Source organism: Lissotriton vulgaris, chromosome 6 (genome assembly GCF_964263255.1).
Source record: "Lissotriton vulgaris chromosome 6, aLisVul1.2, whole genome shotgun sequence".
Lineage (NCBI taxonomy): Eukaryota > Metazoa > Chordata > Amphibia > Caudata > Salamandridae > Lissotriton > Lissotriton vulgaris.
The window spans coordinates 1585711126-1585783214 of NC_141694.1; positions in this window are offsets into that span (position 1 = coordinate 1585711126).

Here is a 72089-nt window from a genome sequence, read left to right on the forward strand (position 1 = left end):
ACAGGTCAACTCTGCTCCCCCGAAATCCAAGAGGGTTATTACCCATCTACCTGATTGATCAGTTTGAATTTGAATTTTTGAATTTGAATTTTTAAAAATGTATAGAGCGCACATTCACAATGCAGTTTCATGGCGCTAGAGGGATTTCTGGGCAAGAGAGAATACAGAGGACTATAGACTGAAAGCCTGCTGGAACAGGAGAGTCTTGAGGGCCTTGGGGAACTCCATGTAGGAGGGAGAGAGTCTGATATGGGGTGGGAGGGTGTTCCAGAAAGTGGGCGCAAGGACCGCATATTTCTGGCCTCCTGATCTTTGTTTCTTGAAGCGGGGAATGACTAGTAGGGATTTGGTGGATGAGCGAAGATCTCTAGTAGGGCAGTAGTTGGTAATGGCGGAGTTGATAAAGGCAGGAGCCGTGCCCATCTGGGCTTGAAAAGTAAAGAAGCCAAGTTTGAACAGGGCCCGTTACTTGATGGGGAGCCAATGAAGAGCAATGAGGAGGGGTGACGAGTGGTGAAATTTCGATAGGCCATGTACCAGGCGGGCTGCCTGGTTCTGCACCAACTTAAGGCGTTGAAGTGCATAGACGGGAGCACCGTTGTAGATAATGTTCCCATAGTCGATCTTAGATAAAACCATGGCCATTACGATCAGTTTGAGTGCAGCGGGAGAGAAAAACCGGGATACTTTCCTAATGATACGCAGGGTAAAGAAACAGGAAGAAACAACAAAACTAATGAAGGAGTGAAGTGTCAAATGATGATTAATTGTGATACCGAGGGTCTTAACTGAGTGAGAGGGAGTTGAGGTTCCGTGACGATTTGAACCCGTGTTTTCAATATTGTCGGAAATACATAATATTGGTATCAGCGAACCGCAAATGATCCATTTAGCATATCCTGGTGTTTTCGCTACGCTACGAGCAAGAGCACTCCTTTTATAAACACATTTCTGATCTACCCACGGCATCCATCTTAGATCATGGCCGCCATTTTGTGTTTCTTGCCCTCACATACGCAATAACCTCTGATCACTTCATTACGATTAAGGACACGTAGCCTTAGCCGGAGATTCACCTCTTTCATGACACGTGCACCTTAGACCAGATCACGCTGTAGCTGCATGACTCGACAAAGGCTGCCTCCTCTGCCCGAGGCCAGTCCTGCTAAACTGGTCTTCGTGTCCATTGTCCTGATCACGATTAGGCGGCCGAAGCCGGTAGCCTTGCCCATTTACAACCCACAAACATCTCTTATCCCGCTTTTCTATCTTCTGCACCTGGCTCTGCTCCTTTCCTTCTGGGCCTTTATTAGGGGGAGGTAACGAAATTTACGATGAGGCGGTCCGGGTCTTGAATGAAAAGTTGACATGAGATTATGATGGAAAAGTGGGAACCCCTCGTTCGTAATGTTTTGACATCAGATATTGTCGACGATTCCTGTGCAACGCCAAATATTTATTGTTTAGGACACAAAGGTTTGGGAATGTACTAACATGTGAAGAATTCGCCTGAAGGCCAAAATTCAGTATATAAGGAGCAACCCTCTTTGTACAATTTGAACAGGCTCCTAGTTACTGCCCATGCGTGGTTTCTGTGACTTCTGTGTCCCTGCAGTAATAAACCTTTGGTCTTTGACGCCACCATCGAGAAGCCCGTGTTTCTGTTCATTTGTGCACCAAGGCAGGTGGAACTCCGGGGTCTTTGGGTGTTGTTCCCTGACACCTCTGGACGGAACCAAAAAGTCCAGAACTCCAATTGGCGCCCAACGTGGGGCGACGTCATTCGGTACCGGTCCAAAAGCCTGAAGACTTCGAGAAGCTTCGTGTGAAGATTCCTGAGGGAGGCGCCCCACTTCATCGATCCCGGCATATCGCAAAAGTGGCCCGACGTTCTCTTCCACGAGGGTTCCCGTTCAGGACGGCTGCAGTGGGCCGTTGCCTTGACCGTCGCCCTGTCTTGGACCCGAGGTGCAGTCCTTAGTACAGCGAAACGTGACGGGTTTCTCCTTGGTGACGTCTTCAGTGCCTCAGTTAAGTATTTAGTGATAGCTAGCTGGTTACTTCGTGAGGGTTGTTAAAATCCTTTTTGGTTCTTGGTTTGGTTTGGTTTCGTAAGATTATCACTGGTTGTTCTGGTTACGATAATCTATTTGGTTTAGTTTGGGTATCGATACATCAGTTCGTTTTGGTAGGCCTAAGTTCTTGGTTCAAGTGCACATATCTGTTTCGTGTTTTGTTTGTTTTGTGTTCCGGACTGAAAAATGGTAAGTCGGAGAAACTGTATGTTGTCTTGTTTTGGTTGCAACAGTGACTCACGATTGGAGGACTCATGTCTGGTTCCTCCAATTGGGACTCCCCTATATGACTTGTATTGTAAACATGGTGTGGGTCCTATATCTTATAATGAGGTGTGGGTCCGATACACTGAGAAAGATGGTGTCCTTAGTTGGCCACTGCATGGTAGTTTTGAACCCGAAATTCTCGACAATTTAGAAGCGAAATTGTTTAGGAAGAAAGCCCGGCCGGCAATGTTTGATTCTTTCCGTTACTGGCGAAAAGAATCCAAACAGAGAGAAATGAAAAGGTTAAAGAAAGAACAAAAAGAGCAAGAAGAGTTGACTCTGGAGCAAGCGGCTAAGCAGCTGCAAGTTAACGAGTCAGAGAAGGCCATAGAGGTGGCCATTAGAGAGCATAATTTAGCGATTGACAAGTGCTATCCTGCCTTGCCATCAAAAACAGCTAAGATACTAGAGGACTCTGAAAACGATCCTCTGTTGTCTTATTTGTTACGGTCACCTCCACCGTATGCACAAGGTGCTACGGCTCCACCTTTACCGAATGTACAATTGCTGGTTGCTGGACAACCTGGTATTCCTGCTCCTGCCCCTCAGAATCAAGCTCCTGTACCTCCTGTGGTCAATGTGAATGTTCCTACGGCTCCTCCTCCTCCTGGATTGCCGACTTCTATACCTGTATCTGTCTCGCTTACACCTACTGTTCCACAAACTATCTTTCTCGATACTTCTACTGTTCCGTTATCTGTTCCTACCTCTACTGTGTTCTCTGCGTCTGCGAGTGTGTTGACTCCACTTTCTGTTCGTCGAAGAATCACTGATTCTGTATCTAACATTCTGTCTCCTTTCTATAAAACTTTAATCAAGACTCCTACTTCTGACTCTGTTCAAAGACGTAGTCAGCTACCGAGTACTGAAGAACGGGGAATTTTAGATTCCACGGCTCTCAGATGGATTTCGAAGAGTAGGAGATATAGTACGAGAGATGTGCTAGAAACGTTTATGCAGTGGAAAGAACCAACACAGCGGTATGTCTTTGATGAGATGTGCTCGCTGTTACGTGAGGAAATAGAAGAAGACGATGTTGAATCAAATTTAGAAGATTTAATTAAAGTTCAGAAAGAGTTTGCTGCAGGAATGATAGTAGGTGAAAATATAGAAGAAGCGATGGAATTGATTTTAAGTTATAGAAATGATCCATCACTTCGTTCACCAAGAGATTTAGAGAAAAGCAAGACGAAGCTAAGTCGCCAATATCCAATGAGGGAGGTTCCTCCAATTTGGCGCGAAGCTGTGCAAGCTGATCAGAATAATGGTATTGTAGCTGCTCCAGCGCAATTCCAAAGGGTGTGGATACACATTCCGTGGAAGCGAGCTGAAGTGCTAGCAGTGAAGCAGGCCTTTCCAGACCCGCGTAAGAATCCTGCTGGATACTATAAGGAATTAACACAGACAGTTGAGGCTTGTATAATGAACTTAGCAGACATCGATATGTTATTTGGGAACGTAGTTCCGCAACCAGTGTGGGCTAAAATTCGTAGAGAGGATCATCAAGTTGCTTTAGGTGGTGATTGGGCAGCTATCACTGCAGCGGATGGTCAGCAAGTAGGTGGTGCAAAGCCTGAACCCCTAATTGCTAATCTTCCAGGTAGGATAATAGACTTAATGAAGACTCTGATGCCCGCATTGCGTGTTAATTGGGACAAGTTGTCCGCATGCAGGCAGAAGAAAGACGAAAGTGTCTCCGACTTTTTCACGAGGTTCGAAGAGACTTTTGTAGATCATAGTGGTCAGGATATGAGCACAGAAGGAGGACAAAGACTGTTTGTCGATAAATTTGTGCATAATCTGTTACCTGAGTTATGCAATAAATTAAAAGATTCCGAGAGTGCGTGGGCTGTTTCCACAACTGCGCAAATACTTGCGACTGCACAGTACTACGAAAATAGGGATAAAGAGGAAAAGGAGAAATCAGACAAGAAAACGAAAGACTTAAAAACTAAAGTTCTTTTGCAACAGGCGTATCCGCCTCGCATGAATCAGACTAATACGCAACAGGGTTCGTATCAAAGAACAGATTATAGTACATCGAGGCCTCAATATCAGTGGAACCAGTGTGCGTACTGTAAGAAAGAGGGTCACTACAAGAATGAATGTCCGATCTTAGCGCAAAATAATGCAGCAGCAGCTCAGAGAGGTCGTGGTGGTTTTGTGCAGAATTCTAGAGGTCGAGGGCGAGGTGCTATGCCTCCACAAACGAATGATCGTCCTTCCAATCACTTTGATCAACGAAATGGACAGTCTGCCCAGCAAAATAGATCTCAACAGTATCTTGTTGAAGACTATTGTGAAGTGGATGAGGGATTTCAGCAAAGTGGGTACTAGGACAGACATGGACAGAGAGGGAGTAGTATCAGTTCCAGTGGATCAGAGTGGGCCTTATGTCGCAGTAGCAACATCAGGTGTAGTTGAACCGTTTCTGTTGGATACTGGTGCCGCAAAAAGTTCTATCATTCATGCGAAACTCCCTGGCGCACCTTTGTCCGGCTCAACTAATGTTTCTGTAGGTTTTTCAAGCGCCCCTGTTTACAACCCGATATCTGGTCCTTTGTCTATTTCTGTTGGACCGTGTCAATTGAAAGCACCCCTGATTTTGATGACAGGTTGTAATGAAAATCTGCTTGGTTTAGACTTGTTAAAACGACTATATGCGACATTGTACTGTTCTCCGGAAGGAGTACAGCTTACACTGGGTAAAAATATCACTTCTCCGATGTACTTGTCAATGGATGCACTCCCGCCAGAGCTGCGTTCACTCCCTGATACTCTTTGGGCGACTGGTCCTAATGATGTAGGCCTTTTAGAAATTCCACCATATGTAGTAACTTTGAAAGCGAATGTAAAATTTCCAAGAATTCCTCAATACAAAATATCTAGTGAAGGTGAGCGTGCACTTTTATTGATTGTGCAAGATTTGATTAAGAAAGGTGTGGTTGAAGAAACGAGAGGAAATGTCTGTAACAGTCCTGTACTACCGATTTTGAAACGAACTGATCCTACAAAGCCTCCAGTGTATAGGTTTGTTATCGACCTCAGAGAAGTTAATAAGATTGTAGTTCCGCAGTTTCCTGTGGTCCCAGACATTACTGCCTTGCTAACATTAATTCCTGCTACAGCCACTTGGTTCTCAGTCATTGACTTGAAGAATGCCTTTTTCAGCATTCCGATAGCCGAGGAAAGCAGAGATATTTTTGGTTTCTGTCTAGGAGGTCGAAGTTTCAGATTTAAACGCGCTCCACAAGGCTATTGTGAGAGCCCATCTATTTACAGTCAAGCATTAAAAAGCCAGTTAGATTCCTTTGTCCTTCCTCCAGGTTCTGCTCTAGTACAGTATGTAGACGATCTTTTAGTGGCTGCTGATGATAAGGAAACTTGCAAAGCAGCTACGATTTCGTTATTGCATCATTTGTCTAATTTGAATCACAAGGTGTCACCTTCCAAAATGCAATATTGCTGCCAAGAAGTGACCTACCTAGGTCATCTCTTGTCAAAGGAGGGAAGGAAGTTGACCCTAGAGAGAATAAAAGCAATTACGCAGATGAGTGTTCCACGCACACAAAGAGAAGTACGTGCCTTTTTAGGTATTACCTCTTACTGTAGGCAGTGGATCCCAAATGTTTCTCTTTTAGCAAAACCGTTGGTAGCTTTGACTGGGAAAAATGTTCCGAGTCCGGTGCCATGGTCTGATGAATGTCAAGAGAGTTTTACTGAATTACGAAATGCACTTTGTTCAGCTCCTGTATTGGGTACACCTGATTACAGCAAGCCATTCACGCTCTACGTTCACGAGAGAGAAGGTTGCGCGTTGAGTGTTCTGACACAGACGTTTGGTGATAAACAACGCCCTTGTGCGTATTTTTCATCAACATTAGATCCGGTAGCTAGAGCGTTGCCTAGTTGTTTGAGAGCTACAGCGGCAGCTGCGGCTTCCATTCGACAATCTGCTGGTTTGGTGATGAACAACATGCTAGTGGTCATGGTTCCTCATGCGGTGGATACACTCATGAACCGAACGAAGACACAACACCTTACCAGTGCGAGACTATCTGGTTACGAGCTGACATTACTAGCGAGTCATATTCAGATCAAAAGATGTAATGTATTGAATCCAGCAACGCTGTTGCCGATTGATCAAGAGTCGAGTGATTCCGAACCACATGATTGTTGTTTTAAAACGGAGGAAGAGACAAAAGGACGTATTGACTTAAAGGATACTCCGTTATCCGATCCAGATGGTACGCTGTATGTGGACGGGTCATGTTTTAAATTGGAGAATGGTGATATGACGGCTGCTTACGCAGTAACGACTTTGAAGACGATTGTGGAGACTGCAAGAGTAAGTCAGAATTCTGCCCAAGCTGCAGAATTAATAGCTCTAACAAGAGCGTGTGTTTTAGCTAAGGGAAAGAGAGTGAATGTCTTTACAGATAGTCAGTACGCATTTGGCGTGGCCCATAGTTTTGGCCGTTTGTGGAGAGAAAGAGGTTTCATTACGTCCCATGGGACTAAGATTCAGCATGGTCAGTTAGTTAACGACTTGTTGGAATCTCTAACCTTGCCGACTGAAGTTGCGATTGTGAAGTGCAGTGCTCATAAAGCAATCACGGATGATGTTGGTCGCTGGAATGCTTTTGCTGATGAGACTGCTAAACAGACAGCTAGAGACATGATGAGCAGAATGTATGTTGCTACGTCTGCAAGATGGATTGCTGAGTCTGGAATGTGTGAGGATACTATGGAAAGTGTGAAAGAGATTCAGAAAGAGGCAACTGAGGAAGAAAAACGTGTATGGAGAGAAAGTACGGGCAAGTTAGATTCGAATGGGTGTTGGATTGATCTGACAGAACAGCAGCGTTGGATGTTGCCTGACGCGTATGTGCTTGCAGTGGTGACAATGGCGCATGGAGTAGCGCATATAAGTTCTAAAGGAATCTGTAAGATGTTGGCTCCGGTCTGGAAGAATGATGGGATCAGTAAGTGTGCAGAGAGAGTGGTGAAAAATTGTATGGTATGCCTGATGCATAATCCTGGCAAGGGAACTCCAACTCCTGCTGGTCACTTCGCTCCTCCTTCCTGCCCCTTTGAAGTGATTCAGTTAGACTTCATTCACATGGATCGCTGTAATAATTTGAAATATGTCCTGGTGGTAGTCTGTGCTTTTTCCAGGTGGATTGAAGCATATCCACTAAAGGACAACACTGCCCTATCAACTGCCAAAATTCTTCTCAAAGAATATTTCCCTAGATTTGGAATGCCACGGATTGTATGGTCAGATAACGGAAGTGAGTTTATAGGGAAAGTTATGCAGAGTGTATGTGCCGGCCTAGGTCTGAAACAAAAGTTCCACAGTGCGAACCATCCCCAGTCTGCTGGTTTAGTGGAGGGTTACAATGGCACCCTCAAGCTGAAACTAGCTAAAATACAAGCATCCACAGGTTTAGCCTGGCCAGACGCACTTCCTTTGGCTTTGTTATCAACGAGAGCAACTGTACATTCTAGAGTGGGGCTTAGCCCTTATGAGATAGTTTTTGGCCGCCCGGCAAATATTTGGGGTGTGCCGAGGCCTAAGGAATTTTGTTCTCTAGAATATCCTATGTTGATAGACTACCTTTACGACTTGACTGCTAAATTGAGTCTTATTCACCAACAGGTTTTCGATGCTTTACCAAAGCCTCCGGAGAGTCCAGGGCATCAGCTGAAACCAGGAGATCTTGTGGTTATCAGGAATTTCGCGAGGACGAAGAACCTTCAGCCGAGATTTGTCGGCCCCTTCCAGATCCTACTTGTAACAAGAACAGCAGTTCGTGTGGCTGGTCGCAAGCATTGGGTGCACGCATCCCACGTAAAGCGTGTACCTTTGCCACTTCCTTACGACGACTGGGTGAAGAAGGGAATTGGTTCCTCCGAATTTGAAAGCACGCCAAAGTTCATCCCTTTCAGCGATGCCGAATTGATCACGGACACTCCAAGCTCTGACTCTCCTCCTGAAAAGACTCCTTTGAACTCTGAACATTTGTCCCCTGCATCAGAAAGAACTCTGTCATCTGCGAACCTGGACACTGCAACAGCTACCAGTGAAACGCTATTTGCCGATCAGACAGTACCTGCGAAGCAAAGATACAATTTACGAAACCGTAAAATGGACAAATAAAGCAGGCAACTGCCCATTGTGATATTTTGAAATTCTGAACTTTTGCCTTCAGCCAGGAAGTTTGCTATTGTTTTATTGTTTTTAAAATTGCCTTGCCGTCTGGGTAGCCGTAGGGTCGTGGCTGTGTGCCTAGTTGAATCTGCAGGGGTCTGACACAAGGTCGATCTTTCTGTTGGTTCTGGGAACTCCCAGGGCTGATAGAGGCATTTTCATCTACGTACACATCATCAGTGGTCGCGAGCGGATTGTAGAAGATGGAGCTTCCTGCGCTGCAACGAGAAAATGTGATTTATGTTCGCAGAAACAGACTTTATAGAATTCTTCACAGCAAATGCTTTTTGATGCAATGTGCCATTACATTCCTGATTGTTTTGATAACGTTGGTGGGTGGAATCGTTTTAAGTATAAATTTGATTTTCGTGCCAGTAACGACAGTACCTCCCCTTGATCCTGCTACTTCTACTGTTTCTTCTATACACTCTTTTCACTCGTTCCCTGAACATGAGCAAGCTCGACGCTCTGAATTCATTAACAACACTTTTGTACAGCTCTTGCACCAACACCAACTGGTAGTTAACACTACAGACTGCTGGGTGTGTGGCTTGATACCCCACACTATGGATAAAGGTATTCCTTATCTGGTGTTGCCTTTCAGCTACAATGGATCATTTCAGGCCCTTCAAACCATCTTTGCTTATGCCCTTGAAACCTATCCTCCACGTCCACCACGTTCTACTAAATATAACTCTTCCAACAAAGCTTTAGTCCAGGGAATTATTGACATGATCAAGGACGTCAATAATACTCCATCTTACCCTAGAGACGAATTGCGAGTATATTTAAGTTGGAATACTTCAGAGTATCGCCTTAGTTTAGGAGAAAGCAAGCGCAACAGCTCAACTCCAATCTGGGTCGTACCTCACCGAGGTCAGGTCTGTTTGCAAGGTAATGGGAGAAATCCGAGAGCTCAGCTAGGGAGGAGTGAGTGCGTAGAGACTTATGTGTTTCCGGCTAACTCTTCCCCTGCCTTTCTTACTGCTAGGGGTACCTACTTCATCTGTCGAGATCGAGCTTATACATGGTTGCCTGCCGACTTTTCAGGATCATGTTATATTGCTCGATTGTTGCCCCCAACATACACTGCTTCATCTGATTACCACAGAACCAGAGTAGCGAGAGGTGTCTTCAGCAAGGAAGATACTGCTGGTCAGGAAGCTGGAGACTTCTTCAAAGGCTTCCTTCCGTTCTGGGGGCCAATGGCCAATAGTAGAAACATACGTCAGCTAACACGGGTAGTTGAATCTACTATTACCGAAACTGCTGGTGCCCTTAGCAATTTGACAGCTGAGCTTCAGGCGGATAGACTCATGACGTTGCAGAACCGTATGGTTCTAGACGTTATACTTGCAGATCGAGGTGGGGTATGCAGAATGATCCAATCGAGCTGCTGTGTCTTTATTCCTAATAATGCTCCAACAGTCTATGAGGCGATCTCGAAGCTACACAAGATTTCCGACTCTATTCATGTAGACAAGGGAAACTGGTCCTTCATGGAGTGGTTTTGGAATCTGATCTCAGCGTGGGGATGGAAGGTTCTAATGGTCATTGGTGTCATCTTAGTATTCCTATTCTCATGCTGCCTGATTATCCAGTGTGGTCCTGCTCTGTGTAGTCTTTGTGCTGCAACTTGTCTTAGAAAACCACCTGCGTTTGGAGAAAAGGCACGAGAAAGGATGATGATACAACAGCATGTCACTGACCTGATGAGCATAGAATTAGACTCTGACATAGACTGAGTAAATTGCCTATGTAAGGGCAAAAGGAGGGTCTGAGGTTCCGTGACGATTTGAACCCGTGTTTTCAATATTGTCGGAAATACATAATATTGATATCAGCGAACCGCAAATGATCCATTTAGCATATCCTGGTGTTTTCGCTACGCTACGAGCAAGAGCACTCCTTTTATAAACACATTTCTGATCTACCCACGGCATCCATCTTAGATCATGGCCGCCATTTTGTGTTTCTTGCCCTCACATACGCAATAACCTCTGATCACTTCATTACGATTAAGGACACGTAGCCTTAGCCGGAGATTCACCTCTTTCATGACACGTGCACCTTAGACCAGATCACGCTGTAGCTGCATGACTCGACAAAGGCTGCCTCCTCTGCACGAGGCCAGTCCTGCTAAACTGGTCTTCGTGTCCATTGTCCTGATCACGATTAGGCGGCCGAAGCCGGTAGCCTTGCCCGTTTACAACCCACAAACATCTCTTATCCCGCTTTTCTATCTTCTGCACCTGGCTCTGCTCCTTTCCTTCTGGGCCTTTATTAGGGGGAGGTAACGAAATTTACGATGAGGCGGTCCGGGTCTTGAATGAAAAGTTGACATGAGATTATGATGGAAAAGTGGGAACCCCTCGTTCGTAATGTTTTGACATCAGATATTGTCGACGATTCCTGTGCAACGCCAAATATTTATTGTTTAGGACACAAAGGTTTGGGAATGTACTAACATGTGAAGAATTCGCCTGAAGGCCAAAATTCAGTATATAAGGAGCAACCCTCTTTGTACAATTTGAACAGGCTCCTAGTTACTGCCCATGCGTGGTTTCTGTGACTTCTGTGTCCCTGCAGTAATAAACCTTTGGTCTTTGACGCCACCATCGAGAAGCCTGTGTTTCTGTTCATTTGTGCACCAAGGCAGGTGGAACTCCGGGGTCTTTGGGTGTTGTTCCCTGACACCTCTGGACGGAACCAAAAAGTCCAGAACTCCAGAGTGGGGGTGCACCAAGAGAGGGGGGCCAAAATGAAGGAGACCAAGGGTTGCCACTGCCGCCCGTCAGAATCAGCTCTGTTTTATCCGGGTTGAGTTTGAGGTGGTTCGCATTCATCCAATCCCGGATAAACAGCATGACCGACTGGAAGGCAGTGACACTTAATGAGGGGGAGGAAAAATTTAAAATGAGTTGGAGGTCATCAGCATAGTTGTAAACTGTGACCTCCATTTGTTGCAATGCAAAAATAAGAGGGAAAATGTAAAGGTTGAATAAGAGGGGGGAGAGAGAGGAGCCCTGGGGGACACCGCATTGCACCCTGCGGGGTGGGAAAGAGAATTCGGCCAAATGGATCGCCAGGGTGCCGTCAGCCAGGAAGGAGCCTATCCAGGCCAATACTTGACCTCCTATGCCCTCCGCCTCGACGCGGGACAAGAGAATGGAGTGGTCCACTGTGTCGAAAGCGGCGGACAAATCCAGGAGGACCAGGGCCTGAGGGGTGTTGGTATCGAGCCCCTCCCTGAGTTGGTCAATGACCGAAATGACCAGCTTCTCAGTATTGATCCTACAAGGGACACCCTTCTTAACCACTATTGCTACCCCACGACTACTCAAAGATTGTTGCGAGGCACAAAAACACTGTACCCACGGGATCTTGGAAAAGACTGAATGAAACTCTGTTGGATTTAGGTGGGTCTCCTGCAACAAACATATATGTGCTGATGAAAGCTCTAAATACTTTAAAATCAGTCTTTGCCTACGTGGGCACCTCAGGCCATTTAGGTTCCAAGAAATACAATTAATCTTACGACCATCTTTCATATTACCTATTGTGGCCATGGAGATCTTCGATTGAGTAGTGTAGTGCTTCCTTATTGAAGAAGTAAGATAAGGTGAGATGAGCCATTTTTGTTTCCCTACTCTGCTCCCCACCCAGTTCTCCACACCCTCCTTCCCCTTTACCCCCCCTTGTTGCCCCCTGAATCCCTCATACCTCCCTTTACCCTGAGGTCATGGATGTCTTCTGAGCTTTTTTACCTATTTTGTTCCTCCCGCATTCCCTCTCCGCATGTTCAGTAAACAAACAGCTTGTCAGTGCTTTTACCATTCACACTCTGCCCTGCTTTTCTTTAAAAAAATGTAATTCCTACAATACTGCTTTCTCTCCTTGTTATGCTGTCTGCAAGCTACATGAAAAGGCTCTGCCTCTTTACTGTACTGAACAGTACTCAGCCTTTGGGTGGTTTTTTCACCAGCCTTTTTCAGCCTACATACAGATGGATGTTTTATCCAGCGATGTCCTAATAGCTTTTTATCTGACAACTGTTTCTTTTATTGAGGAAATGCTTTGACTTTTAAATGAGGCTGGCTATGTTTGGAGTCTAATAATTCTGGCCATATCTTGGTTGGTTTGCTGAGTAGTAACTTTTCATTCAAATACATTTTTGTACATCATCCTATTCAGTGGGATATGGGGCTCTGCAACTGAGGTCTAGTTTGCAGCATTTCTCCTTCAGATTTAGGTCATTTGCTGCATTGCTGCTCCCTCTTTTGAGACCTACTGACTCTAATGCTTTCTTTGCTTATGAAGTCCTCTTCAACTTGTGGCCAAAAGGTTTCGACCTCATTTGGAAATATGCTTTTGACCCGCAAGGAACTGTTACTGCCAAAAGAGGGCCATGTCTCTCCAGAAGGTCTCCCTTACCATTTACCTTAGAGGATCTTTTGGAGAAAATAAAACTTTTGAAGCCCTTTGTAATGGAAACCAATTCTTCACTCCAGTGAATAGAGGAAAAATGGTCCAACCTCGAATACAGGGTGTCAGAGGTAGAGCAGCATGTCAGTGATATACATGATGCAGTCACTAGGACTGAGACCATATCCAAGGAATTTACTGAAGATTTAGATAAGCACCATCACAAAAGCAATCTGAGAATTTATGATATACCTGAAGGGCCAGTAGGCTCAGAAATGCTTACCTTTCTTAAGGCGCACATCCCGATTATAGTTGGTCTTAAGGAGCCTACAAACCTTTCCATATCACCTCAGTTAATTAATATCCACTCAGGCACCTGCTTTTATTGATATAGATATTTCACTTGGTTCCTCCAGATCAAAAACATTTGGCGTTTTAACAATCTATTTACAGAAAGATCCAACCTTTGTGGAAATCTCTGAACTATTTTCACTCAAACATTACTTCAGACCTCCCATTCTATATTATGTGGGATGCCTTCAGGACTACTGCTAGAGGTCACATTATTGGTTACATTGCAGCTAAAAATCCTTGAAGCAGTCTGGCTTCTACTTTTTTCTATTGAACAACTTGAGCATTAATATTATACTTCTAACAACAAAACCACTCTTAAAGGTCTTGTGCAAGCCAAGTTGCCCTTTAACAAAAAGTACACTGAAGAGGCTTTGACTGTTGTATTGAAGATTAACTCTAGGGTTTATGGTGGGGGTAATAGAGCGGGAAAGCTGTTGGCAAATTACCTCAAAGTTAAATCCCAAAAATCTAAAATAGTAAACATTATAGACGACAAAGGAATTAATCATTTTAAAGATGAGAATATTTTACAATGTTTTATTTGATTTTATTAAAATTCGTACATACCTGAACTTTCTCGATCAGATACTGCCCTAGACTCTTTTTTTTAATCTATTCCTCCCTGTTGTCATCTGGCTCAATATTACTCCAGAATCGATAAGGACATATCCTTAAAAAAACCTTAAATCTGCATTACCCAAATTACCCAAAGATAAAGCCCCCAGATCGGATGGTTTCACGGCTAAATTCTACTTACGAATTTCACATATTTTACTTTCCCATCTCCTCTCCCTTGGCCAATTTATTTTCCTACTAATGAAGCTAGAGGCACTTTTTTGGAAGCAATGCTCTGCTTGATCCCCTAAATAGAAAAAGATCTTTCCTTTTGTGCTCACTATAGAACCATTTCCCCTATAAATATGGACTGCAAGATCTTCGCAAAAATATAAGCTCTTCAACTTAATCAATTCATTCGAGATCTCATTGGAATGGAACAAACTGGGTTTGTTAACGGAAGATATATCACTGAAAATTAAAGAGCTTTTCTCAATATTATTATTCCAACCTCTAAGAGTTCTACCCCCACAGTCGATATCACTTTAAAAGCGGAGAAAGCTTTCATCTAATTTCACAGGCTTTTTATGATGTGAGCACTCAAATGGCACAGTTTGGACCCCAGAATTCTGCAATATATTGCTTTGCTTTACTTTTCTCCAACTACCTTCCTTTTTATAAACCCAATCCTCCTATTTTTCAGCTTAACGTGGTACCAGACAAGGTTGCACAATATCTCTATTACATTTTATATTATCACTAGACCCTTTTTATATACTGTACGTCAGTCACCATCTTTTAATGGTTTCATCCAGATAAACACCGAAATTAAATTCATAGCCTATGCAGATGATATCACTTTATATGTATCACAACCACAAACTTCCATTCCTGCCTTTACTGATCTTTTAAATGCCTACTCCAGCTTATCGGGTTACAAACTAAATTGAACTAAATCTGAAGTTCACCCATTAAATAAGTTCTGTTTGAAAGAGATGTTTGGCGAAAATGGTTCTAAATGGCGTTCCAATTATATTAAATGTCTAAGGACCAAATACTCCTCCTCCACCATGAAAACCATTCAGGTCAATTTGGAGGCTCTCCTTCAAAAAATTCTTCAAATGTCAAAGAAATGGTCCCCAATCTATTTATCCTGGTGCCATCAGATAGACACAATAGCATTAATGATGCTCCCTGTTATCACCTTTTACCTATCCATGCCACCGGTTAGAATCCCTTTGAAATTATTTTACTAAATCTGGTATGGAATGGATGGAGAGCACAAATTTCTTTATCTTTTTTTGTGCAAACCCAAGGATAAAGGCAAAGTCACATTTTTTAACTTGCAACAATATCATTTGTCCTTTTTAATTAAATAGGTTTTATAACACATTCATCACAAGCGACCTTCTTAACAGTTTGAGGCCTTCTGGAAGATTTCCTGACTTTCCCCTTTCTTTTTCAGTCTTTGGCTTATTTTCCTCAACTTCCACACTTTTTTGTATCACCTACTATTACACAAACTATATCTACCCTCTTTCGGATCCTCACTAGATTTCTCCTTTCTTCGTGCATTTTCCTAGCATCAACTATATGGCACAATAAATTCATTAAGACATCAAATTCTAATTCGAATTTGCTTTATTCGATTTTCATTTTGAGATAAAAAAATATTAAAGCATGATACACAAATATATATTATACATTTTGAACATTCTTTTTAAATTTGTTATCAGAAAGGTACCGAACACCACATTATATTAGTAGTTCCTTGTTCACATTTACCAGATAAAACATTTCTCCATATGAGACTCAGTTCCTAAAAACAAGTTATACAAATAACACAGTATATTAAAACTCTGACTTGTTTCCTAAACTTAATTACTGCTTTAGAAAATATTGCAATATTTCTTGCATAACATTCGTTCTCCGGTAGTTGCGGTGCAAGATAGGCAGGGCGACATTGCCTCAAACCCCACAATTTTAAAATTGGAAGGATCCACTTTTTTCTGTGTTCCCGATTATATTTATAAAATAAAACAATATGAATTGTCGATTGGGACGAAGAACCATCGCAAGGGCAAACTCCTAAATTTTTTGACCACTCATTTATTGTAGGGAGCAATACTAAACATTAAAAAGAATCTAGTCTAAAACGTATAAGTATGAACCTGTTGTACCCAGTTCCATAAAAGATCAGATACGGTTGCATTTCAGTGGAAGAAAGGATCATCTGATTTAGTCGGACTGTTGGCTTATGGGCTTCACTGCCGTATCTAAGTTCTTCCAGGTGTGACATACAATGTTTTTTAAAATCTTTCCTGGAAGTATTAATCATCTTTGATGGATTGTGGAAAAATTCAGGCTGTCCTAAGTCTGTCATAAAATTTTTAATGTTCTTCAGCCATCTAATAGCTAGTTCTTGCTCCAGTTTGAGGAAATCTCTTCTGACCCTTTCATTAAACATTGTTTTTGTTGAGGTCCAGATTCGATGCCACAATGAAACTCTTGGACCCTTATTTTGTCCGCAATGTATTGTAGCCCCAGCTCTGTGTGACAAACGAAGGGTGAGGTCGAGCAAGGGACAGCCAATATATAGCGAATAAAAGCATTTTCCATTTTCTGTACGTCCGCTACATTACAGTATCCCCAGATCCCAGCTCCGTATAATACTACACTGACACATTAGGCTTGGTAGATCTTAATCAATTCCAATGGTGGCTTTTTACCTAGTTTCTGTGCAACATTTACAAGTGCTGGTGTGGTTCTCATAAATAACAGTGTTTTTCTTTGCCCTCTTGGCCTGTTGCTAAGTACCCTTATTATCCATAAGGATACCTAAGTATGGGTATGTTTTTGTACTTTCAAGTTTGTTATTTCCAATGAAAATAGTTCTTTCTTTCCTACTAGCCTTCCCACAACTCATTATGTAGGTTTTAGTAAAATTAATCTTTAGATCAAGGCTTTCCATATGGTCATTATATTTATTAAGGGCCCGCTGTAGGTCTAGGGGTGTTTGGGCCAGTATCACTGCATCATCTGCGTAGAGTATGGTGGGTATAGATCGATTTTGTGCTTGTGGTATGTCCTGACACCCCTCGAGCATCACCTGTTCATTGGTATACAGGGTAAACAAAAAGGGTACCAGGACACAGCCCTGTCCAACCCCCCTCTCTACTGCGAATGGAGCTGTGTATTCCCCATTTGGTCCATACCATACCCTGGCTCTGGCATCAGAATATAATTATCTCACAATTTGAATTAAGGGTAGTTCAACTCCCATCGCTTCGAGGATCTTACACAATTTACTGTGGCATACACAATCGAACACTGTGGAGAGATCTACAAATGCTAGGTACAGTTTCCCTTTTTTTTGCTTTAGTATATTTTACCATCAAGATTGTTACATTGAGGCCCTGTTCTATTGTTCCTAAGCCTTCACTAAATCCAAATTGTAGGTCAGTTAATACATTATTATCTTCAGCCCATTCCTGGAGACAGTTTAAATAATGCGGCCTAACACCTTTCCCACAGAATCTAATAAGGAAATTGGCCGATAGCCTGTAGGGTTTTGTCTGTCACCTTTGTTGAAGATTGGGACCATTAATGACTCAGACCAGGTTCCTATAAGTCCTACTTTGCAAGCTGCTGCAAGGACTTGTTTTATTATGGGACCCCATCTGGTTCTGGTGCCTTTCCGCCCTTACTAGCTTTCAAAGCAAGTTGAACTTCATCTAAAGTAAAGTCTATATTAATTGGGAAGGGCTCATTTAAGGGACTAGAAGATACGGGACAAGCAATGAGGTTGCTAACCTCCTTTTTTTTACCATACATTTTAGAGAAGTGATCTACCCATTGTCCTTCATCAATAGCGATTTCTAGTCTTGGGGTTGTCTCAGGTCTCAAGAAAGGAGAGTTGACCAAATGCCAAAATGCAGTACTGTCCTCATCCATGCTTGCCTTGCGTTTATTTCCCTCTTTCTTGTTTATAAATCTTGATTATATGCATGCCTGCATCGTGTTATTTCTACACTATCCCGTTCCTTTTTATGTAGAGCATGCTCTCGTACAATTATTATCGAACCATCCACCTTTCTTTTCCTTCCCATTTTTCACTTCCCTTTTCAGTGTTTTCCTAATAGTGTCTGTTTTGCTTATATAGGACCCTAATATGTCTTCATGTGGTGTAGTCTCATCAAGGCATTTCAGAATTTCTTCCATACTATTTTCCACCACTGCTTTTATGATTACGGATGGTTCTACCTAGAAACATTTTATTGAATATCCATTTGTTTTATTTATTACTAGACCCTGTAATTGATGAATCCTTTCAGAATGTGCTGTCCGTATTTTTCCTGCGAATGATATCTCCAAGCTTTGGGGAAAGTGAACACTTACCACATTGTAGGGGTTTTAAAACTCAGTGCCCTAGAGGCAGACCAGTTTGGGGTTATTATAAAATCTATGATCGTATTCAACCCTCTTCCATGGAACGTCTGAGTGAATGAGGTAGGTGGCGAGGTCAGCACGTTGGCGAAACCCACATCTAGAAAAAATAAAATCTCATTTAGGGCATCACACAAGGACACAAAGCAGTATTAAAATCGCCCCCCCCCAGACTAATAATGCGTTGTACCTGCTATCGTTCTGAATATTCAACATTGCATTTCTAAGTTTTTTTAACATATCTATTACACATTCCCTCTGTGCATTGTTATGACATTTTACCAAAATAACAGTATCTCAATTATCTGTTTTTATAACCAATACTGGATCATTGGATTCTGAGATGGTCAGCCATACTTTATTTATCCATAACAAATTAGACATATATATATATAATCGGACAAGGGTGGCAATTTAGTTATTTGGCCTCGGGAGGACTACATCAAAGAGGCCAAACGTCAACTCAACAATGCTGACTGCTATGAGTTGTCAAACATCAAAAACTATAATATAGCCACTGAGTCTCTAAAGAAACAGCTGATGCAACTACGCAGAGATGGACTAGTGTCCAATGATGAATTCAAATTCATGTATAATGACAACCCTATTGTGCCTGTTCTTTATTTAATACCGAAAGTGCACAAAGCTGTTTCTCCTATCCCTGGCAGGCCAATTATCTCTGCTATAGGTAGCGTAGCCGAACAAGTTGGTCAATATGTGGATTTTTTCCTGCAAGATCTTGTTAAGTCACTTCCTAGCTATATCAAAGACACTGGGGATTTTCTTAGTAAAGTGGAAAATCTACAATGGTCAGAAGGAATGTATCTTATTTCATTAGACATTGAGTCTTTATACACTAGCATTGACCACCAGGCAGGACTTAACGCAGTGAAATTCTTTCTGGACCAAAGACCGTGTGAATATTACCAACACAATAAGGCTTTAATCAGTTTGATGAGCTGGTGCTTAAATAATAATTTCTTTCTCTTTGGGAAAGAGTTATTTAAGCAATTGAGGGGCGTGGCAATGGGAGCCTGCTTCTCCCCCAGCTATGCGTGCTTGCAGGTTGGCTGGTGGGAGGAGCAGGTTCTTAGGAGGGACTACCAAGCAATTTTTGACACCAACATCAAATACTTCCTTAGATATATTGATGATATTTTCATAGTATTAGACGGGAGCAGACAAAAAGCAGTGGAGTTTATAGATAACATCAATATGAACAATTTCAAACTACACTTCACCTCCCATATAGATGACTCCAGTATAGAGTTTCTGGATGTTAAATTGTTTGTCAAAAATAATAAGGTAGAAAGCACTTTATTTAGGAAGCCTACCGCTGGCAATGTAACACTTCATGCCTCTAGTTCTCATCCTAGGCATCTTATTGCCAGCATCCCCTATGGAGAGCTCCTACGCCTCAAAAGAATATGCATTATAGATACTGAGTTTGACACCTGTGCAGCAGAATCAATGCAGAGAATGAAAGCTCGAGGCTATTCTGATAAATTACTGAATGCAGCACTAGCCAAAACCGCTCTTAGACCGAGAGCAAGCCTGTTGCCACTGTCAAGGAAAGAAGTAGGGGATTCTAACAACTCTCTTGAACCTATGGCCACTACAGACATGGAGTGTAATGACCAATGTCCTAGACTGATAACAACTTTCAGTGAAAACGAACGGAAAATCAGGTCTATTGTCAATAAGAACTGGGCAATAGTACTCACTGATCCTGTTTTGAGAATGAATTTGCCCCAAAGTCCGACTATAACATTCAGCAGAGCAAGGAACATAGGTTCTATATTGGATCCAACCAGTCCTGAAATTAGAACTAATTCCAACTTTCTAAAACCCAAACTGGGTTTTTATAAATGTTCCACTGTCGTGCGTGTAGATTTGGGGTTAACAAAACTTAGTATCAAACCCCTTTTTGCCCAACACCACACAGAATAGTGGGTAACTACAATTGTAAGACTGACTTCGCAGTCTATGTCCTCTCGTGCACCTGTGGTCTCAATTATATTGGTAGCACTAAGCTACAGGTGCACGTGAGAATTTTACAGCACTTACTCACAATTTTGCACAGTGATCCTAGTAATCCTGTGGCGCGCCACTTCAAACAGGTGCATGAGAACAACTTAACCTGTTTGCAATATTATGTGGTGTCCTCTGTTCCGGAACAGCGTAGAGGAGGCAATAGAGAGGTACTACTCAGGAGATTAGAAACTAAGGGCAATATGTATCAAGAAAACGATTTGCGATTCGGAATTAGCTATTATTACCGAATCGCTAATTCAGAATCGCAAATCGGGATGTATCAAGGCAATCGCAAATGTTTAGCGATTCGGAGAAAATCGCTAAAAATTTGCGCGATGCAAAACAGCGATTCCTTAAAGGTGAAAAATCGCAATATAGCGAGTTCGCAACCAGTATTTCGCTAAATAGCGCGATGGCAGCCCGAAAATCGCTAAATTGCGATGTTTCCACGCGGAAAATCGCAATTTTGCGATTTTCTGGAAACATCCAATCGCAATCGTGATGCATAATGATGACATCACCATCCAGGAAGTGTAAGATTACCCAAGGTGCTTCAGGACAGAGACAGAGAGTGTGGGAGTGTTGTTTGGAAGTCAGGAGCAATGGCAGAAGGTGGAAACCAGGATGTCCCAGCAAGCCAGCAGGACCAGCAAGAAGGGGAAGCAGGCAGGAAGAGGAAACTAAAGTTTTCAGAGGCTGAACTGGAGACCCTCATTACCGAAATGGTGCCACACCATGAGGCACTATTTGGAAAGAGTTCCCACAAGGTACCAGAAGCCAGCAAAAGGAGGATTTGGGAGGGCATCCAAGCCAAAGTGAATGCCCTAGGAGTCACCCACAGGACAGTGGATGTGTTGAGGAAGCGCTGGTATGACCTGAGACAGCGCTTCAAGGAGAAGTTGGCTGCCAGACTGGAGCAGTCCCAGCTCACCGGTGGGGGAACCTCCCACATCCCTGACTCTACACCACTGGAGGAGCTGGTAGAGGACACACTGCCTACACAGACTGTGGCGGGCGTGTCAGTGCTCGACAGCTCAGCACAACCTGCTGCAACACCAGGTAAAAAGCATGCCTCCCCATCCTGAACCACCCCCAGCAACCCCCTGCAGCAACCTAGGTATTAGGGGAACCACATGGCAGGCTAGAGCGATTACACAGGCACACACAGCAATGCATTATGGGAGTTGTAGTCACCATAGACTGTAATGTAGAAATCAGCTACAGATTTTTAACTAGTACAATTTTTCAGGTCAGGATAGGTGAATGACACAAGTAAAGTCAGGGACGACTGTGAAAAATTTATTTGAACATCACATATTATGTAAACTCAAATTAACGTGTGCTGTTCTATCCACAGCACCTGCAAGTGGGAAGGCTACAGCCACTGCACCTGTGACAGGACCCCAAGCCTCTGGAGAAGGCAGCCATGGCAATGATTCAGATGGGGAGGACAGTCCATTCATCCGGCCACAGGGACAAAGTAGGAGGAACGTCAGGCCATTGAGGATTATGGATGACGATGAAGATGAAAATGATAATGTGCAGTCTGATGCACCAGTACGCCAGCAGCAGGAGTCCAGAGTAATGTCCAGAGGCAGGCGTAGACCCCGCACGGCCATCAGCTCCAATGTCCAACAGGAGGAATCAGTGTTTGCAGGCCTGGAGATGCACATGCTGCAGGTTCACCGGCTGCAAGCGAAGCACATGAAGGCCATTCAGAGGGAGATCAGGGGAGGGAACAGAGGCATACGGGAGGAAATCCTATGACGTGGGGAAATTGGGCTATGTTGTAAAATTCCTGCTTGGTCTGTGATAGTTCCTGTGGGGTGCTGGGGAAGTGTATGTGATGTTGCATCCTACGTGTCATGGCGTCGAGGAACGCATGGAAAAAGCGCGACAGGGCACTCTGTGACACCCCTCCTGCAGAGGCTATGACCCCCTGGAAACTACCTGAAGCCAGCAGGTGTAGTGAACAGAGGACCTGGATGTGAGTGGGTATGGCTTGTGTCCTGCGGGTGGGGTGTTCTAGGTGGGGCCTGAGTTCCTCTATCAAATCAAGTATGCTGTCTTCCTCCAGTCTGTAATGAGTGTAGATATTCTCCTCAGTGCGTTGAAAGATGGTGGTGCGTAACCGGAATATCCCCTTATGCCCGTCTCCTCCTCTGCGCCAGGGCTCTCATTCTTCGCCTCCTCACTATCATGTACAGGCCGGACATTGTGGTAGGGAGTGTGTTGCATTCTGGGCTGCAATTTATAGTTTGCACCTGGTTACCACCTGCTCCCACTTGATGGTAATTGCGATTCCTTAATTAGCGATTTTGAGAATTTCGCTATTTGCGAATGTTTGATACATTCCATTGCGATTTCTGATTTGCGATTTCCACTTTAGCGATTTTCGCAATCAGGTTTCATCGCTATTTTGGAAATCACTATTGTAATCGCTATTTAGCATTGTCGCTACGCTTGGGAATCGCTCATTTGCGATTCCTTATTTTGCGTCCGTTTTTGGCTTCATACAGTGCGATTAGAGATTTTTGAGTCGCAAACGCTACTTTTTAGCGATTCGCAGCGTTTGCGACTCATTTTTCCCTTCATACATATGGCCCTGAGTTCATTCTGAATTTTGATAGCATGTGTCCGAATGGACTTAACAACACGGAAGAGTACACTTGTCTATAAAAATTGAGATTTCTGTTCTATGGTCTAAAAATTGCATGTATCAAAAAATGAAATGACGATCTGATTAGGACTATTCTGTTTACTGTATGTATTTTAAATTAGTTTTTTAAGGATTTTTTGGGTTTCTTTTGTTTATATAGGGATAGTTGGTAACATTTCACCTTGCTTATTTGCACTAATGCCAGGGATGTGTACAATAGTTTATATATAAGAGATGTGGATGATTCTGATACTAAGGATATGTTTCTTGGTTCGATATTATATCTGTAAATCTTATGCTATAATCTATTTGTCTGCCTTGGTATTTCAACTTTATCTCTGTTTTGAGATCTTATCCTGCACAATTCTTTGCACATAATAATAATTGCTGCTATGCTCAATTTTGCACATCCTTTAAATCAGTTTCACGAATGAAGTAAGTTTCTTGCATTTATGCAGATAGTATTTTTTATATACAAGACGTTGCATATGGATTTATCCAGAAATGTTTTTAGTCAACAAGACTTTATGATGAATCATGTTTGATAACTATTTAAAAGGACTCTAGACATGGCATCTGTATAGAATAAATTCCCTTTTTTCGTTTACATATTTATATAGATAAAAGGAATGATGTCATGTCTATCGGGTAGCAATGAAAATGTTATTAATTTTGGGGGAAAAAAACTTGAGCCCGTGTTGAATGTCTAATATACACATTTGAAATCTTTGCAGATAATGATTTTAATATTGCACAATAGCGTGTGAAATTACTTATCTGCAATAGCGATCATTTCCGGAGTCTGTTTTCTAGTTCCATGCTAACTTACTGACCATGTGACCTGAGTAGGATGGGGCATATCATTTAAAAATGGCTACAACCAAATCAGTCTCTATGTGATCAAGGGCTCTCGAGCCCGAAACGAGTCATCTGTCGATTGCTGATGTGGATATTTATGGTTGAATAAAGAACATCTTGCCTGAAAATAAGAGGTTCGCTTCTCCTTGTTCGCCGCCGAGGCTTTGGTGGAAGTGGTCGGAGTGTTTGATATATATATATATATATATATATATATATATATATATATATATATATATATATATATATATATATATATATTTATATTATTGCAACAACCACTCGCACCGACAACACCAGCAATCCTTTCTCCACCAGGATTCCACCAGCAAAGGAACCGAGAGCCGACCCAGACTTGTGGTAAATAATGTTATTTAATTTTTTATCGCCACCAGCATAACGTTTCAGCCTGCCCTGAAGCCTTGATCACATGATGCTACCGGAAGGGCAATTCAATATTGGATCATTGGATTCTGAGATGGTCAGCCATACTTTATTACAGGTCACCCTTTGGCCTCCCGCTTGCCGATGGTAGAGCTGGTGTGTTTAAAAGTCTTGTAGCCTTCCATATACATTTCTTCCTGGGACCATGTTTCCTGCGGGCAAAGTATGTTAGATTTGCTCACGAAATTTAGCCAGAGCTGATTCTGCAGTTTGGACTGAAGTCCTGCAACATTCCAAAAAAGTACAGTGATACTTTTTTGTGGTGTCTGATCCCTGGATTTGATTATCAATATGCAGGGGTGTGTGTAAATTGGGAGATACCATCCTGATGTGTACTACATTTTGTGGAAGGACAGGCACTTCTGCACTATTAGTAGTATTTATTCTATGTGTGTCTCTCGAATACTGGCAGCTTGTTCGTACAAATGAGTCAGGATTATAATTGTTCCTGGGGGTCCTGTCTGTTACTGAGATGGTCTCAGGACAGGGGCTGTTAGTAGTAACTCTCTCTAGTAAAGAAAGGCTATTTTCTATTACATTAGTCCTGTCCAATGCTTGATGGCTTTCGGGGAAAGCGTGTACAGAGATGTCTAAAGGGTCAGTAAGGCAGTTGTCCAGTCAATCTATCTCTCTAAGGAGGTCAGTGGTGCATAACAATTTTCGAGCATAATACTTTAGGGGTAGTCGGTACTTTTTCCATTTGCCCGATCTATGCCATCCCTTCCCATTACGTTTACAGGCTTATAGAAATTGCCTAAGGGGAGAATGTTTATATCAGCTATATTTAGGCACCCATTTCCCACTTTCCATAAGATCCTTTTTACTAGATCGGGAGTTTGAAAGGTAAACACTATACAATCCAATTTATCCTCCCAACCATTTTGAACTCCATGAAGAGTTGTTGGGTTAAACCCACTCTTCTGCTTAACCAGGGAAGCGCTTTGTTTCTTAGACTTTCCCAGGTTTCATTTTCTTCTGGTCTCAACTTGGGTGTGTTGGCTAATATTATTGTAATACGGGGTACAAGCTGGTGGTGGATCTAAGTTTGGTTGATCTATAGGTGTGTCTTTTGTGAATGTGGTTTCCTTTTGTTTGTAAGAGGGAATCAACCTAGAGCTGTGGGTTTCCGTTTCTAATTTCCTATTGCCTTTTTTGTGTCCTCATCGTTACCTTGGGTCCAGTTCAAATATACCCGATCTTCAAATTCGGTGGTCTGGCCTTGCTTGTTCTGTGCTATGCCGACCCCCCGTATCGTCTTTGCCAACTGATCTTTCATCCTGATTGCTTGATAGATGTTTGAGGCCTACTCTATCTGAAAGACCCGCTAAGATGTGCTCTATCGTATTTACTCTTCCCTCGAGATATCAAATCACTCTATCTTCTGGAAAGATTGGGTTGCTAAAGGAATAATGAAAGTCAAACATTTAGTTCAAAGGTTACGTCTTTTTACCTCCTCTGAAGTGCACAACACATTTGGTCTCTCCGTCGATTCCACTCTTAAATATGAATCATTAAAAACATTCTCTTACACAATATACCTCTCTGATTTCACAGGTTTCTCCTTCTACATATGATCCTCCTCCAGTACAATCATTCTTTTCCTTACCCTCTAAAGCCTCCAACAGATATAGATATTTCCAGTATTCTTCACCCAATCATCCCAATTTCAAAATATAACTCATAGGGGCATCAGAATTACAACACTCTTTCTCCATACAAACCTGGAATTCCATCTGACAAAAAATACATCATACTTCTTGTAATGTGAGCACCACCCAAACTTTATACTATTTTTTATCAAAGATTGTTTTTAACTCCTACCTCTATTTGTAAATATAACTCAAGCTTGTCAACCCTATGTAACTTGCACTAGCACACAAGGCACATACATACATTCAATTGTATTGCTCTTACATTAATTCCTTCTGGAATTGGATTTGTGGAACTATTTCCACTATGTGCTCCATGCATTTTCCTTTCGAGATTCAATCTATTTTTTTGCGTAGGTCCCATCTCACCTCACCTATCTGGAGTGGTGTTCATAACTTGGGTAAAATTGTGGACTTGCTTATTGCCGTTGCTTATCAAATGATTACATCTAACTGGAAAGTTGCTACCAAAGTTACTTTTGCTGGATGGTGGAATTTACTCTGCCACCATTATAGACTAGACAGAGCATTTGCGACCTCCACTCATCAACTCCTCCAAAAGGATATTTTTTGCTCACCTCTTACTATCTACTTCACCTATACGGATTAAGAAAAGTAATTTGATTTTTCAAACAACTTGATCGTTTCATTTTTGTTTATAACATTTAATTGTCACTAATTGTTGGCCGTCTCCATTAAAATGCTATTGTTAATTTATAATATTGTCCTCAGTAAGCTTAGTTTTTCTTTTTATTGCCCTTCTATTCCCTCTTTTTACAAACAAAAAATGTGGTCTTGCTCTATTGCCTTTATAATGCAGTATTTTAATATCTGTTCATGTTCTTACTGGATCTTCTTTTCCTGCAGTAATATGTTATTACTATATCTGTTCATAGCTATTGGACATATATTATTGGATGTACCGTTTTAATGCAATTATTTCAGTAGAGCTTTCTTAAACTAAAAAAGATGAGCTACTAAAAGATTTAACTTATAACATCCTTTAAACCTCCAGCAACTCATGTTATTGACTAAATATATTAGAATAGTTATTGTGATCATTGTTGATGAATTTTTCAACCCTCTTCTTTAACCCCTTGGGCGCGGCCGCGATTCTGCGCCTGTGCGGCAGAATCGGAAGTGGGCGGGTTCATGACGGCCCACAGCCGTCATCAGCACACGCCCACCGTGATGCATGACGGCTGGGGGCCGTCATCAGCATCGAAGGGGTTAAAAGAATGGCAGAGATCCATCAGACATGAGTGAGAGGTTTGGGGTTATCCCTGGAGGTCCTAAACCGTGTCTTTAAATCCATGTTTCAGCTTTAACACCACCTACTAGAAAATGTTCATGTCAGAAAAGTTTGCTGCACATTATCTGTGCTGTTCTGTCTGTGTCTGATGCTGTGTATTTTGGTTTTTCAGAAATATGTTTTTCTCACTAATAGGAAACATAGAAAATGTATTGCTGGCAACTCTCCATGTTTATTAGCAGTTTGCAAAAGACAGGATGGACTAACTAATTCCCAGTTCAGTGAATAATGTAGTCCCATGGAACAGAGCATCTGACTGTTCAAAAGATATTTTCGGCTCTAAGCTGAGATACAACTATAAATGAAATTAAATGTGCAACATATATTTGAACTGTGCTATAGAATACTCCCTTTGATATTTAACTTTTAGTTTCAGTGGAACGTATTAGTATTTATTAGATTTATGTGCAATTTATTGAAAACTGACACTAGAATAGCAATTAATGTGTAAAAGCGACATAACCCTTTACAAAAAATGCCACAGTGACTTTGTTAACAGGAACAGATTTCTTTCCTTGGGCAATCTTGTGTTCTTGTTTCTGCAGATGGGTGCTCAAGTGAATTAATTATCATTCTGTGACATTACACAGAGTCTTGTCTATGTGTAAGACGTAAGTGCTTACAAAGCTTAACCTGAAATTAAATTGATAGCAGTTTTATGTTTGTTTTCTGAAACAGAAAAATGAGCGTGCGATTGAAACGCTTGAGGATGTCTATGCTTCAAACAAAAGACCTCTGGGAGATATGGCTGAAATGCACATCATGCTCACCAGAGAAGAAAAGCTGATGGAGAAATGGACATGGGCTTATATTTTAATTTTATTACATTTGGAACGGGTGTTCAGAAGCAAATCACTGAAAAAAAATATGTAGGCGACCGGGGACGTTTCCAGAACAATTAGCTGTAATACGTTTGGCTTCTATTTTCAGTTAATGTTATGATATGAAGATAATTTCTACAGTGCTATATGCCATGGCAGGCCCGGAATTCGGTGAGGGGATACCGTGTGCAGAGAAACAATAATTCCACCCGGTCTCCTTGCCCCTAAATCCAGCTACTCTGGATATTAGCCATCGGAACGGAAATGTCATGATACCCAGAATTACTGGATGCAAATTAATGTGTAAAATCTCAATTTTGTGGACAAATCTGCTGTTGGGGAGCTTGTGCAGGAAAAGGTGGATGGGCAGTGAGAGGTGTGGCGAAAGTCAGGGGGCAGGAAAAGCCGTAGCCTAGGGGGAAGGAGAACTGCATATTTCCCTAATGCTATAGGTGTGGGTCAAGCAGGGACAAGGGCAGGGGCCAGGCTGCAAGTGCTGCCTAATTCTGCATAGGATTTTACCTGCCGGATTTTCTGGGCCCAGTGTTTCTCCACAGTGGCAGCTGGTGATTAGATGAGGGGGGAGCACACATGCTAACATACACACTCGCTCACACCAATGCATTCACACACGCACACACACACAACGTATTCACAACAATCACTCACAAATATTCATATATACACAAATGCACACATGCATGCATCTAACATTAAAAATATAACATTTACCTGCTGCAGCTCTTGAGTAGGAAGCCTTGGATATCCCATGCCTCCTCCCCTACATTCAGCCAATTAAAGGAGGTGACACTCCCATATTCCTCACAGAGTGGTGTGTGGTCAGCGAGACTTGCTGACCCCATCCCACTTTGTGATGAGGTGTCAGTGATAGACACTTTGCCCTGGGCACTACAGGGCTTGAAACCGAAGCTCCGAGGTCTTAGGTTACAAGTAAAGCTCCCCCCTAATTGTGAGATGGAGGGCCTCTAGGCACTTTTGAGAAGCTGGGGAGGACACGCCCACAGGGTTGTGAAATCCTCAGCCTAGCCAAGTTCATCTCAGGCAGCCTGGTGTTTGCACATTTAATGCAAGTACAGCACCCACCTGGCTTCCTGAACTGAACAAGAATATTGTCTGTCAGGCTGACCTTTGCTCAGCCTGACAGACACTCTTGTAAAGAAAAAGGTTGGGGACGAGCCACATCCACCTGTAAGGATGGGCCTAGGCTGTTCTTACACCTGAAAAATCTGGTGCAGCAACACTAGGGGCCTCATTTAGATATTGACGGATGGTTTACTCCGTCACAATGGTGAATGTGATACATACACTCCAATACACTGGTAACAGATAACCCGACTGACTCCATACTCCTGCTTTGCACACTCTGCTATCTCACACACATACAAACACATATTTATACTGCTCATGAAACTCAAGAAAACGTTCAAAAATAAATAACACAAGTAAAAAGTTTTTTGTTGAAAAGGTATCCTAGAAAAGAGCCATTTATCCTGACTTTATATACATTGACTGGATTTAAATTCTAAACACACCTAACTGATATACTCATGTCCTTGCAATCAAATAAACATAATCCATAGGATACATACACCCAATACTCACAATTTACATGGCAAATACAGCCACCCAATACAGAGATAACACAAACTCCTTTCTTCAAGCTTGCAGACTCTTCAGTCACACACACACACACACTTGACTGTATACACTTTTCTGGGATACACTCCTGACTCCCGCCACAAAGTGACAAAAAACACGCTCCCTTGTGATTCCACACACACATCTGATACACTCGCTCCATGTGATGCCGACTCCCAATACTGATAAACTCCCCACAATACATACACTTGTCCAATACTCTGATAACACACACTTCTCTTTTTCACTCCACTCCAATCTTTTTAGACTTGGCTTTCTCGAAGACCTCATATCATCAATTCTTCCCAAAAATATGAAGTACAAAGAGTAGGCTTTGGGTCAACCTCCTTCTGGTATCAGATTTCATGTGTTTTTTTATGATTCCTCAGTGCTTGACAGCTCCTTCCATCTTAGATGGTTACATTGTCCCATTTATGTTCCCATTAAAATTTGGTGATGGGGATTGTGCAGTCCTTTTATTAGGCTGCAAATGCAACATGACAAGTAAAGCATATTCCAGTGTAGGTGTCTTCTTTTGTGTGTTTATTTTACTGACTAATGACATTTTACTTGCGGATTTATGGTTCTCTTGTTTACACAGTGTGTGCTATAGTTCTTTATGACAGGCAAACAATGTTGTTGTACTAAACACTAATCACTCTTGTATGTTCATTTTGATTGCCTTTGAGAGTTTAATAACTTAATGGTGGAGTTCAGCTTTTTTATTCCCAATGTAAAGGTGTGGATGCACAAACTCTTTCCTAGCAGTGCAGCAAAAATACCAGTCCTTTTTCAGAAGTATCTACTATGCAATATGTTCCTGCTCATGCCTTTTGATTTCACCACTTACAACACAAACTCCAACTTCTGACTCTTAAGCATAATACTCTTCTTTGAGGGTACAGCAGAGTTCGGCTACTGCAATCTTCTTAGGATAGGAGCCATACTCCCATCACTGTAGCCAAAATATGTTGCTTCATTATGTGGTTTCCTTTCTAGGAATCAAATACGTCCTGTAGCAAATATGCCTTTTCTACATGGTTAACCCACATTCATCACTTTTTTCTAGAACCTGGGAAAAGAAAACAAAAAGCTATATCACTATGTAGGCCATACTAGATGTTTCCGTAAATAAACTTAGTTGGGATTAAAATGTGAGTTCCTTATCCCCACTTAGAAAAAAGCTAGGAAAAGATTTCAAAGTTTTACTTTTTCCCTGTTTGGTTTACAAAACCTGATTTTTTGGTGAAAACAGGTTTTTGATAACATATATGTAAAATTAACTTTATAGGAATGTAATTTAGACTGACTGAGGCAGAACTGGCTTATTGCTAGTTCTACCAGTCATTACAACTCCAGAGCTGGTGATGGAGCAAGGTTTCACATATACAGAAACTTGCTCGTACTCAACCCTCTCTAAATAACCTTTAATATATTAACCAACATGTTTTGTTTACTAATATTTACATTTCATGACATTTCTAGTATCTAGGGGAAGCTCACCTATGTGCTTTTACTAACATTAATTTGAATGTCCTAAAATGGCTGCCGCATCGCAGGAATTTCACTGCGCATGCGTCTGCCACACTCATGCGGTGTGACGTCTTTTCTGCTTTGGTGGAAAATCTTTGCTTCTGCGCACTAGTGCCAAAAATGTCCGCTTTACAGATTGTAGTAAGCTTGTTCGTTCTGCTTAACTATTAATGCACAAGTTAAAATAGAGTAATGGAGTTAGAGTAGAGATAAGTGGTATACAGTGCATTCATTTATTTTTGTATTCTAATATGTTTCTTTTTGACTTTGCTACTAGCTCGTACTTTGGGCCTGAATACTGTCACATTCTCCATTTTGGACGATGCCGCGCACACGTATTCTGACTCTGAAATTGCTGAAGCATTGGCATTGAATGATTGCCAACACCCTTCTTACCCACAATATACCTAGGAACCTGCTCTATTGAACTTTAAAGAAGAAGCAAGAAGACTCAAATAAATATAATGTATATGATTTGTATGCCAATATTGTTGGGCGGAATAAAGTCATGGGAAAGTAAATTGTGGATGGGGATTCAAACAATATGAATCAAACTGAAATTACATCATCTTAGTATGGTGTGATGACCTCTCCTCATCTTTCCAACCAATCACTGAAGGGGAACACATAGATTTGCAACATTTAGGGGTGGTACATTGCCGTTGAAAAGGTATAACTAAGGTAGGTTTAGATAGAGAAATTGTCCGACTTGTCCGAATAGTTGACCTGTCACTGACACAACACACTCAAAAAGCGATCGAGAACAGAGGTGCTGGTGGAACACTCTGTCAGAAGAAGTGATTACCCAGTCGGGGTACAAAATTTGCTAGAGAGGGGTGTGACGCTGGTGTTGCACTTAGAGGAGGTCACCTGTCCTGATCTGCACCTGTCTTGTCACGTGGGCACCTGATTAGTCAGGAGCCTATCCCTGGTCTTTTTACCGCAGTCCGTGACCAGGATTGGTCATTGCACCATTCTAGGTAAATATAATCTATGTGGTATGTCCTTTTGCTATATCCCTTTCTCACCCTTCCCAGGTACTAATGTCTAAAGGTGTTACTGTGATCTCTTAGAAACTTTATGTCCTACTGGTTATATTCTTGCATGTAAATTCATAGTCACAAGATTGTGGTTTTATCAATTTGACTCAGAAAATCTCTCATAGATAAAGGGTTAAAACTTTACCCGAGTCTGTGGTTTATTATAAGAAAGTAAATGTGTTTAAATATTGCCTGATTATTCTAACTCCCTTTACAATCCCTAGGACTTATAGCAAAGGTGACAAGGATTGGTAAGTCATGGTTTACAGGTATAAGTCCACAAAGGACTCAAAACACAAATAGAGTGATTAAGTTAGATATTAGTTCGGCAGGACTGCTAGTTCAAAGTGTAAATGTTATATGGGCCCAGGTGAGTATGGCAATGTTGAGCTAGTTGGTCCCTGCGCGCTCTATCAGTATACTTCTCTGGTAGCAGTATGATGGTTACGGATTAGTTAAAATTAGGTAGTTAGTTGTGTATCAAAAATTGATTGTTGATTATTGATTATTGTTTATTGATTTTATGTACTAACCAAAACTTGCTTGTGTTAAATGTTGTTTGGAATATCCCGGGATAAGAACAGCAGGTGGTAAATAAAAACCACGCTGCTGAGAGGTTACTTGCCTTGAGGAGTAGGTGTGTAAAGTTAGGTAAAATTTGAAGCACTAGTTAGGGTTATTTTCCTAGTATAAAAGTGAGAGTGATTGGTAGCAAAGGAGTTCACTGGTGAAACTTTGGTCTTATATCACCTAGAAAGGCTAATTCTGAAGGAGTAGCAGGCTCTTTTTGCTTAAGTGAAGAGTAAACAGAAGAATGTTTTTCTCGCAGTGTTTGAAGAGTAGACGGAATTAGGTTTACTCGTTGTGAAAGAAATTGTCTTTTCTTTTGAATTTAGTCAATCAGGCACAGTATCGAATGTTTTCATGTTGTCAATTAATGAAATATATAATTGAGTTTTGAAAGAAATAGAGTTGTCGTATTACCGTGCAAAAGATGGAGTCAGTCGCGGATGCTGCACTGACGTCATAGAGAGCCGCGCTGGGATTGGTAAAAACAGTGGGTGTGTAGCGGTGAGAAAATTGTGAAGGAGGGGTGAGTGCAGAGAGTAAGATTCACGTCACAGAAAAGCAGCGCAATCATTGGTTAACGCTGCTTGTAAGTCTAAACCTCATTGGTCATTAAAATTAAGAAACGCGCTGGTATTGGAGAACTATTTCTGAAAAGTAACCCAACCGAATCAATTGAATTAATTGACATTGCGTGCAAATTAAAATAGCGGTATATGTGGCATTTAGATCCAGCAGTTATAGCAAACCGTCCTGATAGAAGACATATAGGATTTGCGAGAGAACAATAAAGAGGAAGACCTTATATCATGTACGGAGAACAAAGGAAGATGTCACTTTTCAGTAGAATAAAGAATTATTTAAAAAAAACAAAGTTATTAAACCAGAGAAGAGATTATTATTCCACTACCTAATACGCCTGCATCATACATGATGGTAGAATGGGGCTATCACACATGTGTGTGGTTAGAGAACTGGATAGAGTACACTAAAGATGATATTTTGGCTTTTCCAGTACATGGTACCTTTAATGGTAGAATTTTATATAATTTAAGAAATCATATAAACAAATTAGACCCCAGACTAAGATTAACGCAATATGAAGTTCTAGAGGAGTGGGAGACAGAGGCTTTTGAGCGGGACAGGTCCAGAAGTGATAGAAATTGGAGTAAGTTTTACCCTAAATTTCCAAAAGAGACAAAAGATAAGCAAATGACAAGGTGGAGACAATCTATGTTAGTAGAAGGATTATATGCTTTTTTTACCACAAAAGAACCATCAGGAAGTAAAGGTACAGGAAAAATGGGGAATAAATGACTAGTGATGATTCGGATGATGATTTATTAAATGACTTGTTAATGAAAAATCCTAGTGCTCCGTGCTTACAACCACCTTTAGTTCCGCAGGTTATGCATGAAACCATTAAAAAAAATACTTCAAGAAAGAGAAAAGGAAGCTTTAAATAAACAATGTAGTGAATTAATTCAGAAAAACTCCCAATTAAATACAAGTCCTGAAGCTTTGACAATACCTGTAACAATAGGGCCTGTAGTTCTTTATATGGAGATAAGCAAGCTAATCATAAAGCTCCCATCCTGACTACAGCCATAGTTCAGCCGAGAAAAGAAAGCCTAATAGTTGACGATCAAGAAAGTGCATGTGAATCAGTAATTTCCCAAATGGATTTACCTATACGAGAACCAGTAATTGACTCAGTCAGGAAAATTACACCCCCAAGTTCAAAAGAGGTACAGATTGAAACATCCTCAGGAACGAGGCATGCAATTGTAGTAAGTCCAGGAGAATTAGACTGATGGACCCGAAACATAGAGAAGCCAAAATCACAGTCAATGGTATTAGCCATATTCAAATTAAGGGTGGAATTAGAGGAAATGGTAGCGAGAAATGTGGGACTGGAGAGACTGAACTCATTTGATGAACATGAATTATTTTTTATATGCAGAAGTTTTACTCGCAATACAAAAATATGTCATGAGAAGTTAATAAATTTGGCTTTGGAAATGGGAATTGACATTGGCAGAACAAAGGTATTGCAGAAACCATATAGAGCTGAATTCTCTGATAAAGATTTGGAAAACATGAATGTCTCAGGTCGTAAATTGCAGATAAAAGAATTGTTGTCATTGTTGCAAAAATGGGGAGATTTGTATAAATGGAAAGCTAGATAGACAAAGAAAAAGGAAGAAACACAGGCAAATAAAACGTCTTCTGAGTATTTACTAAAAGAAGCAGAAAAAGTCGAAAGGTTGTGTCCAATGAGAGAGGTGCCAGGAGGAGGTATACACATGACCCTTGGTCAGGACAGGATATTTGATCATTTACTTATGATTTTCCAAAACTCAGAGAAAAACCTGTAGAATGGTACCTACAAGTCAAAAGGTTTGTCAAGGTGACAAAAGTACTGTTAAAGGATTTAGACGGTTGTTCCAGCTATGTGGTCCGAGTGCAAAATCACAGAAGGTTGGCCTAATGATGAATACCTTAGAGACCCAAAGACAGGAGCCCCTTCAGGGGAAGTGATGAAGAAATACAATCAGGTGATAACTTACTTAAAGGGAAAGATTCCACTGAAAGAAACTGATTGGACTAAAATAGACAGAACCACCCAAAATAAAGATGAATCTGTACATGCATATTATAAACGTCTCTTGCAGGTATTTAAACAGTACAGTGATTTATAAAACATTGATAATAAGGACATAACACATTTTATTTATCGTTTTGTGTCCGGATTAAAATCTGAAATCTCCCAGACAATTAAAGAGCATAAACTGTGTTGGCAAGCAAAGCCTGTCAACGAAATTCTCAAGAATGCAAAATACTGTGAGGATGAAATTAGAAGAAAACGTAATGTGGGCTCAAGTTAAAATGACAAAACAACAGGAACTTCGGTTAAGTCAGCTGGTAAATAATCAGAAAAGATGAGAAGGCCAAAGGTAAGGAAGTGGGGGCAAACCAAGAGGGAACATGAGTAAAGAAGAGGCAAAGAAAAAAAGCTTCCTTGTCATTGGTGCAGAAATTTGGGACATTGGAAAAACAAGTGTGAATTAATACAGAATATTAATGTCCAAAATCAAAATTTAAATCCACAGACGCAGAATGAGGTGTCAATGAGACAGCTGCAACAGGTAATACAGAATAAGTTACCTCAAGCCCCTATGCCAGATTTTGTGAGTCAACTCAAATATAGTGTGGACACCGGATTTCGGGAGGGAAGTAGTAAGAAAAATACATTAACACCACAGTTTCTTTTACAAGACACATTTTTCGAGGATGATACATACTGATGGTGCCTGAGAAGGGGGGAAGAGGATTGCGTACTTGGTGCATCCTTACCGGTAGATCAGTCAGATCCTTACATTGAAGGGAGGGTGGAGGGAAATTATGTAACCTTTTTGTTGGACACTGGTGCTTCCTGTTCTACTGTGAGAACAGCAGACATTCCAAACCTACCCCTCTCGGAAGAAGCGATCCAAGTAGTGGGCGTTTCTAATAAACAAATTAGGACCCCTGTCAGAGAACCTATGAAAGTTTGTATTGGCAACTTCTGAGAAATGCACAAATTCATGTTGTGTGATTCTAGCCCTGTAAACGTGCTAGGAAGGGATCTACTGTGCAAAATGACCTGCACAATGATTTGTACACCAAATGGTGTTGAAATTCAGACTCCAGACGAAGACGGAGTGTATAAAATTATGCTAGCCAAACAAGAAACCGAAGTTAAAAAGATGTCCTTAGAAGATTTACCAGGAGAATTAAAACATTTGTGAATCCTGATGTATGGGATTTTCCAGGAAAAGAAGTAGGTCGAATGGCAGATATTGATCCCATAAAGGTGACAGTGAAAGAAGGTGCAGTTTACCCAAACTTTCAACAGTACAAAATGAGTCCCGAAATAAAAGCAGGAGTTGCAAAAGAAATAGGGCGTTTGGTTGAACAAGGCATTCAAGAAGAAATAATGAGCAGTCCTTGTAATTCACCGATAATTGGCATAAAGAAACCAAACGGAAAGTACAGGGTGGTCCAAGACCTCCATGAAATTAATAAGATTGTCGTCCCATGTTGTCCAGTAGTCCCAAATCTAGCCGTGATTCTGTATCAAATACCATGGGGAGCCGGATGGTTCACAGTAATTGATTTATGTCATGCCTTCTTTTCCATCCCACTGCATCCATATAGCAAGTTGTTATTTTCGTTCAAATTTGACGACTATGTTTACATATGGAATCATGTTACTCAGAGGTACACGGAAAGTCCATCCATTTCTAATCAGATTCTGAAAAAGTGCCTTGAATCACTGGTGCTGCCCGAAAAATCTGTCCTAGTGCAGTATATCGATGACCTATTATTGGCATCGAGAACAAGAAATGACTGTGTGATGGATTCCATTGCATTACTAAACCATTTAGCTAAAGGTGGACATAAAGTATCCCCAGAGAAATTGCAATACTATACAACCTCAGTAAAGTATCTGGGACACCAGATAGAAAGAGGGGTCAGGAGAGTGAAGTCTGAAAGAATCAGGATAATTCAAAACATGAAATAACCCCAAACTCAGAAAGAAATCAGAATGTTTCTCGGAGTTGTAGGTTACTACAGGCAGTGGATAGCGGAATTTGCAGTACTTGCAAAGCCATTGATTCAAATGACAAAGAAACGAGCAAGAGACCCAGTCGAGTGGGAGGATGAAAGTATGACTGCCTTTTTAAAATTGCGTAACAGTCTGTGTGAAGCTCCAGCATTAGGGTTGCCAGATTATTCAAAAGAGTTTGCACTATTTTGCGACACAAGAGACAATTGTGCTCTTTCAGGTCTAACCCAGACCCATGGGTTAATGCGTCGACCTGTAGCATATTTTTCTGCCACATTGGACCCAGTGGCATCAGCACTGCCAGGTTGTTTGAAAGCGGTAGCCGCAACGTGCATGAGACTTGAGCAAAGTGAATCAATTGTCATGGGACATCCTGTAACAGTGTATGTTCCACATTCAGACCTGATTCTGCTAACAAGAACACGTACTCAGCACCTAACACCTAGTTGGATGGCAAAATATGGTTCAGAAAATGTGACAATAGTGAGATGAACTATTTTAAATCCAGCGACATTATTGCCGAATTCTCACTTTGAGGAAGTAAGAGAGGAAGCCGAACATGACTGTAACAACTTAACTGAATTCAGTACTAAACTTCGCGCAGATATACAGGAAGAACGTTTAAAAGACCTAGAGCATGAGTTATTTGTAGCTGGCTCATGTATGCGCCATGAGGAAGGAGAATTAAGCACTGCTTTTGCTGTATGCACACTATCGAATATAGTCGAAGCATCCTATTTACCAGGAGTCAAGTCTGCACAAGTAGCCAAATTGATTGCTTTAAGAAAAGCGTGCAGAATTGGGAAAAATTGGAGCGTAACCATTTACACTGATAGCCAATATGGTTACGGGGTTGTGCATGACTTTGACCAATTATGGATGCAAAGGAAGTGCATGACTTCTTCAGGGACCCCTATTAAAAATGGACAGTTTGTAAAAGAATTACTTGAAGCAATTAAATTGCCTAAAGAATTGGCCGTGGTTAAGTGCGCTGCTCACCAATCTGGACATCACAAAGTGACAGCTGGTAATCATTATGCTGACCAAGTGGCTCAACATTGTGCCAAGTACTAAAATGGCAATAAACAAGAAAATTGAAGCATGTGGAAACAGCTGCCAACTTATACTATTGAGTGGTGTGAATACATGGGAGGAAGTTAAAGATTTGCAAGGTGAGGCAGAGCCCAAAGAAAAAGAAGACTGTCAGAAAAGAGGGGGTCAAATGGTACCTGAAGATGGCATAATAGTCTACCTAGATGGGAGACCAGTGTAACCTGACTGTATGCTTGCACCAATGGCCAGAATTTACCTTGGGGACACCCACATAGGGAGAGATGCAATGGTGAGGTTGTCTAGAAGGGACTGGTTCAATGCGAAGTTCAGGAACATTGAAGAGAGTCTTTGCCAGAGATGCCTAACATGTCAGCGATTAAAACCTGGTAAGAAAATTGTAGTGTGCCCTGGGAAAATTGGGAAAGCAGAATGCCCTTTTATTAGAATAAAAATTGACTTCATTCAGTTACCTGCTTGTCGAGGATGGAAGTATATTTTGGTCTTTGTCTGCCTATTTTTATAATGGGTGGAAGCATATCCTACCCGCAGAAATGATAGCTTAACTGAAGCCAAACTCGTTTTAAGAGAACTCATACCTAGATTCAGTTTTCCAGTTACAATTGAGTCAGACCGAGGAAGACATTTCAATAATGAAATAGTCTGATCTGTGAAGCATTCAGAATTAAGCAAAAACTCCACTGTGCATACCGCCCAGAGGCTTTTGGGGTGGTAGAGCAATTGAATGGCACGATTAAAGAAAGATTGGTAAAGATCTGTGAATCTAGCCAATTAGAATGGCCTGATGCAATGCTTTACCTCTGGTTCTTATGGGACTCAGAAGCATTCCAGACAAGAAAACAGGCATGAGTCCCCATGTGTTACTCATGGGAAGAGCAAAGAGGCAAGCATGTGTGCCAGGACATCAACTGTTCACTATATCTGATGATTTAGTGTTGGAGTACTGCAAAGAGTTGGCTGACCTAGTGTGTTCTATCTCTCGCCAGGTTGGGGAAGACGCTGAAGCCAGACATTCAACTTCAGCACATGATTTGAACCCAGGAGATTGGGTAGTGATAAAGAATCGCACCCGAGAATCACACCCACCAAGGTGGGGAAATCAAAACAAGTAATATTGGTCACCACCACAGATGTAAAGTTCAAGGGAATCCCCAACTGGATCCACACCAGCCACAATAAACGGATACCAGAACCTGACAAAGTTGAAGCTGAAGGTTGTGCAGCTGAAGGGTCTCAAGAAGTTGATCCTGAAGTAGTTGATGAAGAGCAACCGAGCACCAGTCAGGATCAATGGATCCCAGTGGTCGACATACCTGAAATCAGAGTGAGAACAAGAAGTCAAACCTATTTAGATAGTCAGACTGATAGTAAGGACGAGATAGGTATAGAATAACGCACTCACATTACTGAAATACAAGCTAATGGTAATCGTGAGGAGGACCAGATAAGGAAAGAGCAATATACTCAGACCAACGAAACCCCTACCAGCTCCATTGTCTGAGGAGGGACAGATAGGTACTAGTCAAAATGCACAGGCTGAAGACAATCAAGAATCTGCAAGACCTGTGCAGGACCAGACAGGATTAGTAAAACGGGTTCAGGATGAAGAAAAAACCCCAGGCCCAACAAAGTAATATCCTGAATCAGGTCAGATTAAACTAGAATAATCCATCCAGGTGGAACAGTCAACAGATATAAACTCTGGACAAGGTGAGTTAGAGAGGAAACCTGAAGTTGACGAAAATCAAGTTGTGCCACAATTTAATAAAAACAGAAGAACACTTGAAGACACAGAAAGCACTGTACCAGCTAAAAAAACTCAGAAAAGGTGATAAATGGCCTGGTGTTGTTAAAAGACTAAAATATTGCCTAGTCACAATAGATGAAGAGCCAGAACAAGTAGTTAAAGTAACAAGACAAACTGAACCATCTATAAGCAATCAAAGAAGGAGAAGTCCACGCCTGAAAAAGCTGAATAATAAATTCAAAGGTCTTGAATGGAAATATATCATCCTTGAAGATTTCGAAAATTTAGAAATCAGTGATGACAGTGATGAAGAATTGATTGACGATCAAGATATTGAAGAAGTGAGGCCAACTTGAGATAAACACAGGTGTACTCTTTGAAAAATTCTCAAAGAGGAGTTAAGCCTCCTTAGTCAAAAAAATGGCTGATAAAAGAGTCACTGGAAACTCGAAAATAAGTTGTATAAAGATATGCTGTAGGATATGTGTCTGTAGTGTATTGATAGTACTTGTATTATGGTTAGGACTATCAATAGCAATTCCGTACTTGATGGCTGCTAAACAAAATGACACTAGTATACACGGAAAGATAGCGCACCACAAACAAGTTAGAGTAGACTTAGAAGCACCAGATGAGATAGAATTACATCATGTTAGAAACTGAAATGAAACTTAGATAAATGTATTTGCTAATCTATTAGTACATTATGTAGAGACTTTGCAGATTAGTGATTGTTATGGCTGTATGAAACTACCCACTTCTGTAGATGAAGGTGTTACCTACCATTGTTTACCCTTGACCTAAGGCATTTCCTGTAGCATATTAACTAGTTTGTTTTATAAAACTGGAAGGTTGCAGTATTATTATTCTAACATAGATGTTATTTTTCCTGAGATTCCTCTACGTAAAAGAATGAATCCTGTCCTTAGTGCTAAAGATACCCAATTCTTTGGTGACTTTTTCCTAACAATGAAATAAATAGATATAGCTAATGCACCCAAAGACAATCTAACATGTAATTTACATGAAGAGGAAAAATATATTTTTTAATTTAGTAGAGAAAAGGAGGCAGGATTGCCATAGAAAAGCCACTGAAACGAAACCCAGGATACCCAAATGGGCCGAAAGGGAGGAATTTATGGCACTGGCAAACCTCATGCTTCTATGTCTTTGGACTTTGAAAAGATGGGGAAAATCTGTCTCCATAGAAAGAACATTGAATATAACAATGTATTCATTGGTTCCAGTGAACGTGAACACAATTTCCTCATAATTAGGTGTTGAGGACTAAAAGGGGAAACTGATCCAGTATTTCCTGGATTCTATTACATTTTTGGCAACAAAGCTTGATCATTGGTATGGGAGTTGCTATTTCAGAATAGTATTCCTTAAGGTATACCATGAAAAAAGAATCACTGGAAGCAATGAACACAAAAATGAACTAACACGATATAAAAGAGCTAGTTTTGCAGACATTGTAGGTGATGTATTTAGTAAATTGATACCTTCAGTGGGAGTGGTTCTGAATACACAAATAATCTGTAAATTGTCTACAGTGGTGGATCTCTTATCCACTGACACTGCTGGAGGATTCTTATTGATCAATACTGAATTTGTTGAGTTCAGATCAATGTTTTTACAAAATCGACAATCTTGACATATTATTGGAAAAAGGGTGGAGTCTCTAGAATGTTGGAAGCGCAACATTGTTGCACTTACATACCAGATAAAAGTGTTGAAATTGGAAGGTTTGTAAGGAACATTACTCATTTGGAAGAAGAACTGAAACCATTGGAAGTTGATAGTGCATGGAAGAAACTAACTGATGGTCTCTCTTCTGTTGGTAATTGGATTTCTAATGTAGGTAGAAGTATTGTAGGTAAAGTATTGATGCCAATAATGGGAATATCCTTAATAATATTAGTGATAATGATTTGGTGCAAATGTTGCAGAAATAGAAAAAGGTACACTGTGAGTGAGAAAATGAAGAAAAGAAAATTTGACGAAATTCAAATGGAAGAAATAAAGGGAGACATATATAAGAGAATTAAAGTTTACCACAGTAAAAATGAAATAAAACTCCCCAAGTAATTGAAGAAATTGAAATGGGAGAGTGTTAAAGTTTGCATCTGGTTCATTAATTTGTGATGATATAAAATATCATCAAAGAGGGGATTGATGGAGCAAGGTTTCACATGTACAGAAATTGGCTTGTACTCAACCCTCTCCAAATAACCTGTAATATATTAAGCAACATGTTTTGTTTACTAATATTTACATTTCACAACATTTTTAGTATCGAGGGGAAGATCGCCTATGTGCTTTCACTAACATTAATTCGAATGTCCTAAAATGACAGCCGCAATGCGGGAATTTCACTGCGTATGCATCTGCCATACTCACGTGATGTGACGTCTTTACTGCTTTGGTGGGAAATCTTTGCTTCTGCGCACTAGTGCCAGAAATGGCCACTTTAAAACTCACATACTAATGCTTATGCTGCAGCTTTTACTAAGCTTGTTCGTTCTGCGTAACTATTTATGCACAAGTTAAAATAAAGTAATGGGGTTAGAGTAGAGATAATTGGTATACAGTGCATTCATTTATTTTTGTATTCTAATATGTTTCTTTTTGACTTTACTACTAGCTCGTACTTTGGACCTGAATACTGTCACATCCTCCATTTTGGACGATGCCGCGCACGCGCATTCTGACTCTGAAATTGCTGAAGCATTGGCATTGAATGATTACCAACACCCTTCTTACCCACAATGTTCCTGGGAACCTGCTCTACTGACCTCTAAAGAGAAAGCAAGAAGACTCAAATAAATACAATGTATATGATGTGTATGCCAATATTTTTGGGCGGAATAAAGTCATGGGAAAGTAAATTGTGGGTGGGGATTCAATCAAAATGAATCAAACCGAAATTACATCATCTTAGTATGGTTTGATGACCTCTCCTCATCTTTCCAACTAATCACTGAAGGGGAGCACATAGCTTTGCAACAATTAGGGGTGTTACATTGACCTCAAAATGGTATAACTAAGGTAGGTTTAGATAGAGAAATTGTCCGATTTGTCAGATTAGCTGACCTGTCACTGACCCAACGCACTCAATAGGCGATCGAGAACAAAGGTGCTGGTGTAGCACTCTGTCAGAAGAATCGATTACCCAGTCGGGGTACCAAATTTGATAGAGAGGGGTGTGAGGCTGGCGTTGCACTTGAGGAGGTTGCCTGTCCTGATCTGCACCCCGTCTTGTTCCGTGGGCACCTGATTAGTACGGAGACTAGCCCTGGTCTTTTTACCCCAGCCCGTGACCAGGATTGGTCATTGCACCATTCTAGGTAAATATATTCTAAGGTGTTACTTTGATTTCTTACAAACTTTATGTCCTACTGGTTATATTCTTGCTTGTAAATTCATAGTCACGAGATTGTGTCTCTATCAATTTGACTCAGAAAATCTCTCATAGATAAATGTTTAAAACTTTCCTGATTCTGTGGTTTATTATAAGACAGTAAATGATTATAAATTTTGCCTGATTATTCTAACTCCCTTTATGATCCCTAAGACTTATAGCAAAGGTGACAAGGATTGGTAAGTCATGGTTTACAGGTATAAGTCCTATAAGGACTCAAAACACTGATAGAATGATTACATTAGAAATTAGGGCCTCACCCGACGCAAGGTTAAATATGCATGCTTTCCATTTGCATGGACAAAACGGCAGGCACCGCACGGTGCCTGCCGCCTTGTACATGCAAATGCTGGGGGGTACCATAGGTACCCCCCATGTGCACCCCCACCCCCTGACACCCTGGAGGCCCGCAAGGGCCCCCCAGAAGCTATTTTCCACATGCTTTTCAACGGCGGTGAATCCACCGCAGAAAAGCATGTTTTTACACACATTGTAATTTGGCTGGTGGTGTCTTGCAGACACCGCCACCAAATTGCGGCCAACACCCCGTGGATCAGCGGTGGACGGATCTGCCATCCGCCGCTGATTCCACCGCCATCCTAACCTGGTGGTGGGTGTTTTGAAGGGCTGCAGCGATGATTCCGCATCCTCCTGGCCGGCGGTGCCTACTGCCAACCCGGAGGATGCGGAATCACCGCAATCCTTGTCGGCCCCTAAGTTAGGAAAGACTGAAAGTTAAAAGTTTGAATGTTATATGGGCCCAGGTGAGTATGGTAATATTGAGTGCCCAGGTGAGTATGGTAATATTGTGCTAGTTGGTCCCTGCACGCTCTATCACTGGAATTCACAACAGTTAATGACTCTAACTCAGAGGACAATGGCCTCCTTGTGAGCCCAGACAGGGGCAATGGGTGTTAAACTCTAAAAAACTTAGCAGGAGGGTTTTACTATGTGAGAGTGGAAAGGAATAGTTAGAAAGCAAAAGTCAGCTTTAGCACGACCTCTGTGTACTAGAAGATGGCAAGTGATTCTTCTTATAGAGCGCGCTACATACCCGTAGGGTCTCAAGGCGCTGGGGGGGGGGGGGGGGGGTGCCGCTACTGCTCGAACAGCCAGGTCTTCAGCTTCTTCCTGAAGGAGAGGTGGTGTTGGGTCAGGCGCAGGTCGGTCGGGAGGGAGTTCCAGGTCTTGGCGGCCAGGTAGGAGAAGGACCTTCCTCCTGTAGTCGCTCTTCGGATGCGGGGGACGGCGGCGAGGGCGTGGTTGGCTGATCGGAGGTGGCGTTTGGGAGCGTAGAAGTTGATCCGGCTGTTGAGGTAGCTCGGGCCTTGGTCGTGTAGGGCTTTGTGTGCGTGGGTGAGGAGGCGGAAGGTGATTCTTTTGTTGACGGGGAGCCAGTGAAGGTCTCTCAGATGTCCGGTGATGTGGCTGGTTCGTGGGATGTCGAGGATGAGTCTGGCTGAGGCGTTCTGGATCCGCTGGAGTCTCTTCTGGAGCTTGGCGGTGGTACCGGCGTAGAGGGCGTTGCCGTAGTCCAGTCGGCTGGTGACGAGGGCCTGGGTGACGGTCTTCCTGGTCTCGGTGGGGATCCACCAGAAGATCTTCCGTAGCATGCGTAGGATGTTGAAGCACGCCGAGGAGACGTTGTTGACTTGCCTGGTCATGGAGAGGGAGGAGTCCAGGATGAAGCCCATTTTGCGTGCATGGTCTGTTGGTTTGGGTGCGGTGCCCAGGGCGGGAGGCCACCAGGAGTCGTCCCAGGCGGAGGGTGAAGAGCCCAGGATGAGGACCTCCGTCTTGTCAGAGTTCAGTTTCAGGCGGCTGGTCGTCATCCACTCGGCTACCTCTTTCATCCCTTCGTGCAGGTTGGCTCTGGCGGAGGCGGGGTCGTTGGTCAGGGAGAGGATCAGCTGGGTGTTGTCGGCGTAGGAGATTATGCTGAGGTTGTGTTTGCGTACGATGGCCGCGAGGGGGCTCATGTAGACGTTGAAGAGGGTGGGGCTCAGAGATGATCCTTGAGGGACGCCGCAGATGACTTCGGAGGCCTCTGACTTGTACGGTGGTAGGCGGACTCTCTGTGTTCTTCCGTCGAGGAAGGAGATGATCCATTCCAGCGCCTTGTCCTGGATTCCGATGTTGCTGAGGCGCTGTACTAGGGTGCGGTGGCAGACCGTGTCGAATGCCGCGGAGAGGTCTAGGAGGATGAGGGCCGCTGTTTCTCCATTGTCCATCAGGGCTCGGATGTCATCGGTGGCGGCGATGAGGGCGGTCTCGGTGCTGTGATTGGCTCGGAAGCCGGACTGTGAGGGGTCGAGGGATCCGTTCGTCTCGAGGAAGGCGGCCATCTGCTTGTTGACGGTCTTCTCGATGACTTTGGCTGGAAACGGGAGGAGCGAGATGGGGCGGTAGTTCTTGAGTTCGGTGGGGTCCGCTGTTGGTTTCTTGAGTAGAGCGCTGAGTTCGGCGTGTTTCCAGCTCTCAGGGAAGGTGGCGGTGTCGAAGGATGTGTTGATGATGTCTCGCAGGTGGGGTGCGATGACAGCGTCGGCCTTGTTGAAGACGTGGTGAGGGCAGGGGTCGGTCGGTGATCCGGAGTGGATGGAGTTCATCGTGCGGATGGTGTCTTCGGTGCTGATCGGGGTCCAGGCGTGGAGGGTGGTGGTGGTGGGTGGTTGTTTGGTCATGGTGTGCGTTGGTTGGTTGTTGAAGCTGTTGTGTATGTCCGTGATCTTGTTGTGGAAGTATGAAGCGAGGGAGTTGCAGAGGTCTTGCGATGGGGTGATGTCGTTGTTTCCTGCGCTGGGGTTGGAAAGCTCTTTAACGATGTTGAAGAGTTCCTTGCAGTTGTGTGCGTTGTTGTCCAACCGGTCCTTGAATGCTGTTTTCTTGGCGGCGCGGATCAGCTGGTGGTGCTTCCGGGTGGCAAGCTTGAAGGAGGTCCTGTTGTCCGGTCTAGGTTCCCTTCTCCAGACTTTCTCGAGGGCTCGGCAGTTCTTCTTGGAGCTCTTGAGTTCGTCGGTGAAACTCGGGACTTTCTTGCTGCCGGGTCTGCTGGGCGGAGTCCTCAGCGGGGCGAGCTCGTCCGTGCAGATGCTGATCCACTTCGTGAGGTTGTCGGCGGCCTGGCTGGGGTTCGCTGAGCTGGCAGGAGGGTGCTGGCTCAGGGAGGTGGCGAGCTGGTCTGGTGTGATCTTGTTCCAGCTTCTGCGGGCGGCCTGTTGCTGGTGGTGGTGGGTCGTCGTTCTCTTGAAGGTGAAGTGGACGCAGCTGTGGTCCGTCCATTGAAGCTCTGTGGCGTGGCTGAAGTCGATGTCTGTGCTGGAAGAGAAGACTGCGTCGAGTGTGTGTCCGGCGAGGTGGGTGGGGGTGGACACCAGTTGCTTGAGTCCAAGATTGGCGAGGTTGTCGAGCAGGGTGCTGGTGTTGCGGTCGTTGTTGTTCTCCAGATGGAAGTTGAGGTCCCCCAGGAGGATGTAGTCAGCGGAGGGGAGGGCATGCGGGCTGACTAAGTCGGCGATGTCCTCGCTGAATTGTGTGCGTGGTCCAGGGGGTCGGTAGATCAGGGTGCCTCTGAGGGTGGTGTTTGGGTTGGTGTGGATCTGGAAATGCAGGTGTTCGGCGCTGGTCAGGGTGTTGTCGGTGCTGGTCGTGAGACGGATGGTGTTCCTGTGGATGATGGCGATGCCTCCTCCCATCTGGTTGGCGTTGCGGTCCCTCCGGACGATCTTGTAGCCCTCTGGGATAGCGATGGCGATGTCGGGAGCTGAAGAGGCGTTCATCCAGGTCTCCGTGAGGAAGGCAACGCCAGGGGCTGTGGCGTCTAGAAGGTTCCAGAGTTCGATGGCGTGTCTGTGGATGGAGCGGGTGTTGAGCAGGATGCACTTGAGGTGGGTGCTGCTGGTGTTCGACTTGGGGGGTGCTGGTGCGAGGCAGGTCCGGATGCAGGTGAATTTGCAGGCGTGGCAGCTGAAAGGTCCGTGGGTACGTCGTGGAGTGGCTTGATGGCATTCTGGGAGTCGGCCGGTGTTGAGTGCGATGAGGGTGGCGGCGGAGTACGTCAGGCGGGTCGATCGGGGTCTTCGGGGGCCAGGGGTCCTGGCACTGGGCGCGGTCCAGGCACGGACGGGCGCAGACGGGCTTACCTTTGGCGCGCCTTCGGCGCACAATCGGCGCGCCCGCTGCGCGTTACCGCTGCGCGTTCGCACGGTCACCATATAAGGCGAAGTGCACGGGTGGGCGGAGCAGCTGGGAGGCGGGAGCGGGGAGGGAACAGAAGGAAAAAAGGGGCGGGGTCTGCGGTGGTGGCGGGAAGCGGGGAGCGGGGAGGGAAGACGGAGGGCGGCGAGGTAGGCGGGCAAACAGGAAGGAAAACGCTGACACGGCAACAGAATAGCAATAACAAATACAATACAAATTAAGACGCTAACACGGGCACAGAAATAGAGAAAATAAAAACAGGCACAAATTAAGGTCAAAAGAAGGCCAAAACAACCGACAGCGGAGTCAGCCGGAAGCCGGCAGCGAGGCAGAGGGCAGGCAAAGGGGCACACGCAGCAGCTGGTGGCCGTGCGGCGCGGGGGTGTCCCACAAGTGGGTCACACTCACCTGCGTCGCACGGTCGCCATATAAGGCCAAGTGCGCGGGTGGGCGGAGCAGCTGGGAGGCGGGAACAGAAGGAAAAAAGGGGCGGGGTCTGCGGTGGTGGCGGGAAGCGGGGAGCGGGGAGGGAAGACGGAGGGCGGCGAGGTAGGCGGGCAAACAGGAAGGAAAACGCTGACACGGCAACAGAATAGCAATAACAAATACAATACAAATTAAGACGCTAACACGGGCACAGAAATAGAGAAAATAAAAACAGGCACAAATTAAGGTCAAAAGAAGGCCAAAACAACCGACAGCGGAGTCAGCCGGCAGCCGGCAGCGAGGCAGAGGGCAGGCAAAGGGGCACACGCAGCAGCTGGTGGCCGTGCGGCGCGGGGGTGTCCCACAAGTGGGTCACACTCCCCTGCGTCGCACGGTCGCCATATAAGGCCAAGTGCGCGGGTGGGCGGAGCAGCTGGGAGGCGGGAGCGGGGAGGGAACAGAAGGAAAAAAGGGGCGGGGTCTGCGGTGGTGGCGGGAAGCGGGGAGCGGGGAGGGAAGACGGAGGGCGGCGAGGTAGGCGGGCAAACAGGAAGGAAAACGCTGACACGGCAACAGAATAGCAATAACAAATACAATACAAATTAAGACGCTAACACGGGCACAGAAATAGAGAAAATAAAAACAGGCACAAATTAAGGTCAAAAGAAGGCCAAAACAACCGACAGCGGAGTCAGCCGGCAGCCGGCAGCGAGGCAGAGGGCAGGCAAAGGGGCACACGCAGCAGCTGGTGGCCGTGCGGCGCGGGGGTGTCCCACAAGTGGGTCACACTCACCTGCGTCGCACGGTCGCCATATAAGGCCAAGTGTGCGGGTGGGCGGAGCAGCTGGGAGGCGGGAGCGGGGAGGGAACAGAAGGAAAAAAGGGGCGGGGTCTGCGGTGGTGGCGGGAAGCGGGGAGCGGGGAGGGAAGACGGAGGGCGGCGAGGTAGGCGGGCAAACAGGAAGGAAAACGCTGACACGGCAACAGAATAGCAATAACAAATACAATACAAATTAAGACGCTAACACGGGCACAGAAATAGAGAAAATAAAAACAGGCACAAATTAAGGTCAAAAGAAGGCCAAAACAACCGACAGCGGAGTCAGCCGGCAGCCGGCAGAGAGGCAGAGGGCAGGCAAAGGGGCACACGCAGCAGCTGGTGGCCGTGCGGCGCGGGGGTGTCCCACAAGTGGGTCACACTCACCTGCGTCGCACGGTCGCCATATAAGGCCAAGTGTGCGGGTGGGCGGAGCAGCTGGGAGGCGGGAGCGGGGAGGGAACAGAAGGAAAAAAGGGGCGGGGTCTGCGGTGGTGGCGGGAAGCGGGGAGCGGGGAGGGAAGACGGAGGGCGGCGAGGTAGGCGGGCAAACAGGAAGGAAAACGCTGACACAGCAACAGAATAGCAATAACAAATACAATACAAATTAAGACGCTAACACGGGCACAGAAATAGAGAAAATAAAAACAGGCACAAATTAAGGTCAAAAGAAGGCCAAAACAACCGACAGCGGAGTCAGCCGGCAGCCGGCAGCGAGGCAGAGGGCAGGCAAAGGGGCACACGCAGCAGCTGGTGGCCGTGCGGCGCGGGGGTGTCCCACAAGTGGACTACCTGTTTCAACTTATGCTAGGAGGGAAAAGCAGCTCTCACTCTGTCAGATGAGATCTCATCTGAACAGCGCAGTGACATAAGAATCGAATACAGGCCTGCCAGGTATAGCTGGGTTTTTTCAGGTTGATATATGTGCTTCTGGGTAATTTTACAGTAAGGCAATGGGGTGTGCTTCCAAAATAGGTGGCGACTCAGAGAAAGTAGATAGGACTGGATGGTTGCATTTCTCCTGTCACTGGCTAATTCACAGACTAGAATTGTACCTCTTCCACCACCTCTTCAGCACATTCCTGAACCTTGATAAGCTCCATCGGAAGACAAAGGACCTGCTGGTAGAAGTCTCCTGATTTCTGACATAATCACACCTGCTGGAAGTAGTGGACTCACACAAGGCCTCCAGGACTCAAGGGTTCCTAAATCCTGCTGACATAGAGGTGCTGGAGTTGCTCTCCATGGGTCAAGTGGTTGAAATCCTGTGTAATTCATTTAAGAACACAACAAAGGGAAGAATCCTGACAAAAGGGCCAGCAAATTAACAAGAGCTAGACCCTATATGAGACTTGGCTGGAGAAGGACTGGCCTGAGGAACTAAGGCTGCTAACTGACAAGAATAAATGTTGTCAGCAGTTGGAAACTAAGATTCCGTTTATGATGGAGGTTTAACAAGCATCCGATCGCCATTGCCGGGGGTAGGTGACCGTTTGACAATGATTTGGCATTCTCACTGGCCCTATTATGCTAGGACTGCCATACAGGTGGTCCGAAAGTGCCTTCTTTACTGTGGCTTGTGCTGCGGCCCAGTACCATTTGGTGCCGGGCACACAGTGCATGGATGTGTGGAGGGGCACTACATGTACCCCTGATGGAGCAGATTTCATCTGGAGTCAGGCATTGTTTATTTTTGTGCTTCAGACAGACTGCATTTAAATTGGCATGCACATTTTGGTGCAAGTTAAAAACATGGCACATGAAAAATATGAAAGTGAGGCCTAGTCAGTCTGAAATGATTGTGCTGAATTAACATGTGTTTTTTTGCAAGTGTAGAGAAAAGTAGCCTTTTTCGTTGAGCTGAATAACCATACAGGGCCAGATGTAGGTGGCCAAATACTGGTCGGTATTTGGAGTTTTAGATGTAGGGGGCCTTAAAGATTCTGCAAATTACCGATTCTGTAAATTTACTGAATCGGTAAATTTACCGATTCTGTAAATTACAGATTCGGTAAATTTACCGAATCGGTAATTTGAGATGTAGGTGGCACTGAAAACAGTGCCACTGGGCCTTAAGGATTCGTTATTTACCACCAACTACTAGTTGGTGGTAAATAACAAATACCTGTGTATATGCAAATCTGTGCATGTACACCTGTGCAATGTGGCACACATACATGCCCTAAGGGCATGTATGTGTGTCACATGGCACACAAGCCTGAATCAGGGGTGCAACAGGGTGTCAAAGTGACACCCTGCCACCCTTGACTATTCGGTAATTTTACCGAATCAGTATTTACCGATTCGGTAATTGCCATTGATTCCTATGGGCCTCAAGGTACATAGGAATCAATGGCAATTACCGAATCGGTAAATACTGATTCAGTAATTACCGAATCTTGACGATTCGGTAATTGTTACCGAATATTTACCTACATGGCATTTACCGATTTGTAAATACCGAATCGGTAAAATTCGGTATTTACGAATCGGGAAATGCCATTTACCTACATCTGGCCCACAATGTGTTCTCTTTTCCCAGCATTTTTCCTTATAATGTATGCCCCTGGCCCTGTCTTAAAGAGACTTTGGCTTGTTGCATATTTTGATAAACATGTTCAGTTTAAAACACCTCTTTTTATAATGTGTGTGAATTAACAAATGCACCAAATACTACACATGGGGCTAAATGTTTTTTTTGCATGTAAAGCTATCTAAAACATTAAAGCATGGGTATGAATTAACTGTGTGCGCTTTTAAAATTCACACTAAAGTATAATAATGCTATGTTGCACATTGCACATTTTTGCATGTTGTACATAACCAATCATAGAGCTGCTTTAAACTAATAGGTTGCTAGGAAATCTTTATAAACTGTATTAGTATAAGGGAGGGAAACATAATGGCTGATTTACATGAAATTAATACTCTCTTTTGTTTGTTTTATTTTTTGGGGCCTACAATTAAATGGCTGCCTGTGATCCAGCAAGGCTGTGACTTGCATTAAAAGAAGAGAGCATGCCGAGATTACACCACCTTGCCTCAAACAACGAAGTAGTCAAGGCCACTGTGAACTGTACATTCTTGTGATTGTGCCAATATACCAATGTTAGTTGAAGTATCCGTCCAGCCTGTGCTGTGACAGGAAGGGAGGAAAAGGTAGAAACATTTTTCCTAGTAAATGTTGCTGAACATATAAAAGTTATTAATCATTTGCACATCTTTTGTTAAAACTGGTATGCTCTAGAATTTCGAATGAGTCAGGATAGTGAGATCATGCCATCATTAGATACCCAATCCGGTACAAGCTTTTCTTGTAATGCAACATTTTTGTGTAGTCTGCAAAGAATTAGAGTATAAATAATGACCTCTTTGGAGGCGTGGTTGGCTTTACCTCACTTTTGGCTTTCAGGCTCATTTGGCTTTTGGCCTCTTTTGGCTTAGGCTCTGCTTCATTCATATGGGTTAGGTACGAGAAACGTCTCAGGAGATAGCTGAGGGTGGAGATTGCTTCCGAAGAGAGGGGGTTCCCTTGTTCATATTTTTTTCAGAGAGACCTTGCACGTCATATTATTGGCACCAGGCCACATTCCTTTAAGGTCTGGTGAAGGAGGGGGTGCTTTCAAGGAGCAGCTCCTACCAGAGTGGCAGAGATGCAGAGAGCAGCAACAGAAAGAAAGGCTTTTTAGATTTAGATGCTAAAATTCTAAGTTTATGCGTTGACTAATTAATTAGGTCTGAAAATATGTATTTGTTGTATGTATTTATTTCTCTTTATGTGAGACTTTTGCAAACTATTTATTATTGATTAGCCATGCAAGACTATTTTTCTTACAAACTCTTTAAGAGTTTTGAATAACATTTGAGCCACATTTTTTTTCTACATGTGATGCTTATATGCAGACTGTAATATGTTCTGTAGTAATGCTATCTTTCCTGTTTTCCAAATTCTGTAACCTGATTGATATTTTACTAATGAATAAAGGGTTAGAGAAAACTTAACTTTTGACTAGAAAATAAAACCCTTTAAAATACTCAACAACTCTCTTCATTGGCTTAAATAATAACTGCATTTTTGACTGTTCATGTTTATTTAAAGTCTCCTGAAGGTAATACATGGTGTCAAGGGCCCAACACCTTTTCAGCGGTAAATTAGAGGTAGCATGAGGGTTTGCATTGAGAAATGACCAGATGAAATTACAGCTGCATCACCCGCCAGGCCACTTAGCAGTGGCCACTGGGAACAGATTGGGGCCACTAAAGTCCCTTTCAGGCCGCCTTTCCACAGCAGTCGTACCACCATGAAAAGGCAATCAGAAAGGGACATCCTAATCCTTACAGCAGTGCCTCATGGTAGGGATAGGAGTCCAACTGCCATCCCTGTTGGAGGTGGTGGTCTGTGCTCAGAAAGCTGCGGTCCAACCATCTGCTTCGTAATGTGGTGGTTGGGACAACAGCATGAACGTTGATGGGACCTTCACCGATGGCCTGTCGGTGGCAGTCCCACCCACACGCAAATGAGGATGTAAGAGCGTTTTTTAGAGTTTGGCAGACTCAATACTCTGCTAAAATGTGATGGATGTCCCATCTTCCGTATTACAAGTGTCATACAGTCTAATGCTCCTATAATATTGCGGGTAGGATATTCACTATGATCGTAATGTAGTATCCCATCCGCCAAACAGCAAATAATGCCCAAAGTCTGGAGATTCAACCTTTCTCTCGGAGGACTCACTATATTAAACTCTGCTCCATCGCAGGTGGCCCAAGATGTTGCCTAGGTCCCTGTCAACTACCATCAGTGAGCCCTAAAACTGAATAAAAAAATCATATCTATAGTTTCCCTTAACCTATTCTGATTAACTAGTGTATTTTTGCTATTTTTCTAAATTGGTTTCAGAATTTTATTATGTTCGTTTTTTTACTATAAAATGGATGGTACTGTTTGCACTCGACAAGATTGGGACATTACTACTGTGAGGAGAGATTCTTTCAGGAGACTGTTTTGATCTAACCAAAGTGGGTTTATTTAGTTGGTAGAACTGCTCCCTCTCAATTAATAATTCCGTTTTTGAAAGCCCCCTAAAAAAAGCCAGACCTCTTGGCTTTTTCAAAGCGTGTTAATAAAGTCAGTTACTAAGCAGGCTTCAAATAAAACGTTGAATTAGGTTTCTTGTGTGGAAGAAACATTTATGTAGATGGATTGCCAATGAAGACAAGTAACAATTTGTGCATAAGCAAGGCTTATCTGTTGTGTTTTTCCGGAAATTGCTAGGCACAGGGGATTGGTTCCAAATCCACATGAAAGCTGTGAGGATTATACATAATACTTATCAATAAAAGAAGGATTGGTGCACACCACTGCCTTTAAATAGATGTACGGTGTGCGCTTAAGTAAACACATGATCCATTCTTGCAGTGCAGGTCAGATAGATTCTACGTTAGGGGTCGCACCCTCTTTATCAAGCAACACTTTTGTGGTTAGATGCTTCATAACTGTACATAGCAGACTGCCAAGCGACATTTACTTTACATAAAACTCCCCAGAGGTATAAGGAATCAGTTATTTAATCTGTACTTTTAAAATCAATGTATGGAAAGGGGCTAAAACAATTATGTCATTAAACGGCAATAGTTACAAATGAAAAAGCAATATTTCACATCATTAGAAACAAACACAAGATGCTTGCAGTGATTGCATTCAAAGTAAAACGAAATGGAGCCTGCATAATGAGAAAACATTAGAAAGAAATGCAGAGATGTGAAACAGCTTAGCGAAGCAGTGAGGAGGAAAATGGAGAAGATACGAGAAAAGGCACATAGCTAGACGAGAATAATACCCTTCCAAGGCCACTGCTTATTTGCACAATATGGATGAAACTATACTGGAGGTTTGCAATGAATTGAATGATAATATTCTAGCTGAAATGATGCAAGGCATAGTCATTAACGCAACAGAAAACTTTACAGATACAAGATCCATTGCTATTACAGAGCCACTGAGTAGAATGTTTTAGCCTAAATATGTCAGCTGAACTTTCCCAAACAAAATGATCACTAAAAACTGCTTATCAGGACCTATGGCTATTGCGGACTGGCGTTGACCTTTGCAGCCTAGTTTCTGGCTGGCCAGCTGCATTCAAGGCGTGCAGACCTGTCCGTCAGGTTATGATTTACATCACTTTAAAGACAGGCTTCCACATTCCCCCTTACCAGCATCAGTAAAGTAAAATATGTAATTAAAGGTGCATAGTTCAAGACACCATCAGTGCTGCAGTTAGTTCCTTCTTTCCAGTCACCATGTCAAAAAATGCTGCCCTCTGACATGCACTTCTGCTCATGACATTTTTGTATTGCAGCAAACCAGTCCAGGGACTTCACACCTGACCTGCTTGGCACATTGCTCTCTGCTCTTTAGATACGGGATTATTATCCAACATGAGACTTGGATAATATGATGCTGTATGCTATGCTATGTTTTGTTTTGCTATCCTATGTTTTGTTTTGTTATGCTATGCTATTTTGTTATGCTATGCTATGTTTTGTTATGCTATGCTATGCTGTGTTTTGCTATGCTCTGTTATGCTAATCTATGTTTTGTTATGCTATGCTATCCTTTGTTATGCTATGCTATGTTTTGCTCTGCTATGCTTTGTTATGCTATGCTATGTTTTGTTGTGTTGATATGCTATGCTGTGTTTTGCTATGCTATTATGTTTTGTTATGTTTTGTTCAGCCATGCTATGTTTTGTTTTGTTAAGCTATGCTGTTTTGTTGTGTTTTGTTATGCTATGTTTTGTTATGTTATGCTATGTTTTGTTATGCTATGCTATGTTTTGTTTTGCTATCCGAAGCTTTGTTTTGTTATGCTATGCTATGTTTAGTTTTGCTATCCTATGCTTTGTTTTGTTACGCTATGCTACGTTTTGTTCTGTTTTGTTATGCTATGCTATGTTTTGTTGTGTTTTGCTAGGCTATGCTTTGTTATGCTATGCTATGTTTTGTTATGCTATGCTATGTTTTGCTCTGCTATGCTTTGTTCTGCTATGCTTTGTTATGCTATGTTTTGTTATGCTATGCTATGCTTTGTTGTGTTTTATTATGCTATGCTTTGTTTTGCTATGCTATGTTTTGTTATGCTATGCTATGTTTTGCTGTGTTTGGTATGCTATGCTGTGTTTTGCTATGCTATTATATGTTTTGTTATGTTTTGTTAAACCATGCTATGTTTTGTTGTGTTTTGGTATGCTATGCTATGTTTTGTTGTGTTTTGCTAGGCTATGCTTTGTTATGAGATGTTTTGTTATGCTATGCTTTGTTATGCTATGCTTTGTTTTGGTATGCTATGTTTTGTTATGCTATGCTTTGTTATGCTATGCTTTGTTATGCTATGGTATGTTTTGTTGTGTTTTGTTATTCTATGCTTTGTTATGCTATGCTATGTGTTCCTATCCTATGCTTTGTTTTGTTATGCTATGCTATGTTTTTTATGCTATGCTGGTGAGGGTGAGTGAGGGTGGGTGGGTGAGGGTGGGTGAGTGAGTGAGGGTGGGTGAGTGAGGGTGGGTGAGTGAGGGCGGGTGAGTGAGGGTGGGTGGGTGAGGGTGGGTGGGTGAGTGAGTGAGGGTGAGTGTGTTAGAGCGAGGGTGAGAGGGTTGTGAGGTTGTGTATCCTATGCTTTTTTTGTCATGCTATGTTTTGTTATGCTATGCTGATGAGGGTGTATGAGGGTGAGTGAGTGAGGGTGAGTGGGGGTGTGTGAGGGTGTGTGAGGGTGAGGGCGAGGGTGTGATGGTGTGTGAGGGTGAGAGGGTTGGGAGGGTGAGGGGGTGTGAGGGTGAGGTTGAGAGGGTGAGTGAGGGTGTGTGAGGGTGAGGGTGTGTGCGGGTGAGGGGGTGTGAGGGTGAGGGGGGGTGAGGGTAAGGGTGTGTGAGGGTGTGAGAGGGGGTGTGAGGGTGAGGGTGTGAGGTTGAGTGAGGGTGCCTGAGGGTGTGTGAGGGTGAGCAGGGGTGAGGGTGAGCGGGGGTGGGTATGTACACAAAAATCAATAAAAATATGTTGAAATAAAAAAAATAAAAAACTGTGACGGTCTGCAGGCTGCCCAGGGATTCACCGTAACTCAAAAGCCTGCCACCAAGGGTCCCCTGTGGACTTTTCCTATATGCCTTCTACAAACTGTTTTATGAATTATAAAGCTTGAAGTTATTAATGCACTATTAGATTGACCAGGTTTTAATACCTTCTCACTTGTGGCCAGGTTGATTTACTGTTCATAATTAAAACACAACTGTGGCTGTGAACCTCCAGCTAATGGGCCCGTCTCAGTGCAAATTACTTATTACTTTGATCAAGGCAGAGTGCTGTAAGTGCTTGGGTTACTGGCCAGTACATGCACAGTATGATCGATCCCGCCGTCATAGGTCTTGGGCTAGTACCGTGGGCCTTAAGCATGGGCAATGTTGTGTGGCTAATGCACGCCCCCCTACTCCCAGTCTCCGGCTGGCCCTCTATGCGTTTGTAACGGTTCTAAAAGTGAACGGGATGGCGATTCCTGTGTGCTGGCAGCCCTATGATGTCAGCAGCTTCACGATCGAGTGCGACATCTGCAAGGACTGGTTCCACTGCAGAAGAAGACCTGGGCGAGCTAGGGGTTCGGGGAGGGCGCCGGGGCTCGTGATAAGACCCAGCGTAACTAACCTCCGCTTACCTGCCGGGATTGACGTTTGAGCAGGCCGCTCTGCATGTGCACACATGACACAACAGTGCTGTAGTGAATGTTTTGATTGCTGTTTTCGCTTCAAGGTGTTTCTTGTTCACACTGGTGGCTGATTTAAATTTCACATAACTGGATCTGTGCACCTATTTGCCCTCTCATTCTAACTTCTGAGTGCGAGTTGTACCAAAGAGTGAGTTATACTTGAGAATGTGGTCCCATATTACTCTTCTGTGAGTCATGTGATCCCACGACAGACCCGATCCCACCTGCGCAGGTGAGCTGCTGGTACACACTGGATAAAATGAATATCACATTGATTGGCAGAGCAGCTCGTCCACGCTGCTCGAACGCCTCCGTTAGCGAGCTTTAGTTCAGTGACTTACTGTCTTCTTTGAGTTTCTTGTTGCTCAAATGGGTGTGTTCTGATATCTATTTCCCTATTTGTTTCATTGGGAAAGTGTCACTCATAGTCGTTGAAATGTCACTGATAATTACACGGAAATTATGAAAATGTCACACAGCAATCTGAAATCATGCCAGCTATCCCTGTAGCATGGTTACCGGGAAATGTTACCTCGTCCCCATTAAGCCAGTGAATGGAATGTGAATAAAGCAGTTATCGGACAGAACTAGCATATAAATATTTAAAAGGAGTGCATGACTGCTCGCCTTTCAAAATGTTTGGAGTGTTGCATTTTCTGTAGGTTTAGACCTTGAGATTACCCCCTCCCGCGCCCTTTCCTTGTTATCACCACCACAAGTCGTCATCCACTCGAATATCTGGAGTTCACGCTATCAGAACCCTCACACCACCGGGCATCCAGCGCACACCCACAGTGCTGTTCACCCCCCCTCACAGCGCAATGCTCAATAGCAGCCCTGGACACCCTGGCATCTTTGGAATAACTGTGTACGCATTGTGTCACTGAACAAACACATGCACACTCAACACTGCACACTTTCAAGGCTGATGCAACGGTGTAGACAATGTCACCTCTCCCACTGCACACCTGGACAGTCAGTGTACAGAACCGCCTTTAAATAAAACCCATTTGCACCTCGAAAACAAGTCCATCTCCTCCCGTTTCAGCTGGCTCTTGGAAGAGGCACAAAGGAGAGGGGATAAGGAAGGGGTAGGGCAGGAGGCTTTAGCAAGCGCGGCCACACGAAAGCTAAAAGTGAAAGTTTATTTCACTGCACTTGTGACTCCTCTCCCCCATAGCCACCTAACCTTACATTTAAGACCATACAGTGGAGTAACTGTTATATTTTATTGGCATTTCCCCATGTGTGTACCGGTAACCACCGGCTCAAATTATGCCCCTCTCCAGGTGCCCGCGTTACGCCCCTGGGTTAACAGAACTCCGAAAGCCTGGAGTGTAGACACAAAAAACACTCAAATGAGTTGTAAAAGAAGAGATGCACGGTAAACAGCGTAAATTTATAGACCTCCTGCAGAGTAAATTGTGCTTGCTTTCTGGACTGCTCCCATGTGTTTAGATAGTGCAGTTGGAAAGAGCATTTGGTAATTTGTTGCAAAAAAAAATAATGTTTTAATGCTCTGTGTCCTGTATTTTGATACTAGGCACCTCATAGTTGAATGGTTTTGGCATGGGCCTTTTCAGGATATGAACGTTAATGCATATTAACACACCCAAAACATTTACGCTTTGAGTAGCATATATTTTGTAGAAGTGGGAGGGAGATAGGGGGACCATTAAAAGGAAGCGGGTGAAGAGCAAATGAAGGGAGATAACGTTTACTGCAGAAACGTGTTTTGGGAGTTGGGGAGGAGTGCTGTGTCTGCCTGCTGTTACAGTGGCGGCGCTGGTCTGCTTCCTGTTAAGAGTTGTCACACCATTTTAATTTAAGCGCGAGGAAGTACCCGAGGACGTGATTACATTCTTCTTAAAGTTGTGCTTGTTAGAAATGACAAACAGGATGTTCAGTGTTTTTAAGAATGTGCTTTTATATATTTCCCATAAAGTATGAGTTTTTTTTCTTCATTTACCCATGTGGGTACCGGCAGATACTAGCTTAAATTAACCCCCCTGCAGGAGCCTACATTAGCCCCTGTGTTAAGCTGATGAAAGTTAAGTGTATGCCGGCCTAGAGAGTGTACCCTGGTGACACCATGGGTGTAGAAAAGAGTAACACACTTGCAGAAATGTGTCCATTCTGAATGGATTCTAAGTATGTACGTGCATGACATTTAGCTTGGCCACAATGCTTCTTGCTATCACATGCCTTTTGTTTGCTACATTTTTAGCCAACCTTCAAATGGTACTGTTTTACACAATGTCTTTATTTTTGGTGCGCAGTGTTCCTTCCTTCGACATCATCCACCCTAAGGGCGTTGGTAAAAAGGAAAGGAGAAAGCGGTTCGTAAAGGCGAGGACCGGGCAGTAAAGGCAGCGTAGGCTGAAAAAAAGAGAGAGATGGGGGGGACAGAGTATGAAGGGAGCATGGGGCCGAGAGAAGGAGTGGGTAAGGGAGGAGAAGGTGTTGAAAGGGAAGAAGTAACAGGGAGAGAAGAGCCGATGAAGAGGGGAGAGCATGTGTGTTAGGAGGAGAGGGGGAGTGTAAAAGGTAAAGCATGTGGGAGATACCTTGGAGGGTAGGACATTGTTAAAGGGTGAGGAAGGTGGGAGGAAGCAAGCGAGTACGATGGATGGAAGGCTTGGGCTGTGTGTGAGGGGGTCGTTGAATGACAAGTCAGAGAGATGAGGCAGAGGGTGGAGATGGGAAGGGAAAGCCAGAAAGATGGGACTAAACAGGTAGAAATGTAAGAGGATGAAGAGGAGTCCGACAGGTGAAGGAGCAGGGAAAGCGAGTAAAAGTGTAGAGAGCCTGCATGAGAGGGTGTAGTGTTAGAGAGTAGGGAAGAGTAGAAGTGCAGACGTGGAGAGTGGAGGCGTGGGGGGTAGCAGTTTGTGGTACAGAGCAATTTGCGCAGTTAGTTAAGAATTAACAAGCTCTTGGCATTGCTGTGGGGGGAGCGTGGCGGGAGCGCATTGCTCCAAATGGTGGGTTGTGACGTGGCTGTTGTTGTTGTGCTGAAACAGTTTCACCGACCAGAGACTTGGAGACCAGAGTTCGAGCCTAGGCGTTGGCTCAACGTTAATCTCCTAAACTACTAATTTAAATACACAAATCACGGGATCGACTAATTAAAAAAAAATAATAATAATTAACAGCGATCTCGAAGTGTTGGGGTTAGGGGGAGACGAAGTAAACAAGCATTGGCCGTGAAAGAGACAGGCCTTGAAAGTGCGGCCTTGAGACTTGGTAAAAGCTTGCGAGAATGAGAACAAAACAAGGAGAGCGAGGTATAGAGAGGAGGCGGGGCGGGGAGCAGAGCCGGGGAAGTACATGCGAGTCATGGCCTGCGGCCGTGAATAAGTGACGGCGGGGGGCGGGGCAGCGGAAGCCTTTGATGTGGCAAACGCTGCTGGCAGGGGGAAGGCTCGGGCAAGCTCGTGCACGAGGAGCTTGTCACGTGATTCGCTTCTCGTGAACTGTTGAAAATCCGGATCGTAAAAAGTCAGCTTTGTGGATGGACGGCATTAGGTCTCTCTACGAGACCTAAACAATCACAGACATGGTGTTCTGCTGACCCCAGCAGACCACCATCTTATGATTCCTAACGGGTCACAAATTGCGACCTACCTCCTTAATATTCATGAGGTAGGTCAAATGCGATACCCTAGGAATTGCAAAAAGTGTTCAACACACTTTTGTGCATGATGTTTTGCGATTTCGCAAGGATTCGCAATTAAGGAAAAGGCAAAACTCTTTTCCAATTTAGCAATTAAAAAGACTTTGTCTAAATAGCTAAAGAGGTTTACAAATGGTATGGTTTCTCTAATCGGAAGAGTGTTTTGGGTGCCAGCTTGGCACATGGTTCTGACTGTGCACAGCTTATTGTCAGGCCTTGCTCTCTGCAGACTGAGAATTAACCGTGGGTGTAGCACTTCGCTCCGCCCACGGAGTGGGCGTAGTGTTGCCTACTTCGCACTACACAAAGTAGGCGTAGTAGGCAACACTACGCCCACTCCATGGCGGTGCGAAGTTGCCCGCCACCCGCTTCCCTCCCGCCCTCTTCTACAACCCTATTTTTTATATTCCATACAGTAAAATAAAAGGAAAATAACTTACCTTGGATGCGGCGTCCCGGGCTCCCTCATCCTGTAGACGTGCCGACTTCTTCAAATGAATGAGCATGCCCTGCAATGGAACATTCCTTATATTGCAGAGAGCATGACGTGCCACCAGGTGAAGATCCTGAATTGCCAAATCATGATTATAATGGTGAAGAGGAAGGACCTGACGTGCTTCAAGACATCATCAAAAACCTCATGAGTGTAAGAATTCTGTGGAATGTCATGACTTTTACCATTACAGCAACTCTTACGGTAAAAAAATAAAAGAAATCAAGAGGAGTGCAAAACATAGTATTATATCAAGAGATCTCTCTTAAGCAATTGTGCGAGACCTTAACAGTTATATTCGGTCAGTGGCATGATGACTCACTGCGGAGTCAAATTGGGATCCATGACTAAGAAACTGTGTTTAAAAATGTAGCTTCTACCCCTAGAAAAGTGATACATTTATTGAAAGTAGGGGTAGTGGTAAAGTTAAAAGAAAGAACAATGTGTATAGGGAGATATTTAGCAGTACACACATCTACATGTAAATAATTTAGATCAACATGTTTTAGCCTTCTTGCACATGCAAGGGTCGGTGGCTTTCGTCATGATCCTTGGATTTTTTCTATGAATCCCTTTGTGAAACCATCCAGATCACCTTTCCCTGGTTATTTCTGTGTTCTCTGTATGGAGAACTCAAAGACTATCACCGTCTCTGCTTTTAACATTACCCCTACTTTTAATAAATGTATCTTCTTTCTAGGGGTAGGAGGTAATTTTAGGGCACAGTCTCTTGGTCACAGATTATAATTTGTCTCCACTGTGAGATACATCTCCTCCTGGTGGATGATAGACCGAATGATGATGCAAATGATAGTTGGTACACCAGGGAGACAACATAGCACTGGCCAAATATAACTGTCAAGGGTCTCGCACAATTTTTTAAAAGAGATCCCTTGATTTGATACTGTGTTTCCCAGGAAGAGGTAGATGGTGCTGTAAAAGACCTGCACCCCAATTAGGCAGCCCATGTTGGTGTTATGGGACTGTATCTCATGGTATATGTCCCTCTGCAGCTGCTTCATCACCGGATTTCGGAGAGTACCTGACCCATCACGCCTTAGAACCCTTGATAGGCTCCCAAGATTTGGTTGATGATGGCCTGAGTATGAGTGGCCTCACTCTGCCGGCACAGTTACTTTCCCATGACCTCTAACCCCACAAACCTGTGCCCTTAACTCATTGTGCCCTCAGGGACTGGGTCCTGACTTCTCTCTAGCACAATGGTTGATACTGTTCTAGGTACACAGGTTGTGGGGACTGAGGTTAGCTGAGGTGTTGCAGATGGGGTGGCAGTAGATTTTGTGGGCCCAGTGAGACTCACTATTGCCGTCTGGCCAGGTTGACTAGATGGACCAGCACTATCATCCACGCCCAGACCTCCAGGAGTTTTGTCATCGTAATGTGGGTATTTGACCTTCCAAAGCCTTGTTGTTTCAAAACCAGTGATCACACAACTTGGTTGTATATTTAGTATTAGTCTTCATGTGAGCAGTGTAGAGTTAGTGGGTCACCTCCAACTTCTAAACAACTGATTTACCTTCATGCCTTAAACATATTTGACCTACACACTTGGTATGGTGTTACTCATGCCATCAATAGTTTCAGTTGAGGAGGCCAAGCCAACATACAGGTAAGTGAGCAGATATGTCTCGGAGTAGAGCATTCTATGTAGATTGCTCAGGCAATGAGAACTGAACATCAGTTGTAACACGTCAGACAAGTGACAATGGGCAAAATCACAATTTCATCTTGTTTTGACTTACTGAAACAGGGCCTTACAGTAGTTCTAGTAATTTTAATCTCTACTTACCTAAACCTGCAAAATTGGTAATTCCATGCGAAATGAACATCAGTTGTAATATGTCAAACAAGGGAGAATGGGCAAAATCACAATTTCATCTTGTTTTGAGTTACAGAAACAGGGCCTCATGGTAATTGTAGTAATTTCAATCTCTACTTGCTAACACTTGCAAAATGGTTAGTGTAACATACCTGTTGCCAACATTCAGTTGGGATGGACCATACATTTACATTTTAACACATATCATGGGTCCTGTTATTATATTTTATAGTAATACACTTACAAACACCATTCATGTGGCATATAATGGAGATTCAGACATATCATCTTATATGCAATAATACACATTAGCACAGACAAACCAACATCTCTAATACTTTGAGGATTGCATGTTTGGAAACTAGGTACACAACACAACGGCAAAAGCTGAGTCGACAGCAAACTCAAATATTGAGGTATTGTGACAGTAAGGTGTCACTTGCTACATTCCACTCCACTCCCTCACATATTCCTGTCTATCCTTCAGAATGAAGGATGGCCAGGACCTTCTCCTCCCAGGGAAACATTTGTATTGGGGCATTGGGAGGTCCGCCGTCAGTCCTCGGGCCTGCAGGTGTTGCTTGGAGGCCAGGGAACGCATCTTCCCCCTCAGGTCATTCCACCTCTTCCTAATTTCCTCCTGTGTGCTCAGGCTGGTACCTACAGCATTCATTCTGTCTACCATTCTGGACCACATTTCCCTTTTATTACTGAGAGCAGTATGTTGGACTTGGGCTCCAAACAATTGTGGCTCTACTCTTATGATTTCATCCACCATGACTGTCAACTCTGCCAATCAAAAGCATGGATTGGTTGGCAGAACATGTCTCCAGATGAAAGTAAGTGACAGTAAAAAAAAACATACATCAAGGGATTTAAGGAAAATGTGCAATAAAAGTGTGTGGAGAGTGGTAAAAGGGACGGGGGAAAAGGGCTCCCTTATCTCACCAAACGTTGGGCTCTGACTTGCTGAGTTGCAGTGGGTTGCAAAAGATCATGGTCTAAAATGTGGTGTGTTTTATAGTGTGATTTGCAGGTGTATCGACTTGGCCAATGGTCACCAGGTGTGTTGTATTAGCATCCATATAATGGCCACTCTTATCTGCTGAGACAGACTACTGCCGTATGTGCCTGCCACAAGGGGACCTTCAGTACAAATGTGTTTTCGTAATAGGCTTGGTGGGAACTCGCCGCTTTGAAGGCGACGAAGTACGCATCACCAACATTGCATCCACTGCGTAGTAGGCAGGACAGACACCATCAACACAGTCAACATTTCAACCTGTATGCATCGCAATAGTGCGGACAGAAGACTGCTGACTCCACAGTCTTTTTGGGGGCGCAGCATTGTGGAAATTTATTTAATGTCCAACACCTTCCCCAAAATGGTTTATATTAGAGTGGGAATGGAAAATGTCTCCCCTTTAGTGTCTAGCACCTTCAACAATCACTTATGCCTGTCTATATCAGTAAAGCTTTAGATGCTTCTGTCACTACGTCAGTGGTTGTTTTAGTACCTGTCTGATTTTCTGCTAAGGTGTATCACATTAAACTCTGAGTGGCAGTATGGGTGTTTAATGGGGTATGTGAGTTTTTAGGAGTGCATATAACTCAATGAATCTTCAGGCTATATGTGTTACCTTTTAAGTACATACCAGCCAGCCCTATGACCTAGCTACAGTCTACCTCAGTGGTGACTTATCTCCAGTACAAGATTAGTTTATGCATTGTGTACGACTTTAAAATATGAAGGTTGGCTTGGCAGTAAAACTCCATCCAGAGACTTAACTGTTCAAGGCCCAAAACATGATGCAAGGGTTACTTCTTCACACGTGAGACTTGAAATTCTCAGTTCTCGAGCAAACATGTGAATTAATGTTTCAGTCTATATCTAGGGCTATCATTGCATTTGCATGTACGTTTCTTTGTAATATCTATGGTTCTGTAAATGTGTCTGTGGAGGTTGCATGGTTTGGCTCCTATATGTGTTAGTGAGTTTTATGTTTTTTAAATGTTTGTGCAAACGCTTCATTAGTGCTACATAGGTATCATTTGGGCCTGTCTATGTAAGTGAATCTTTAGGTGCTTCTGTCACTATGTTAGCGGTTGCTTTGGTGTCTGCCTGCTTTTCTACTAAGCTGTGAAAAATTACACTCTGGGTGGCAGGGTGGATGTATAATGGGGCTCATGCATTTGTATGAGCTCATACAGCTCAGTGAATCTCCAGACTACATGTGTTTATTTTTAATCACATACCAGCCTGCCCTATGGCCTAGCTACAGTCTACCTCAGCGGTGACATATATCTAGTGCAAGATCAGTTTATACCTTGCGTAGGAGTTTAAAATATGAAGCATTAAAACTGCATCCAGAGGCTAAACTGCACAAGGCCCAAAACATGATGCAAGGGCTACTTCTCTGCATGATAGACTTAAAAGTCTCATTTCTGTAGAAATATGTGAATGAATGTCTCTGTCCCTATCTGAGGCTGTCGTTGCATGTGTATGTAAGTTTGTGGGTAAATAACTGCCCCTCTTTGTATCCTCTATGGTTCTCTAAATGAGTCTGGAAGGGGCTGCATGGTTTACCTCTTGGTGAGTTAGTTAGTATTAGGTTGTTTAGGTGTGTGAGAAACTGCCTTCATTTGTGCTACATTGATATAAATTGTTCCTGTCTATATCATTGAATCTTTAGGTGCTTCTGTCACTATGTCAGAGGTTGTTTTAGTGCCTGTCTACTTTTCTACTAAGTTGTGTCAAATTAAACTCTGGCCGGCAGGGTGGATGTTTAATGGGGTACATGAGATTGTATGAGAGCATATGGCTCAGTGAGTTTTCAGACTACATGTGTTACCTTTTAAGCACATACCAGCCTACCATACGGCCAAGCTACAGCCTACCTCAGTGGTGACTTATATCTAATATAAGATCAGTTTCTGCCTTGTATAGGAGTTTAAAATTTGCAGGTTGGCCTAGCAGTAGGAACTGCACCCAGATGCTAACCTGTACAAGGCCCAAAACCAGATGCAAGTGCTACTTCTGCATGCTTGACTTTAACGTCCTAGTTCTTTAGCAGATATGTGAATGAAGGTCTCAGACCCTATCTGGGGTTGTCGTTGCATGTTTGCTAGTAAATGAGTGCCTCTCTACACGACCACTATGATTCCCTAAATATGTTTGAATGGTTACATGCTTTGCCTCCTGGGTGTGTTAGTGAGTGTAAGATTCTTTAGATGTGTGTGCAACTGCCTTCATTACCGTTCGATAGATATCACTTATGTCTGCCCTTGCAAGTAAATGTTTAGGTGCTTTTGTCACTATGACACAGGGTGTTTAAATCCTTGTCTCTTTTTCTACTAAAATGTGTCAGATTACAGTTTGGGTGGCAGAGTGGGTGTTTAATGGTCCACATTAGTTTGTATGAGGCTCAATTGTACAAGACCCAAAACATGATAAAATACTACTTCTCTGCATGATACAGTCAACAGGGACAGTTCTTTAGCAGCTATGTGAATGAGTGCCTTAGTCCTTATCTGGGGTTGTAGTTGCATGTGTATATAACTTTATTGGTTAGCTGCCTCTCTTCGTAACCTGTATGGCTCTCTGAATCTGTCTATATGGGGCTGCATTCTGGGTATTTTAGTGTCTCTGTGCTTTTCAATTTAGCTATGTCAGATTGGCGTCTCGGTGGCATAGAACATGGTAAATGTGGTAAATGAGTCTGAGTGCATATAGCTCAGTTAGGGGCATATGTATGAAACAGATTTTTGCGTTTACTTCATTTTGCATAAGCATTTAGGGAATTCTTAAATGCTATGCAACAAGCACCCAAGTTGTGCGATTTCTCCTCAAGAAATCGCAAATTACCACCAACTTCAAGGGGCATATGTATGAAATATCCGTTTTTGCGATTCTCAAATAGCGAGTTTTGGAGAATCGCTATTTGAGAATTGCAAAACGCGACGTATTTAAAAATTCGTAATTTCTTTTGCATTTTCTTAGTATTCCTTAATTGCAATTAGCAAATTGTGAAATCGCAATTAAGGAATACCTTCCTATTCATTCCTATGGTCCAGGAGGCCCATAGGAATGAATGGGAAGTCATTCCCAATTTGCGATTCGCAATGTGAGAATCGCAAATTGAGAATAGTTTCAAGGGTGCAAGGGTGTCATAAGCACCCCTGAAATGAACATGTATGCACATATGGCGCACATACATGCTCTAAACGGCATGTATGTGCACCACATGGCACCTTGAAAAATGCCAAAAAGTGCATTTTTGAGAGAAATCGCAAAATGTGTTACATTTTAAACATATAGCCCTCTGCACGAGGGCCTAGCTAAACCCTTCTTTAGTTGGGAGTTATTTGTTCTAGAAGATCAGTTTACACCTTGTGTAGAAGTTTCAAGTATGAAGATGGCCTTAACAGTAAAACTGCATGCACAGGTCAACTATACCATACTCAAGACATAATGCCTAGGTTTCTACTTAGGTATGTCAGATTGAACACTGGGTGGCACGATGCATGTATACGCACCTTTATGAGCACATGAAGCTCACGGAGATCTGACAGTACATATCTTACATATTAACCATATAGAACCCCGCCATATGGCCTACCTAGCAGTCCCATAACATGTTTTTGAAAATATACCAGTATGTGACTGTCTGCTCTGAAAGCTCTTGAAATGTGAATGTACATAGCTGAATGAATACCTCAGTGCCTGTATTAGGAATTAGAAAGCAATCTGTAACTGCCTTTGATACTGCTATATGTATATCTACTTTGTGAGTATCTTAGCGAATCTGTTGATCAATGAATATATGAGAGAGAGTCTGTATGCTTTAGAAGCCAAAAATAATGTTAAGTAAAACTATAGGAATAGGCAGTGTCTAGAGTGTGTTTGAGGAAAAAGGGTATCCTGGAATCTAGGAAAAAAAAATGTTCATAAAGAGTGCTTTGACCTAATTCTCGAAGCAAGTAGCTGAAAGATTCATTCAGGGTGTGTGTGTTCCAAATTCTCGGTGCCATCCCAGAGAAGGATCGGATGTAAATGTTCTACTTCCTGAATCTCTGTGGTTTTAAAAGAATGAGGTTGGAGCTTTTTGGAGGATCTGGTGCCACCAGAAAGTACAAGCAAGCAAGATACCTTGGAGTATTGAAATGTAGGGCTTTATGCGTCACGCATGCAATTTTTTTAGCTGAATTCTTGCTTGGTATGGGAGCCAGTTGAGGGATTTCAGACCAGGGGTGATGTGGTTGTTTCTTTTTGAGCTTGTGATGAGTCTTAGCAGCAGGTTTGAGCAAGGTCCCTAGTGGTTTCAGTTTGGATCTGGGCAATACAGGAAGGGAAGCACTTCCAAAGTCCAGCCTAGGAATCACTAAGGCTTTCACTGCATGCTTAAAATTGTTGTGAGGGAGGAAAGTTTGAGTTTTCCTAGAGTGTTCATTTGATGATTTTCTCCTTTGGTGGCAGTGCTGTTGTGCTTCTGAATGTTGAAGTTCCTGTCGAATATTATTCCTAATGATCTCACTGAGTAAATGACCTGAGGAATGTAGCTGAGGGCTGTAAGGTGTTTCAACCAGTCTTCAATCACATGTGGAGTGTTTAGTATGAGATGATTGGCCAATTCTGAATTGTCTATAGTGTTGGGTTGAGGGTGCTGATGTCTTCAAGGGAGGAGAATTTTAAGTATAGTTGGTTGTTGTCAGTGTACATATGGTAGTGGATATTAGATAAACTCAGAATTTCTGTTAGCAGCTCCATAAACAGGTTGAAAAGAGTAGGTGAGTGTGCCAAGCCCTGAGGGGTACCTAATGTGCCTAGAGTGGTCTACAATAGTGAGTGACTAACCATAACTCTTTGAGTCCTGTTATGGAGGAAAGCGGTGAACCAGTTAGGGACTATTCCTGCTAGCACCATGCAGTGTTCCAGGAGGTCTAGTAGGTTGTCATGCTTGACCATGTTGAATGAAGACAATAGGTCCAAGTGGATTAGGAGACATGATTGGTTCTAATCCAGCATTTTTAGTGCATTCTCCACCATGTGTGTCATAGCCAAATCAGTGCTGTGCCCTGGCTTATGGCTGGATTGAAAAAAGTCTAATAGTCTCCATTTTTCAATGTGGTTGCAGAGTTGGATGTGAACACATTTTTCAAGGAGCTTTGCCAGGGTAGGAATTTTTCAGATAGGTCGCAATTTGTTTAAATAAGTTTTATCTGCTTTAAGTTTATGTAGGCTAGTGGAAACCTGCCTGGATTTAAGACAGTCTGGGATAGTGCCTTGAAGGAGGGAAGCATTAGTAATCTTGGTCCATAGTAGGTGTATTGAGGGTATGATTTTCTTGAGGAAATTGGGAGGTAAAGGGTTATTGAGATGGTTTCCAGGTTTCAGTGATATGAGAATCTTGTGGATGTCACTTTCCTCAAATGTGTTGAAAGTGTTTCAAGATGCATTGTTTTTGGGGAAGTGCCAAGAGGGACACAGGGATCTGTATTCTTTGAGGCTGACAGAATGGGTTGAGGTGGGAGAATTGCTTGTTCGAGGGGGGTCTGCAGGTCCTTTGTCATGCTCCTCAAATTCAGAAGAAAGAAGGAGGCAAATTCCTTACAGTTTGGTAGTTGACTAGATCCAGTAAGGTGTGTGTTGAACCTTTGATGAGCTCAAAAAGTTTTTGCTAGATCCAACTGTTTTCTGAAGAAATTTGCTCTTGTATTTCTGATGCTTTTGTAATATCTATTTCTCAGGGATCTCAGGAGTTTGAGGTGTTCAAGGGATGGAGCTGATCACCACTTACTTTCAGCTAAACACAAGCTCCACCTTTCTGTGTTAAGGTAAGCATTGTAGCAAAGATTGGAGTCTTTTGTGGACACTGTTTTTAGCTGCTGTTGAGATTTCGAGCCGAGGATAGTCTACATTGAGCAAGTGTACTGATTTGTGAGGTCAAGTGCATCTGCCATCTCACCTGGGGAGGCAGGATGTTGTGGCAGGCGGAGGTTAGGTCATTGCAGTTGATGTTTGATTGTCGCCCCTTGTGTGATGAGGAATGTGATGCATTGGTGATCGTTCCAATCGCAGAGGAGGATAGATTGTTATGTTATGTTATGTTATGATTTCTTATATAGCGCATGACTCACCCCGGGGAATCTCAGCGCTTACCAAGGGAATTCCAAAAGGGGAACGGAGAAAAAAAGTTCTGTAAAAAACAAGCTTAAAACAGAGAAGTTTTTAATTGTTTCCTGAAAGACATGTAGGTGCTGGATTTTCACAAGGCTACAGGTAGCAAGTTCTAGTATTTAGGGGCAATATAAGAGAAAGCTCTGCCACCTGTGCGAGTTAACCGGATACGTGGGATCTTCAAGAGAGCTAACGCATTAGATCTTAAATTGCATTCACGTATTTGTTTAGAGAGTTCGGTGGTAGTGTGGTTCCCCTCCTTTAAGTGCTTTACAGGAGAAACAACAGATCTTAAAGAAAGATCTTTTTTACCACCGGAAGCCAGTGCAGTTGTCTGAGCAAGGGGAGGGATGGGGATCCAGGAGGACGATTTAAGACCATTCTTGGGGCGGTGTTCTGAATTACCTGTAGTTTTGCCAGAGTAGTAATGCCTTCTTCGGCCAATAGGGCGTTTCCGTAGTCTAACCGACTAATAACCATTGCCTGAACTACAGTTCTACGGTGTTCAAGTGGTAGGTGGGGATAATTCTACGTAGTAGGCGCGCAGGCTGTGATAGCAGGACCCTGCGATGTTCTTAAAATTATCTTTCATGGTAAGCATTGCGTCCAGCTGGATTCCTAAACTTTTCACTGAGGAGGACGGAGTTGGGGCTTCACCCAATTGCGGGGCCACCAGTCAGATGTCCAGGAATGGGCATCTTTGCCTAAGATCATGAGCTCCATTTTTCCCGGATTGAGCTGAAGAGAGTGCTCCTTCATCCAGTCCGCGATTGCTAGCATTCCACTAGAAAAGTGTAGTTTCTCGTCAGCAGTATTTTGGCCTATTGGGAATAGCAGCTGCGTGTCATCGGCATACAAGACTATCTCGAAGCCGAAAGGTTGGACTATCTTGGCCAGGGGGGCAGGTATATATTAAAGAGGGTGGGACTTAAGCATGAG